Source organism: Salvelinus sp. IW2-2015, linkage group LG4q.2 (genome assembly GCF_002910315.2).
Source record: "Salvelinus sp. IW2-2015 linkage group LG4q.2, ASM291031v2, whole genome shotgun sequence".
Taxonomy (NCBI): domain Eukaryota; kingdom Metazoa; phylum Chordata; class Actinopteri; order Salmoniformes; family Salmonidae; genus Salvelinus; species Salvelinus sp. IW2-2015.
Genome location: NC_036843.1, coordinates 7,513,838 through 7,585,926, shown reverse-complemented (window position 1 = coordinate 7,585,926; position 72,089 = coordinate 7,513,838). Strand labels below are relative to the sequence as shown.

The 72,089-nt window shown below is 42.3% G+C and overlaps 3 protein-coding genes across 5 annotated transcripts; 2 read left to right on the top strand and 1 right to left on the bottom strand.

Moving 5' to 3' along the window:
* The first annotated feature begins 5,306 nt into the window (after positions 1 to 5,306).
* LOC111963017 (CD276 antigen) lies at positions 5,307 to 6,921 on the top strand. The gene is made up of 4 exons (XM_023986239.2): positions 5,307 to 5,455; positions 5,606 to 5,953; positions 6,133 to 6,417; positions 6,580 to 6,921. Exons 1-4 carry the CDS (start codon positions 5,386 to 5,388, stop codon positions 6,831 to 6,833), a joined length of 957 nt encoding a protein of 318 aa, XP_023842007.1. The 5' UTR covers positions 5,307 to 5,385; the 3' UTR covers positions 6,834 to 6,921.
* Positions 6,922 to 16,981: 10,060 nt separating this feature from the next.
* LOC111963199 (sodium-dependent lysophosphatidylcholine symporter 1-B) lies at positions 16,982 to 47,478 on the bottom strand. 3 transcript variants are annotated; one of them, XM_023986492.2, is made up of 14 exons: positions 47,232 to 47,478; positions 40,455 to 40,604; positions 39,013 to 39,137; positions 30,511 to 30,634; positions 30,122 to 30,200; positions 29,850 to 30,019; positions 29,658 to 29,748; positions 29,256 to 29,374; positions 26,387 to 26,470; positions 24,516 to 24,599; positions 24,308 to 24,420; positions 24,017 to 24,160; positions 23,560 to 23,635; positions 16,982 to 23,257 (listed from the first exon to the last, which is right to left on the bottom strand). In XM_023986492.2, exons 1-14 carry the CDS (start codon positions 47,319 to 47,321, stop codon positions 23,126 to 23,128), a joined length of 1,581 nt encoding a protein of 526 aa, XP_023842260.1. In that variant the 5' UTR covers positions 47,322 to 47,478; the 3' UTR covers positions 16,982 to 23,125. The 3 variants fall into 3 exon arrangements, with proteins under 3 accessions (XP_023842260.1, XP_023842259.1, XP_023842261.1); XM_023986491.2 differs by having other exon boundaries at positions 23,126 to 23,257; positions 23,560 to 23,736; XM_023986493.2 differs by having other exon boundaries at positions 23,126 to 23,257; positions 23,560 to 23,736; positions 40,455 to 40,583.
* Positions 47,479 to 67,932: 20,454 nt separating this feature from the next.
* LOC111963198 (protein L-Myc-1b) lies at positions 67,933 to 71,452 on the top strand. The gene is made up of 3 exons (XM_023986489.3): positions 67,933 to 68,214; positions 69,485 to 70,124; positions 70,590 to 71,452. The coding sequence occupies exons 2-3, from the start codon at positions 69,524 to 69,526 to the stop codon at positions 71,144 to 71,146; spliced, it is 1,158 nt and encodes a 385-aa protein (XP_023842257.1). The 5' UTR covers positions 67,933 to 68,214; positions 69,485 to 69,523; the 3' UTR covers positions 71,147 to 71,452.
* The last annotated feature ends 637 nt before the right edge of the window (positions 71,453 to 72,089 follow it).

Here is a 72,089-nt window from a genome sequence, read left to right as displayed (position 1 = left end):
CCTCCTCCTCCATGCTTCACGGTGGGAACCACACATGCAGAGAGCATTCGTTCACCTACTCTGCGTCTCACGAAGACACAGCGGTTGGAACCAAAAATCTCACATTTGCACAGATTTCCAGCGGCCTAATGTCCATTGCTTGTGTTTCTTGGCCCAAGCCAGTCTCTTCTTATTATTGGTGTACTTTAGTAGTGGATTGTTTGCAGCAATTCGACCATGAAGGCCTGATTCACAKAGTCTCCWCTGAACAGTTGATGTTGAGATGTGTCTGTTACTTGAACTCTGTGAAGCATTTATTTGGGCTGCTTATTCTGAGGCTGGTAACTCTAATGAACTTATTCTCTGCAGCAGAGGTAACTCTGGGTCWTCCTTTCGTGTGGCGGTCCTCATGAGAYCCAGTTTCATCATAGCTCTTTGTTTTTTGCGACGGCACTTGAAGAAACTTTCAAAGTTCTTGAAATGTTCCTGATTGACTGACCTTCATGTCTTAAAGTAATGATGGACTGTCATTTCTCTTTGCTTATTTGAGCTGTTCTTTCCATAATATGAACTTGGTCTTTTACCAAATAGGGCTATCTTCTGTATACCACCCCTACCTTGTCACAACACAACTGATTGGCTCAAATGCATTAAGAAGGAAAGAAATTCCGCAAATTAACTTTTAACAAGGCACACCTGTTAATTTAATTGCATTCCAGGTGACTACCTCATGAAGCTGGTTTAGAGAATGGCAAGTGTGTGCAAAGCTGTCATCAAGGCAAAGGGTGGCTAGTCGGAAGAATCTCAAATATAAAATATATATTTTGATTTGTTTAACACTTTTTTGGTTACTACATGACTCCATATGTGTCATTTCATAGTTTTGATGTCTTCACTATTATTCGACAATGTAGAAAATAGTGAAAATAAAGAAAAACCCTTGAATGAGTAGGTGTGTCCAAACTTTTGACTGGTACTGTATATATACAGTGCATTCGGAAAGTATTCAGACCCCRTGACTTTTTTCTCATTTTGTTACGTTATGGCCTTATTCTAAAATTGATTTAATAGTTTCCCCCCCCTCATCAATCTACACACAATACCCCACAATGACAAAGCAAAAGCAGGTTTTTAGTAGACATTTTTGCAAATGTATTAAAAATAAAAGACTGAAATATCACATTTACATAAGTATTCAGACCCTTTACTCAGGACTATGTTAAAGCACCTTTGGCAGCGATTAGAGCCTCTAGTCTTCATGGGTATGATGCTACAAGTTTGGAACGCCTATATTTGGGGAGTTTCTCCCATTCTTCTCTGCAGATCCTCTCAAGCTCTGTCAGGTTGGATGGCGAGCGTAGCTGCACAGCTAGTTTCAGGTCTCTCCAGAGATGTTCGAACGGGTTCAATTCCGGGCTCTGGCTGGGCCACTCAAGGAGGTTTGGTGGTTCCAAACTTCTTCCATTTAAGAATGATGGAGGCCACTGTGTTCTTGGGGAACTTTAATGCTGCAGAAATTGTTTGGTACCCTTTCCCAGATCTGTGCCTTGACAATCCGGTCACACACCTTTCTATATGTGGGGTGGCAGATAGCCTAGTGGTTAGAGCATTGGGCCAGTAACCAAAAGGTTGCTGGATTGAATCCCTGGGCTGACAAGGTAAAAATCTGTCGTTATGCCCATGAACAAGGCAGTTAACCCACCTGGAAGGCCGTCATTGTAAATAAGAATGTGTTTTTAACTATCTTGCCTAGTTAAATAAAAGTATAAATTATTCTTTTTAAATATAAGGTCCCACAGTTGACAGTGCATGTTTGGGCAAAAACCAAGCCACGAGGTCGAAGGAATTGTCCGTAGAGCTCCGAGACAGGATTGTGTTCGATGCACAGATTTGGGAAAGGGTACCAAAAAAATGTGTGCAGCATTGAAGGTCCCCAAGAACACAGTGGCCTCCATCATACTTAAAAGGAAGAAGTTTAGAACCACCAAGACTCTTCCTAGAGCTGTCCGCCCAGCCAAACTGAGCAATCGGGGGAGAAGGGCCTTGGTCAGGGAGGTGACCAAGAACCCAATGGTCACTCTGACAGAGCTCCAGAGTTCRTRTGTGGATATGGCAGAACCTTCCAGAAGGACAACCATCTTTGCATCACTTTCCGTATGCACTGTAAATGTAAAATAAATAGTAATTTATTCGTATAACAAATCCCTAATTTTGTGGATTAGTTGCATCTCAGATTAGCTCTGTCTCTTGTAAGTAGGCCTAGAAGTTTGTTGAAACTGCTATAATATTGTAGTTGCACTGACCATAAGGATTGCTGTGATGGCTGCTGGACCTGCTGATGTCCTCTTACCACGGAGGAAACATATTTTGGACCATCACAAAAAAATATCGCCTTTCAAACAAAAAACATTTACTGCACTTCATAAAGCAGAAAAAGGGAACACATTTATGAATTGATTAATTCATGGATTTATTGGCTTTATATAATTTTACACTGTCTGCAATATTTTTCCTACAGTATGAGTAACTGCTGTATTATTTTATTGTTTGTTTCAAACAAAACAATGAAGAATAGAGGATGGTGATTGGCTTGACAACGAAACCAATGGCATTGGGAAGAGAACAAACAGATCTGGAACCAGGCTAGCTAGTCTGTTCACATTCTTATCTAAATGTGTTGCCATGGGTGCACATTTTATCCAGTTGTATCTGATTATAGATGGTGGGAAGTTGTTTGCTAAGGAGTGGACTCAACTCATTCACTGTTAACTGTAATTTTTAGATAAAAAAAGAGCGAAAAAATCCCATGGAATCGACGGTAAATGTTATTTTACTGAGCAAGGGGTCTTTTTGAAAGCTGAAAGGGTCCTACAGTATCAACCAAAAACTCCTGCTTCAAGGTTTTACCCAGAATTGTAATATATTTTCAGCATGTCTTGGTTCACATGATTTTGTCATGTGCTGGTGTCACAGGTGATAATACAGTTATGTTTTTTTTTAAACAAAGTTGTATGTGTTCTGAGTCCATCTTTGACACATCTATGTGTTGACTCAACATAACTAAAGCATAATATGAAATTGAGTTTGACAATGGTATATGTCAGTATGCTTAATGTCAAACATGTTTTGTCAGTCCAAGCTGTCATTTGTCCACTTGCTCTTAGTTGGATGTAAATTCATATACAGTTGAAGTCAGAAGTTTACATACAACTTAGCRAAATACATTTAAACTCAGTTTTTCAAAGTTCCTGACATTTAATCCTAGTAAAAATTCCCTGTCTTAGGTCAGTTAGGATCACCACTATATTTTCAGAATGTGAAATGTCATAATAATTGTAGAGAGAATGATTTATTTCAGCTTTTATTTATTCCATGACATTCCCAGTGGTCAGAAGTTTACATACACTCAATTAGTATTTGGTAGCATTGCTTTTAAATTGTTTTAACTTGGATCAAATGTTTCGTGTAGCCTTCCACAAGCTTCCCACAATAAGTTGGGTGAATTTTGGCCCATTCCTCCTGACAGAGCTGGTGTAACTGAGTCATGTTTGTAGGCCTCCTTGCTCGCACACGCTTTTTCAGTTCTGCCACAATTTTCTATAGGATTGATGTCAGGGCTTTGTGATGGTCACTCCAATTCCTTGACTTTGTTTGTCCTTAAGCCATTTTGCCACAACTTTGGAAGTATGCTTGGTCATTGTCCATTTGGAAGACCCATTGCGACCAAGCTTTAACTTCCTGACTGATGTCTTGAAGTTGCTTCAATTATCTCCACATAATTTTCCTGCCTCATGATGCCATCTATTTTGTGAAGTGCACCATACCCTCCTGTAGCAAACACCCCCACAACATGATGCTGCCACCCCCGTGCTTCACGGTTGGGATGGTGTTCTTCGGCTTGCAAGCCTCCCCTTTTTCCTTCAAACATACGATGGTCATTATGGCCAAACAGTTCTTTTTTGTTTCATCAGACCAGAGGACATTTCTCCAAAAAGTAGGATCTTTGTCCACATGTGCAGTTTCAAACCGTAGTCTGGATTTTTTATGGCGGTTTGGAGCAGTGGCTTCTTCCTTGCTGAGCCTTTCAGCTATGGTCAATAGGACTTGTTTTACTGTGGATATAGATACTTTTGTACCTGTTTCCTCCAGCATCTTCACAAGTCCTTTGCTGTTGTTCTGGGATTGATTTGCACCTTTTGCACCAAAGTACGTTCATCTCTAGGAGACAGAACGCGTCTCCTTCCTGAGTGGTATGATGGCTGCGTGGTCCCATGGTGTTTATACTTGCGTACTATTGTTGTACAGATGAACGTGGTACCTTCAGGCGTTTGGAATTGCTCCAAGGATGAAACACGACTTGTGGAGGTCTACAATTATTTTTCTGAGGTCTTGGCTGATTTCTTTTGATTTTCCCATGATGTCAAGCAAAGAGGCACTGAGTTTGAAGGTAAGCCCTGAAATACATCCACAAGTACACCTCCAATTGACTCAAATAATGTCAATTAGCCTATCAGAAGCGTCAAAAACCATGACATAATTTTCTGGAATTTTCCAAGCTGTTTAAAGGCACAGTCAATTTAGTGTATGTAAACTTCTGACCCACTGGATTTGTGATACAGTGAATTATAAGTAAAATAATCTGTCTGTAATCAATTGCTGGAAAAATTCTTGTGTCATGCACAAAGTAGATGTCCTAACCGACTTGCCAAAACTACAGTTTGTTAAGTAGAAATTTGTGGAGTGGTGAAAAATGAGTTTTAATGACGCCAACCTAAATGTATGTAAACTTCCGACTTCAACTGTAGCCTATATGCTGTTCATATTGCATTTGTCTCCTGGGTATTTAGTGGTACAAAGCTCATCTATGTTGAGTTGCAAGGCCAAATGTTTATTTGTCATGGTTACTAAGCTGCCAACAAAACTGGGAGGGTGTGTGTGTCTAGTTCGAAGGAAAGAAACCTGTTCCGACATGAATAGTGGTTGAAAAATGAGTTTTAATGACGCCAACCTAAGTGAATGTAAACTTCCGACTTCAACTGTATGTTGAAGTATGCACAACAGAGAATTCTTAAATGTTTTTACAATAATGGATGCGTCTCTGTTGGGGCTATAAACTAAATTGTTTTTTATGATCAAAATATAATGGGGTTGGATCTTGATTTACAGCAAAAACTGAGAAGAGAAGTCATACAGGAAACACTACCTTTTAAGGAATGGAATGGAGCGTCATGGAACCTGTTAGAGGGTGCAGTCAAAGTGTGAGAAAAATAAGAAAAGTACAGTAGATGGCGTAGATCTGTAGTTCATTCATTCTTCAAGACACTTTGTAAGACACCAGTGCCTGGACTGCTGCCGATTCATTGAAGGACTTGAATTTGATACTGGTTAAATACAGTGAACCCTGTCATGAGCTGGAAATCCTGGGTCGCTCAAAGATGTTTTATTTCTCTCCTCATCATCAAGGCATCCTATTCTGGTAAGACACTTCCATGGTACACCTTCTTTTACGGTCAATGGTGACTAACTACTTGAATGTAATGAGTAATGTATCTAATAGAAAGGGTCACTGTAATCATGCCATCTCTTAGATGGGGTAGTAAGATTGTCTGTGTCCCTCTGTTTATAGTTGAATTTGAGATCAGTGTTCCTCGTGAGCCTCAACTTGCCATCGTGGGGCAGTATGTGGTCCTAGACTGCAGCTTCCCTGTGGGAAAGGCCTGGGACCTGGACAACAGTGTGATTACATGGCAGAGAGGCCTGGAGGTGATACACAGTTTCTACCACGGACAGGACCAACTGAACAGACAGAGCAGTCACTATACCAACAGAACCAGCCTGTACCACTCTGAGATGGAGAGGGGTAATGCCTCTCTCAGGCTGGACCGTACCAACCTAGGGGACAAAGGAGACTATACCTGTTCCGTGAGCACACAGCTGGGCAGTGAGACGAAAACCTTTGCCCTGAAATTAGCAGGTGTGATATCATATTAAARATGGGTTTCTGCTTTGTGGACTGAGAATTTACTGATGTACTAGAAAATTTGTAATTTGACACACTAATTAGGGTTCCTTGTGATGTACTGTATAATGCTTACTGAGATACTTGTATATTCTTTCATGCCATTAAACTGTGTCCATTGCCTCTTATTTCAGCATACTACCCTGAGCCACACCTGAAGTTCACAGCATCTCCAAGAGATGTGGAGCTACTCTTGACCTCACAGGGAGGGTACCCGCGACCCTCAGTGCATTGGCTGGATGACAGCGGTGATGATGTCACCAATAACACAGTCACAAACATCTCAGAGGACACACAGGGACTATACACTGTGTCCAGTACACTAAATCTACAGGGACAAGTCAACGAGACCATCACCTTCGTCTTAAAGAACAAGGACCTGGGACAGGAGATCAGGAGAGAGATCACACTTCACTCAGGTACATAGACAATATCCTGGATTTGAAAAACACTTGACATTGCCTCTTTACTGAACGAGAGAGAGAGGAGAGAGAGCGCGAGCGAGCGAGCAAGAGAGAAAAATAGAGTTCAGTTGTTTAGACATACAGTATAATCACAATGTCCTAAATTTCTCTTCACAGCAAATGAGAGGTCGTCAGTGGAAAAAGGCAGAATTTCTGGAGACAACAAGAAGAGATGGACAATTCTTGTTCCTATAGTGACATTTGTACTGCTGTTGTTTGTACTATTAATGCCAGCACTGAGAAAAACATGCCATGGCCATCACAGAAACCATCACCTGTCTACCAAACACCATCAGGCTCATCAGTCATTACGAATGCCTTTTAATGTACTTTATAACGGAGAAAAAGACAAGACATGTAGGAATATATAATGAATGGATCTATGGCGTCAATATGATTCTTGCCAGTGTTTGCAATACAGCCCGTAGTATCTTTCCAAGGAGTTACTGCCATAGTACTTTATAGTTTACCATGTAAATGTGGGTGCTACATAGTTTATTTTCAAACACAGACATGTTTGCTAATTTATTTATTCAGAGAAAGAGACAAAAAGCTGAATAATACATATTTATTTAAATGTATGGATTAAGTGCATCACAACCTTTACTGCGTCTCAGTAAAGGTTGTTAAAGACGCAGTAAAGGTTGTTAAAACTGAATTCTTATAGTGAATAGATGTACAATATATCCAGTTAAAAGGTACAGTGTTTGTATTTTACTTAACCTTTATTTAACTAAGCAAGTCAGTTAAGAACAAATTCTTCTTTACAATGACGGCCTACCTTGGCCAAACCCTAACCCAGACGACGCTGGGCCAATTGTGCCCTATGGGACTCCCAATCACAGCCAGTTGTGATACAGCCTGGAATTGAACCAGGGTCTGTAGTGACGCCTCWAGCACTGAGATGCAGTGCCTTAGACCGCTTCGCCACTCGGAAGCCCCTGTATGACTCACTCACATTTCAGACCAACCGTCTCTTCATGTCATGTTAATGGAATGTGACAACGGTTATGCATAGCCTACTGTACCTGTATAGTACACACATAGTCATTTTATTATGGCACTTATGAAGCACTTAGTGGGGATATTGTGGAGACCACTTATCTACACGTGGTTTGTTATCCCATCATAAGTGTTGTGGTTGAAACAATGTTGCACTTTAACACACATTAAGCTAGTCATAGGATGTACAAGCAAATATTGAGGCCAATTGTCTGACTGGGAAAATAATGGTATCTATTGATGACTGTAGAGGCAGTTAGTTACCTTATCAACATTCCAAGGACAAGGAAATTACTGTTGTAAGTTTAGCTAAACATACTTTGCTTCTTTCATAGATGTTAGTTCAGAAAGTATTATTTATCAGGGAAATGTCCTAACCAAATCCATTTATCTTAAAAATTTAAGAGGAGTTGTATTGACTTTATTTAAATTTTGTTTTTACTTGAAATTAGTCAGGTGTACAGTGGTATAGAAGTCTATGGTGTTGAATGAACCACTGTAGGGTCTCTCACTGACTCTACCGCCACTTGAAACGCCAAACCCAGGCAAGTCTATTCCACCGACAATCCCGGTCTCTACCAGTTCATCATAATCAAATCAAACGTTATTTGTCGCATGCACCGAATGCAACAAGTGTAGACCTTACCGTGAAATGCTTTCTTACAAGCCCTTAACTGARAGTGCAGTTCAAGAAGAGTTAAGAAAATATTTACCAAATAAACTAAAGTAAAAAATAATGGAAAGTAACAATAAAATAACAATAATGAGGCTATATACAGGGGGTACCGAGTCAGTGTGCGGGGGTACAGGTTATTTTGTTAATTTGTACATGTAGGTAGGGGTGAAGTGACTATGCATAGATAATAAACAGCGAATAGCAGCAGTGTACAAAACAAATGGGGTGGGGTCAATGTAAATAGTCCAGTGGCCATTTGATTAACTGTTCAGCAGTCTTATGGCTTGGGGGTAGAAGCTGTTAAGGAGCCGTGCGGTAGCAGAGAAACCAGTTTATGACTTGGGTGACTGGAGTCTCCGACAATTTTATGAGCTTTCCTCTGACACCGCCTATTATATAGGTCCTGGATGTCAGGAAGCTTGGCCCCAGTGATGTACTGGGCCGTACGCACTACCCTCTGTAGCGCCTTACGGTCAGATACCGAGCAGTTGCAWTACCAGGCAGTGATGCAATTGGGCAGGATGCTCTTGATGGTGCAGCTGTAGAACTTTTTGAGGATATGGGGACCAATGRCAAWTCTTTTCAGTCTCCTGAGGGGGAAAATGTTTTGTTGTGCCCTCTTCACGACTGTRTTGGTGTGTTTGGACCATGATATTTCGTTTGGACCCGACCACTACAGCCCCATCGATGTTAATGGGGGCCTGTTCGGCCCGCCTTTTCCTGTAGTCCATGATAAGCTCCTTTGTCTTGCTCACATTGAGGGAGAGGTTGTTGTCCTGGCACCACACTGCCAGTTCTCTGACCACCMCCCTATAGGGGTCTCATCGTTGCCGGTGATCAGGCCTACCACTGTTGTGTCGTCAGCAAACTTAATGATGGTGTTGGAGTCGTGTTTGGCCACGCATAAGCCACGATCTCCCCACAGACTCCGCTCTTCGTTCCTTCCCCTTATCCACTAGCTGCTCCTCGCCCACCCAAAATCCCTATTCCTTCATGGACTGTGAAAGCACCTCTTCCTGTGATACAGACTTCTTCCCCATCCCTGATCACAGGGATCAGGACTCTTCATTCCCTCGCACTAGAGCCCTCCTCCTCTATCAACACTGATCCCTCCCTCTCTCTTTAAACTCTGCCCCCTCCTCAGCTCTAAACCCTGACCTTCTCCCCTTATCAACTCTAAATCCCTCATATCTTCCCCTTTCTAAATACCATCTGAACCACGTCTGACTCCTCACCCTCTAAGGGCACGGCTTCATCCTCCTCTAAATGTTGTTCATTTTCCGTGGAACGAGTGTAGCGCAGCTCTTCCTTATCACAATACTTCTCCACATCAAAGGTTCCATTATATCRTTTGGGTTGTCAAACATCCATTTTCCCATCCATTTTGATGTCAAACCAGACAACATCTTCATCATCATCATTGACCAGTGATGGACTGACTGGTAGGAAACAACCCTTTGGTGTGGATAGCTAATCTGAGAGCAGCAGAAGCCATATGCTGGCAAACCCTAAAGGATATGTGTCACGCCCTGACCGTAGAGATCCTTTTTATGTCTCTATTTTGGTTGGTCAGGGCGTGAGTTTGGGTGAGCATTCTATGTCTGGTGTTCTATGTTGTCCTTGTTTTGTATTTCTGTGTGTTTGGCCTGGTATGGTTCTCAATCAGAGGCAGCTGTCTATCGTTGTCTCTGATTGAGAATCATACTTAGGTAGCCTGTTCCCACCTGTGTTTGTGGGTGGTRGTTTTCTGTTTTGTGTGTTCACCTTACAGGACTGTWCGTTTATCGTTTTTGTTGTTTTGTCAAGTGTTTCATATTTTAATTAAAATAATGAACACTTACCACGCTGCACCTTGGTCCTCCTCTTCTCCTCTATACGATGATCGTGACAATATGGAAATAAACAGGGTTAGAAGTGTTATCACCACTGGAGGACTTATCATCACTACTCCCGACAAATCACTTAGTCCCATGGCCTATTTGAGCACAAGGGAGATGTCAGTGCTGTTTACCCAAACCAAACAGAAGTAGTGTGATTATGGGTTGTTAGGTTGACAGTCACTCACCATCCATCATAGCTCTTTTGGGTTTGGACGTCACACATTTGGAGTCTGTAATGATGTACGCTGAGAGTCGGGAAGCAAGTTCAGGGAGTGAATACATTTAATAAATAAACGAACACAACAACAAAAACAAACAGCGCACCGACATGAAACAGCAACAATGACGACTGGGGAAGAAACCAAAGGGAGTGACATATAAAGGGCAGGTAATCAAGGAGGTGTTGGAGTCCAGGTGAGTGTCATTATGAGCGTAATGCTGGTGACAGGTGTGCGCCCTAAAGAGCAGCCTGGTGACCTAGAGGCCGGAGAGGGAGCACACGTGACAGAGTCACAGCAGTCACATATGGAATCCTCTTCCATGAGAGATCTCCACATACAGAAGGGGAGTCAGAGACTTACATTTACATTTTCGTAATTTAGCAGACACTCACCCAGAGCGACTTACAGTTAGTGCATTCATCTTAAGGTTTATAGGTATGACAACCACATCTCACAGTCATAGTAAGTAAAACGTCCCTCAATAAAGCAGCCATCACCAAAGTCAGTGCTAGTAAGAAAATGCAAGTGTTAGTGCATGAAAGGTGTGTACGGATGTAAAGGGCAGACTGTACATTTCCTAGAGTGCAACATTTACCTTGCGTCAGCATACCTGTTCGCTCGGTAGGTGCATGAGTTGTGCATGGGGCCGGGGTCCCCTGATGTCACATACAGTGAAGGAAGACCAAGAGGAGATGAAAAGATTACCTTTGATACAAGAAATTGACCAATTCGTGTCAATTATTTTATTGGTCAAAGGCTGCAATTTGCTTTATTCTTTACAATAAAGAACACTGTGTATTGCATAGATGCAACAGAAAAGTCCAGAGAGTGATTGAAATTCAATGATAGATTATAAGTCTCCCATGCTCACCGGTGTGTCTGGGTTAGAGGTAAACTGGAAGGCGCTGAGGGAGAACCGGAGGGCGCAATCAGTTCTGGGGGTGAGAAACAGAGCCACCAGGGTTATTTTGGCTCTCCAGCATGCAGCTGTGGATCAGAACAGAATGGGTTTTGTTATGGGATTTTTATGAATAATMACTAAATTATGTATACATTTAAATGAGAAATATAACTAAACAGAATACTACTATGTTACTGTATGGATGTATGAATCTTATTATAATCATAATACTGAATATAATGTGTGTAGTTTTAGTCAAGAATTAGAACAAGGACTTTCTGTTCCTTGTTAGAAACTAATGGAGCTATCGTCAGACCGGCTGGAATGCTGTGTTCCTTACAGGACATTCTGTCTCTACCCAGGGAGGGGAGAGACCTTGGGCTAGTAGTAGATTGTTTAACAGGTGGCAGACAATGTGGGAAGGCTTGTGAACTATATTGCCATTGTATCCGAGAGGAGGAAGGACATTTTAAAACCTATGACGTCAGTTTTATTATATAACCTGATGTAAATTGTACTATGATCAGTACTCTCGAGAATAAACACTATTGATAGATTGATTTTGAGACTGGTTTCTGTCCATTTTATACAAATAAGTATCTTACAAATTCTTAGGAATGGACAGAGTGTTTTAATTGAATTGGTTGATGAACATATAGGAATAAAATTCCTTTAACAGGTTTGCACTCAGGTCATGAATAATAATAATTTATTTATTGTGTCCTTTTTGGGAAAGGTGTATTCCCAGTGAGCACCGTCCGACACCGATGTCCATGTTGGCTCTGGCATTGATTTCAACGTCCACAGAACAAACACAGACGTCTATAATTGGATCAGATTTGGTCCGGTCCAGCCTTGATTTCAACGTCCACCAACGTTCTGGTCTAGACCGGCCTTGATTTCGCCCAAACATAGAGATCTATGATTGGTTCAGATTCGTTCCGGACTGGACCAAATCTGAACCAATCATAGATGTCTATGTTTCACAAGTTTGGACAGCACAGTACAGTAGTGCACAGCACAGTACAATGAGTAGCCAGCCAAATAGAAAAAGTAGTCAGCCAGGAAGTTCCGGCCTGTGAATTTTGGATATCACCTAGGCCTAGATGATCAGGACTATTTTCTAAGTAAGAGAACCTTTAACATTAAACCGGTCTTCTCTTGAGATTCAATTCATATTTACAGTTTTTCTGAAAGATATGAATTGCCACAATGATGATTGTCCTTCAAATTAGGGTATTTGGTTCCGCTGCTGTGGACACTTAAGCTAAGGAAACCAATGTGTCATTTTGTAATTTGAGTGAATTATCTCTAACAGTTTGGCCTCTCAATCAATCACTGTAGGTGGGATTGTCAGGGAAGGGGGCAGGATATTTGTGAGTCAGAGTTGGTAGGGTTTAAGACCGGTCACTGTGGGTGGGACTGAGGGAAGGTGATATATTACTGTTTTGTCAAGAAAACATCTATTCCCTGTTGAGAAACAATATAGAATTGCAGAGAATTGCATCTTTAATAATATCTTATAAGTATTATCACATTAGCTTTTATAACCTTTAATCTGTTTATCATATTTTGGACCAGAATGAGGCAACTCTTCACTACCTATTGTTCCTGCAGTGAGGATTCAACATCTTCATCGAATGCAGATAATAGCCAAAAAAGCAGTAGTAGCCTACCAGTATGCAAATTAGAGAGCCTCTCTCACCGATGCGATCCGTTCAAAAAGAGCTGTTCGTTTGCGAACAACCCATCACTAGGCTGCACTGATGAGTCACTTTAGCGGTCACTTGCAAGTCTCGACATGGGCTTTGAATCCTAGGAAAATACAAAGAAAARCTTTAGTTTACGTGTCCTGATGCAATACCATGGACATATAACTACGTTGTTTGATTGGTTTATGAATAGCAAAGGGGTGTAGGAGATTGACTTTATTCAGTCAGTTCAACCCCTTTCATAAACTATTCAACACAAGCTGTTGGTCCTCAATAAATGAACAGTACATTTTGCCCCCGATTCTGAGGCTGGCTAAAGAAATATGGAACACGCAAAGAAAATAAATGATTGTGCCACAAAACAATAATTAAGTGGAGTTCAACTCATTGTTACCGCTTACATTACATGGAATGTCTAAATTCAGACATGATTATGAAGGTAAAATAATGTTATAAGTGTACAAGCATGTAAAGTATGATTTGCACATGTAAAATATGAGTTGCGTCTGTATAATTAGTTTAGTAGTTGCAAAAAATATTTGCAAATATGTAACTTATTTTGAGAATAAATGCAACTACACTTGCAAACATGGAACTTGATATGTGAACAAATCCAAATCCAATAAGATTTTGCGACTGGTGAATCTTCTTCTGTAAATCAAAACGGAATTTTCCTGCTAGCTTTGTCAATGCTTTTCCTAGAAAATGTCTATCTGATACTGTAGCTAACTAGTTGATATTGTTCTAGCTATCTCACCCAAAGCAGGCATTTCTACTCCTTGCTGGTCTGCAGATGCATGATCATGATGTTGTGGTTGTAACATTTAATGGACATTGCACTAGAACAAAAACTAGCTAGCTATATCAGATAGACAGTGCATTCAGAAAGTATTCAGACCCCTTCAATTTTTCCACATTTTTGTTACGTTACAGCCTTATTCAAAAATCGATTAAATCTACCCCATCATGAAAAACCCAAAACAGGTTACAATGATTTTTGCAAATTTAGTAAAAAGAAAAAAAAGAAATAGCTTATTTACGTAAGTATTCAGACCCTTTGATAATAGACTCGAAATTGAGCTCAGGTGCATCCTGTTTCCGTTGATCATCCTTGAAATGTATCTACAACTTGATTGGAGTCCACCTGTGGTAAATTCAATTGATTGGACATGATTTGGAAAGGCACACACCTGTCTATATGAGTTCCCACAGTTGACAGTGCATGTCAGAGCAAAAACCAAGCCATGAGGTCGAAGGCATTATCCGTAGAGCTCCAAGACAGGATTGTGTCAAGGCACAGATCTAGGGAAGGGTACCAAAAAATGTGTGCAGTATTGAAGGTCCCCAAGAACACGGTGGCCTCCATCATTCTTAAATGGAAGAAGTTTGGAACCACCAAGACTCTTCCTAGAGCTGGCCAAACTGAGCAATTGGGGGAGAAGGGCCTTGGTCAGGGAGATGACCAAGAACCCAATGGTTACTCTGGCAGAGTTACAGAGTTCCTCTGTGGAGATGGGAGAACCTTCCAGAAGGACAACCATCTCTACAGCTTTCCACCAATCAGGCCTTTATGGTAGAGTGGCCAGACGGAAGCCACTCCTCAGTAAAAGGCACATGGCAGCCTGCTTGGAGTTTGCCAAAAGGCACCCAAAGGACTCTCAGACCATGAGAAACAAGATTATCTGGTCTGATGAAACCAAGATTGAACTATTTGGCCTAAATGCCATGCGTCACATCTGGAGGAAACCTGTCACCATCCCTACGGTTAAGCATGGCCGTGGCAGCATCATGCTGTGGAGATGTTTTTCAGTGGCAGGGAGTGGGAGACTAGTCAGGATTGAGGGAAAGATGAACGGAGAAAAGTACAGAGAGATCCTTGATGAAAACCTGCTCCAGAACGCTCAGACTGGGTGAAGGTTCACCTTCTAACAGGACAATGACCCTTAGCACACAGCCCAAAAAACGCAGGAGTGGCTTCAGGACAAGTCTCTGAATGTCCTTGAGTGGACCAGCCAGAGCCCAGACTTGAACCCGATCGAACATCTCTGGAGAGACCTGAAAATAGCTGTGCAGCAATGCTCCTCATCCAACCTGACAGAGCGTGAGAGGATCTGCAGAGAAGAATGGGAGAAACTCCCAAATACAGGTGTGTCAAGACTTGAGGCTGTAGTCACGGCCAAAGGTGCTTCAACAAAGTACTGAGTAAAGGGTCTGAATGCTCATGTAAATGTGATATTTAAAAAAWAWATATATATTTTTTAATTCTAAAGAAACAAACATTTTTTTAACTTTGTGATTATGGGGTATTGTTTGTTGATTGATGGGGGGGTGGACAATTTAATCAATTTTAGAATAAGGCTGTAACGTAACAAAATGTGGAAAAAGTCAAGGGGTCTGAATACTTTCCGAATGCACTGTATGTAAACAAGTGCAAAGTTCATGGAGAAGGCCATTCAAGCAGTTGAACCCCCTTGCTTGCGGGAACAATAGAGGAGCAATAGAGAACAAAAGTGGTCCCGTGTGGCTCAGTTGGTAGAGCATGGCGCTTGCAACGCCAGGGTTGTGGGTTCATTCCCCACGGGGGGACCAGGATGAATATGTATGAACTTTCCAAATTGTAAGTCGCTCTGGATAAGAGCGTCAGCTAAATGACTTAAATGTAAATGTAAAAGAGGAAAGGCCCACCCCCCAAGTCATGAGGGTACCTGGACCACCTATTGAGATGTATCTTTTGTTAAGTAAATCAGGTGATACATGAGGGGAAAAAGAGACTGGAGTGAAAATTTAAGCTGAGAAGATAGGTGTGTCTGAAATGTTGACTTGTCTTATACCAACCTGGTCTCAGAGCATTTCATATTATTCTATACGTATATCAGAGGTTCTCCATTTAGTATGATATGTTATGTTTCGTATGGTATGTATTAATTTGTGGATGTCCATGATCCAATTCATATGATATGTTTCGAATTACAATTCGTATGAAGTTACAAATTTGCAAAACGTACAATATGTTCCGAATTTGCAAAATGTACAATATGTTACGAATTCCAAGCTAMGTGTCTAACGCTAGGCTAGGAGTTAGGGAGCATGGTGCGAATTACGGGAGCCAGGGGAGGGGCTCAGCTCCCCTGAATGATACGTTAGCTCCCCTAAATGCTTTTTTTTCAGGTGCTTGCAGGTGGCATGTGTTCTCCATGCCATCCATGGTCAGAAGAAGTAGACCATTTATTTAGCTTTAATATTTTCTATATATATTTGTTTTCCTTCCTAGATCGCCTGATGATGGTCGACAACATAACTAGACAACTAGCCTACAGCTAGACAGCAACGCGCTTCCAATCCATCCAACAACAATACCTTAATGACAGCAGGCTTATAGTTGACTTTCGGTTAGAAGTATTCGATAATACATGATTTATGTGCCCATGAGAACTGTTTACACAGTGAAACATAATAACATTTTACACAGGCATAGTTACGTTGAACATTTTCTCATCGCCCACCCCCCTTCTAATGCGACTAGCCCCGATACTCCTCCCTCTTTTTCCCCTACCCCGCTACAAAGTTTCTTCCTGCAGGCGGTCACTGAGTCTGAGGTGCTAAAGGAAAAAACATACGGGTCAGATGGTTTAGACCCTTTCTTCTTTAAGGTTGCTGCCTCTATCATCGCCAAGCCTTTCTCTGACCTTTTTAACCTGTTTGTCCTCTCTTGGTAGGTTCCTATTGCTTGGAAGGCAGCCACACGCGTTGTATATTTAAAAGGGGAGATCCTAACTGTTATAGGCCAATTTCTATTTTGCCCTGTTTATCAAAAGTGTTGAAAAAACTTGTCAATAATCAACTGACTGGCTTTCTTGATGTCCATAGTATTCTCCCTGTTATGCAATCTGGTTTCCGTTCAGGTTATGGATGTGTCACTGCAAACTTAAAAGGATTGGACCTTTTTTTCKATTTTCGCCTAAAATGACATAAATAAATCTAACTGCCTGTAGCTCAGGACCTGAAGCAAAGATATGCATCTTCGTGATACCATTTGAAAGGAAACACTTTGAAGTTTGTGGAAATGTGAAGTTAATGTAGGAGAATAACACATTAGATCTGGTAAAAGATAAGACAAAGAAAAAAACTAGTTTTTAKATTTATTTTTGTTCAATCAACTTTGAAATGCAATAGAAAGGCCAAAATGTATTATTCCAGCTTAGGCGCAATTTAGATTTTGCCCACTAAATGGTAGCAGTGCATGTGCAAAGTTTTAGACTGTCGTAAAATTCTTGGTTATCTTCATGAACCCTGGCTAACAAGTTGAATCAGCAATACAAAAATTGGCTTAATTATTTATTTACTAAATAATCACACATAATTACATATACACAGGATGGATAATACATCCATTACTAATCATGTCATAAAAGTAAAAGTCTCTAGCGGACGAAACATATGACAGCTGGTTACACAAAAAAAGGGGGTTGGGTTTGAAAGAAAGAGCGGGAAGACTGAGGGACAAATGGAATTAGGTCTCTATCGGACCTTGAGAAGCTATGCTAACGTAAATACAGAATGTTATGCATTCTAGTAACCGCCCATTCCGAAAAGGAAAATGCAAGATACATATTTACACTGAGCTGCGCTTCGATAGATGGGTCGAAGATGGAAGATTGGTTTGCCCAGCAGAGATTGCCCTTGTCCTTTGTAGAATATTTCTGGTTGTAGTGTTGTAGAGAGGATACGTTGAAGTACCCTGTCGTTCTCATAGGAGATTGTCTGTCCTTTCCTAGGCCAGATACATTTACAGCTGCAGCTGATAACTAGACTTCTAGGATGTATCACTTCTTCTTTAGTGAATAAGAGTTCAAAGTTCATACCATTTTGCCATAATCAGTTAGCGCTGAATTCTGMCTGGTCTAGTAGAAATTCATCCTTCATCCTTGATCGTCACCTCCACGTTGAAATGAGCCCTTTTAAAAGTATATGGACACCAGTCCTCACGTCGTCGTGAACTAAGGTTGCCTTCCGTCAACGGGCTTTTGTATTGGGGGAGAGAAGGGCGTTTTTCATAGTTCTCAACCAATGTCAGTTCACTTGGGCGTGGCCACTGAGTGAGCATAGTTCACTTATGAAAACAATTCTCTCATTTAGAAGCTAAAATTACATTTAATCTTTTCACAAATAGTTTATTTAAACATTTAAATTGCACAACAATTCCATGTGAATCTGATAACTAGGATATGTAGACTTTCCAAAATCCAATTTATGTCGTCCTATCTTCAGATATAATGACCCATACACCAACTAATCTGACATCATATTCTTTAAGTACCAACGGACACTTTCAACTGGTTGGATTACAGAAATATTGTACCTTTCCCCAACCTTTTGATGTTAGCATACTCTCTCTATGTTAACAAAGGGCTTTCCAAGAGTCCATTCTGTAGGGTGGAGAGAAAAATGGGAAAGGTATTGATGGTGGACATAAACCTCATACAACAGGGCAACGTCATGACACTACCATGTTGTTGTCATGTGTTGCTACCATGCTATGTTGTTGTCTTAGGTCTCTCTTTATGTAGTGTTGTGGTGTCTCTCTTGTCTGATGTGTGTTTTGTCCTATATTTTTTTRCCAGTTTTAATCACAGCCCCGCAGGAGGCCTTTTGCCCTTTGGTAGGCCGTCATTGTAAATAAGAATTTATTCTTAACTGATTTGCCTAGTTAAATAAAGGTTAAAAATAAGAATAAATAACACTTAGTGAATTTTCCGAGATCCATAATTCGTACAGGGCTTAACGTCAATGTTCTAACTCAACTGTTAAAGGTTTAATAATGACAAATAACATTGTCAGAAATGTCATTCTTAATGTAAGGAAAGGTAGTGTTTCATGTCAAACGATCTGTGAAGACTCCAAGCATTAACTCATGAATTATGGACAACTCATGAAGTTGTAAAACATGTTTTGATTCAACTCATCATGTAATCAATGTAGGATACCTATTTTGCCTGTGTTCATGATGTGTTTAAAATTGCTTTGGCTGAGACGGTAGGCTACCCGCAGTGGTGTAGGCCTACACTAGGCCTACGCAAGTAGTAAACGCTTAAGTAAATGCATTGAAAGTATATGGAGCATTCATTTTTTTCACCGCCACCGGCAGAGTTTACCCACTTATTATTATTTATTTTTTTACACATCACTGGCTACCGGTAGGCCTATTTGAAGTTCATGTTAATACACATTGTAGCATAGTTTATTAAGTTGACGTGTATGTTTGTGTGCCTATCCCGTTTTTCCCTGCACAGTTTCAGACCCATTTTAGGTGTCCCGATTTTTCAGGCTACAATTTAAAAAAACATTTGTCAGCAAGACGCATCAGTTAATGTAGGCCTAATCAAATGGCACACTTTTTTGGTGTTTTTTAACAGATGTCTATTTCCATTAATCAAATGGTGCCAGTTTGGATGCTGGATTTATTAGAGTGGATGAACTTTTTGAAGTGATTTGTTTGACAATCAAAAGAAAATATCATGATTGGTTGTGTTCATGCCACATTAAATGGTAATACATTTTTACAGTTTAAATTAAGTATTTATTAGGGCCATAAAAAATGTGCATGCACAAACATGTAGGCCTACACCAAAACAGCACCCTTTTTACTTGAGAGAGGAGCACATTGGATAAGTCCCTTAAAGTAAGGGTTCAAAGTTCATACCATTTTGCCATAATCAGTTCGCGCTGAATTCTGGCTGGTCTAATGGTCTAGTAGGCCCTTAATAAAGTGTACTTAATGTTACCACATTGTAGACTACTTACTAGCCAAAGAAAATTCGCCTGGCTACCCAAACWCCTTGCTGCGGCCAAACAACAAGCCACGCCCACGGACGTTAGCTTCTTCTCCGCAATGAGACTTGATCCGAGTAGGCTACCTCCCAGACGATTTCTGAAACTCAGTCTAACCGTTCTGATTGAACTCAGAAACTGATGGGTTGGATCAGAACACACTTGGGCAAAGCGGCGTTTTGAAAATGTGTCATTGGCTTTGATACTCCGATTGGTTTGAAATGATCCATTCGCTAATGACTGTTTTGAACAACACCTTTCATTTTTAAATAACCACAAACGTTTTTACAAGACCAGTTGAAACATGGGGAGGGGTAACGCTGACAGCGTGGCCACTGCCCTTGAAGCAATTAGTGACGTATTTCAAGACACACCTCGCCACACCCACCAAACCGGAGCAAATGCCGAGTTCAAAACAACTGGGAACTCCGGAATCTCCGACTTCCGAGAGTTCAAAACTACTGGGAACTCTGAAAAAAACGAGCTCCGACTGGAAAAAAGAGACTTCAACGATCATCCAACTCGGAATTCCGGGGCTCTTTCTAGAGCTCTGACTTTCCGACCTGGAGATCACCGACGTCATTATTTGACCTTGTATTTTTATTTTGAATGTGGCATAACTACCTCAAAGTCTGTTCAAGAATGTACAAGAATATTTTGGGGAAACGTGTCGTTCTGTACAAACCGTTCCGCAACGTAACAAACGTTAAGGCGAACTGAATGCGCCTTCATAGTAAGCTATGCAGCGAACAGAGCAGCGGAATAATATCGTCAGGAAAAAATAAAGACACGGTTTAGGATTTGTCAAAGTTAAATATTACAGTACTTGAGACATTCAAGAGTAAAAATCGTTTTTAGAGTTCTGATATGTCATATAAACAGTGTTGAGTAGTACGCTACATGCAATTCAACTAGAAATGTAACTACATTTTGCAGTAGCTTGGTAGTAGTTGAACTAACTTTGATCTTGGTAGTATTTTCAGTAGTTCATTACTTTTTGCCATGTATCCAACTACCGGAACTACAAACGACTTTAAAAAAAAGTATTTGTGAAGTAGGCAATCATTTCCATTCTTTTTCTGAATCAGACCTACAGGATTCTCACTTGAAGCATAGTTTGTAAATTTAATAGGCGAAATGATTATGTTATGACATTGTTAACATCTGACTGCAGAGTGATCTATATTTCAGATTAATTTCCCAACACTGCTGATAAATAGAAAACTTGGCTTGGGTCTGCTCAAAGATTCATACAAGAATAAATACAATCAAAAGGATTGTTTGTCACATTACACACAACATTCACAAGATCAGGACACAGCCTCAACTGACAATACTTCTAAATAGGTAAACAAGTTAGGACTTTTTAAATACAAAAATCAGCCCATTACCTTCTAATAAAAGTCACATAATTCTGATTATCATACAACACACATGCATGTTGTATACACACACACACTATACACCCATACCCAAATAAACTTGTCTATACAAAAATGCACACATCCATATTCACAGACAAGTGTGTACAGATTACGTAATGTGCCAAATTAGTAATGCGTGTACTTTCTTTAACTAGTTTCAATAAATAGTTAGTGAAAATGCTGTGCTATTAGGCTCTAAATCTCTCCATACAGTTGAAGGCATCAAACATTTCAAGTTAGAAGTGAGATCGTTAACTCAAACTCGTTAGAAAGCGTTCCCACTCTCCAAGAAAGGCTCTACTTTTTAAAGGTTGACTTTGGGAGAAAAACTGTATATTAATGCACCATGATACCAGGTCAATTAATGCTTAAAAACAAAAATGTTTTATAAGACATTTGGCTACAGAGATGCCATTTCTTACCCATCTGTCAAAAAACAAATCCTGTGAAATGTCATCACATACTGGAGATTGCYTTCAAAACAACTATGAACTCAATTCTCAAACTTCAGTGCATTCAAAACGGGGAAGAAAAAAAAACAAGCGCTGACTGGGAAGAAAAAAAATATCGATTTGAGTGGTCATCCAACTCAGAATTCCATCTCGGGAACTCGGGCCTCTTTCTAGAGCTCCAACCTGAAGATKACTGACGTCATGAGTTGACCTTGTGTTTTTCCGAGTTCCCAGTCTAGCTCAAGTGGCTAGCTTAGCTGACGAACTATACTGAACAAAAATATGAATGCAACATGCAAAATTGTTACTGAGTTACAGTTCATATAAGGAAATAAGTCAACTGTTATAAATTAATTTGGCCCTAATCTATGGATTTCACATGACTGGGCAGGAGTGCAGCCATGGGTGGGCCTATGCCCACCCACTTGGGAGCCAGACCCAGCCAATCAGAAGAAGAAAAAATCCCCACTAAAGGGCTTTATTACAGASAGAAATACGCCTCTGTTTCATCAGCTGCCCAGGTGGCTGGTCTCAGACTATCCCGCAGGTGAAGAAGCCGGATGTTGAGATCCTGGGATGGGGTCTGCGGGTGTGAGGCCGGTTGGATGTATTGCCAAATTCTCTAATAACATTGGAGGCGGCATATAGTAGAGAAAATAACAGTAAATACTCTGGCAACAGCTCAGTTGGAAATTCCTGCAGTCAATATGCCAATGGCAAAGTTGGACTGTTCTGCTCAGTCAACCTTTAAAAAAGGGAATTCTTGGCACCGTGTGAGAGAAACAACTTTGACCAAATAGAATTTAGTAAAACTGTTATACAGAAAATCTCATTGCAATTACAAGGTTTCCAAAGTACAAGATGTGTTGTTAAGGCAGTAATAATGTGGAATTCAGCTAGCCTAGATACAGTAAGTCTGAAATCCAGACATCATTGGCAATGTTAATGAGTTCATTAAGGTTAGAGTTTCTTTTTCAAGATTCCTTTTCCCRACAAGACACCAATATAATTCCAGGGAATGGATGAGATTGTCTGAAATGGAACAGTTTTTATGTGCTCTCCACGTCCCTAAAGAAAGGTATTACTCGAGATAAGTGACAATTATTTACATTAAAACGTAACCATATAAACACAGTCTAGATAGAACAAGTTACTGGTATGCCCTAAAAATTAGGACTGAAATCTTCCCTCTATGAGGACCATCCTATCTGGATGGAAAGTCTTATTTTTTTCCTCTACTGAGAAAGGCTTCCCACCCTTTGACCTAGTACTTGGTTCGGGTAGACAAACATCATTCAAATGATAGATTTGAAGGGTAAATGCCCCCCCCCCCCCCAAAAAAAAAAATCCCAAACCAATGTTTGTTATGCAAACAAACAGACACAAAAACCAATACCACAAATACATAGTACAGTAGGCAATAGACAGGGCACAGAGAGAGCGATGACTCAGAATGTCCAATAGGGGTCTCTAAGCCTGTTGAATCCTTTGGAGACTAGGGCCATTCATGTAGAATCAGGTAGGAAGCAACCACAATGTGGTCTGGTTTTTCTACTGTTAGTTCCAATTACACCCAAAACACTCCAGCCTGCCAGTGCAAACACGCGGGACAGTTGTGGCCTTTCGGCTGGACCCCCTCCTCTCCCAGGGCTCCTACACAACGCTCCCAAGCTCTGTATCGGAATCCTGATTGCGGTCCCTGTTTCAGAATAGGAACACAGCCAAGAGTTAAACAAAGGACTTGGCTTGTTCAAGATGGTTCTTATTCATGGCAGAGAGGCTAATGCATAAAGCGTGTCCTTTGCATTTAGCTGAGGTATAGAGAAAGATGCCAGAAAGGAACTAAGTTCAGTGTCCCCCTGCAAGATCATTTAGTTCGCTAGTGCATTTAATTTAGGAAAAAAATAGCTTGGGTCGTGCATGAACACTGTTCTATGACAATGAATGTCTGGCTTAGATACCCCCAATCAGCCCTAATCGTGGGTGTTTGGCCCGACTCACCGCATCTCCTGCAGTAGTTTCCTGTTGCCTTGCCTCCTCTCCTCGTCGATGGGGTAGGTCTTGAATATCAACAGCCCTAGGAATATCAGAACAACAGGAGCAGCTGAGACCAGCACCTTCAGGGTTAAATTCACTGCATCAGGTTGCGAGCAGCTTCTTGTCACATAGCCGGCAAAGCTGAACAAAATTTACAGGGAGAGAGAAGAAAAGAAAGCGGACATAAGGTACAGTTAGGCTTGATTATGAATGTGAGGATTATGTTATGGTTCACCACACGAGTGGCCCGGTGGCCCAAGGAAAATGAAGCTATTCTACAGTAGAATTTAGGAAGTAAAAAAAAAAAAAAATGATTCACTAAGCTGTTAGGAGTCCTGCAAAATAGAGTTAGATTTCAAACTAAGCTCAGCATGCTCAGTTTATCATGTACAATACAAGCAAGAGAGCGAAACCCACTTACTCGAGACTGAGAGTGGAGATGCCGAGGGAGATTCCTGAGGCAAACTTGGTGAAGAAGACATAGAAGGAGTAGAAAATGGCCTCGTGGCCACTAGAGTCTGGATTCTTCACTTTGAAATCATCCACCACATCTGGGAGCATTGACCTGAGAAACAGAGAAAGACGTGAATGTATACAAAAAAGGKAAGACCCACCATAGACTGGACATGCGTAAAGAGACACTGGAGATATGACAGAGATCTATAGGTTGCTGTGGGTATACAGAGGTACATTCAGACAGTAGGCTACTTACCAGGGTAGGAGGAAAGCTGCAGCCACACTGACTCCTGCTGCCACAGAGACCACATAGGCCACAATCAGACTGCTCTCTATGCAGACGATCAGGATCATGAAGGGCACTGCCCACTGCGGAGAGAGACATGAATAAAACAAGCCATAAGAGAGCACCCCATACACACAAACCAGCTTTGAGATGAAGCGCCACAACACACACTGCTTACCGTGATGCCAATGTAGACTGCAGTCTTTTTCCCAAATCTGGTCAGGAACCATTGCCAGAATGGAATGGACAAAGTCCCAGAGAGCTAAAAATGAAACACCAAAGAAGAGCATTAAGATATGTAACGTTTTGAACCATTTCCATAAAAATACTAATCTAAGCACTGAGGGCAATGTGGGAACAGAAAAGGTCAGACTGACCAATAGGCTAAAACATAAAGTGAGAAGGACACAATGTGAAAGGGCTCTTTATTTAAACCTGCAGGGGGTCTATGACCCTTGACCTCTTATAGAGGTATGGTCAACCCATGTGTCAAATGACCACACAAGGTTTAGCTAGCGGCTGAGCACTCAGCAGTATTAGAAATATCTAACACTATGCTGACCAAAACCAGCCTTGCATGTATGGCAGTTGGAGGAGTTGGCTAAATCACAAACAGATCTGGTGACCGGGCTACTAAGGACCTTTCTAAACTCCCACATTTCCTGCTCCAGTGGCCAGGGCGGTGCAGGGCAGGTCTACATCCTACTCAGGCAGAGGGAGAAGCGATGGTGCAGAAAAAAGGGAAAGGTAAATTGGAAGGAAATGCCAAAGCATGTTCGTTCCCATGGCAGTGCTGACAGATTGCCTGAGCAGCAAAGTCCCCTCTGTGCTCCTTTCTCACCCCTGCTCTCTCTAATAGTGTGAGAGGGTGACAGGTTCCCAGGGACCACAACCACCTCTCACCCCCAAAAAATGTGCCCTTTCCATTCGGACCTGTCGTGGTAATTTCCTGTATTACTAAATGAGGAGAGTTTACAAACCACACACAAGTCAGAGTTATATTTTAAAGTCCATCTTTAATTATATGAGCTTCACCATAGCCCTTTGACTCTCAGATCAATTCAGTGTCTATAAATTAWTTCTGAGAGTGCTTACAAAACAATTCTTAGCATCTTTTATAGCCAAGATACACCCCTCTCAACTTACATAACGAACCACAGATCTTAGGAACTTCACAAAGGGCCTTTTACTTGAAAGAGGAGTATCCCATAGCCAGATAGCATAAGCTATAAATTATCGTTCAGTTTGGTCTCTTAGACAAGTTTCTACTTCTCGTTCTTGGTACTTCCTAGTACCAAAACATTACCTCATCCAATGGCATATATCAATTGTCAATTCTAGATACTTCCATCTCAAATACACCCCCTCTTCRCCCCACTCCTGGAGAAGCCCACTAAGGGGAGTGAACCTCTAGGTCATATACTATGAAAGATAAGTTCAACATCAGAGGGGTAATACAATGTTTCCAGACACTGCCATACTACTCCCCCCAATGGGAAAATGAGGGAGTGACTGGAGTACAGACATAGTGGAGCCTGGTTTCACAGATATATTAACATATAACATATATTATTAATATAACATAACATATATTAAGATATATTAATATATAACATGGTTTCACAGATATATTAACATATGCAAGACAATGTTCAAACCTGACTTCTCCCTTTCTGATATTCTGCATATTACCAGACATGTAAAAGACAAGCCTGACCTCTCCCCTCTCTGGGCCCCAAGTGACTTTTCCCTAGAGGAGAAAGGAAAATGCAACTGCCAACAGTATAGTCCAAAAGAAGACATTCTAATGACAAGTATAAAATAAATCAAACATCTTATTTATCTATGTTACCTAACTAATTCAGCTACGACAGACCCCCCCCCCCAAAAAAACAGTCACGGAAACACCATGGAACCACAGACGTTACGCCACCCCACAAGGCAACCTTTCAGTCAGCACAGAATGTACAGGTCTTAATTAATGTACAGAATATACATTCACTGATGCCTTTGTGTTACGCCTCTAGTGGGAGGGATCCCTAGACTCACCATAATGACCAGGAGAATGTTCTGGAAGTCATTTCTGAAGCCCATGGTGTAGCTGATGAACAGGGCAAAGTTCCCCTCCAGGAGCTGCAAGGAGAGCAATGACATGCACATCAACCACTGAACATACAGGAAGTCATATACTGTTGATGTCGGAAGTTTACATACTCTTAGGTTGGAGTCATTAACACTCGTTTTTCAACCACTCCACAAATTTCTTGTTAACAAACCATAGTTTTGGCAAGTCGGTTAGGACATCTACTTTGACACAAGTAATTTTTCCAACAATTGTTTACAGACAGAATATTTCACATATATTCCACTGTATCACAATTCCAGTGGGTCAGAAGTTTACATACACTAYGTTGACTGTGCCTTTAAACAGCTTGGAAAATTCCTGAAAAGGATGTCATGGCTTTAGAAGCTTCTGATAGGCTAATTGACATCATTTGAGTCAATTGGAGGTGTACCTGTGGATGTATTTCAAGGCCTACCTTCAAACTCAAAGAGTGCCTCTTTGCTTGACATCATAGGAAAATCAAGTCAGCCAAGACCTCAGAAAGAAAATGTAGACCTCCAGAAGTCTGGTTCATCCTTGGGAGCAATTTCCAAAAGCCTGAAGGTACGCCGTTCATATGTACAAACAATAGTACGCAAGTATAAACACCATGGGACCACGCAGCCTTCATACCGCTCAGGAAGGAGAGATGAATGTAATTTGGTGCAAAAAGTGCAAARCAATCCCAGAACAYCAGCAAAGGACCTTGTGAAMATGCTGGAGGAAACAGGTACAAAAGTATCTATATCCACAGTAAAACGAGTCCTATATCGACATAAGCTGAAAGGCCGCTCAGCAAGGAAGAAGCCACTGCTCCAAAATCGGCATAAAAAAGCCAGACTACGGTTTGCAACTGCCACATTGATGGGAAAAAGATCCTACTTTTTAGAGAAATGTCCTCTGTCTGATAAAAAATAGAACTGTTTGGCCATAATGACCTTCGTTATGTTTGGAGGAAAAAGGGGGAGGCTTGCAAGCCCGAAGAACACCATACCAACCGTGAAGCTGGGGTGGCAGCATCATGTTGTGGGGGTGCTTTGCTGCAGGAGGGACTGGTGCACTTCACACAAATAGATGGCATCATGAGGCAGGAAAATTAGGTGGATATATTGAAGCAACATCTCAAGACATCAGTCAGGAAGTTAAAGCTTGGTCGCAAATGGGTCTTCCAAATGGACAATGACCCCAAGCATACTTCCAACGTTGTGGCAAAATGGCTTAAGGACAACAAAGTCAAGGAATTAGAGTGGCCATCACAAAGCCCCAGTGGTGGGCCGTCAGGGCCTGCAAGGCCTTTCTGCTGGCCTAAACACTCATCAGAATATATATTTTTTTTAAATATATTTCCCCACAAATATGTATTAAATTATTCCCCAGAGTAAGAGTTATACTCTCTTCATTTCATAGCTTTCCTCTTGGTTGCACTGCTTCCAGCCCAGGTTGAGATTTGAGGGCTCGGTCTTTATGTTAGATCTTTTATCCAATCATATTCAGCCATCATGTGTTGCCAGGGGTCTAAAATCTGCCCTCAGGCCTTCAGAATCAACAGTGCGGGCGCTTGTAGCTTATAGTGAATGGAAATTAAAATTTTGTGTCAACCAATCAGCTTTAGAGTTGGCTATTGTACGCTGCTTGGCTGGCTCCAGTGTTACACAGCCAGCTTAGCAGGCGTAGTGCGTGCACGTTTTTGATTGGATACCATATATGAGAGGCAGGTCTATGGGCAGGTCTATCTAGAACTGAATTTGATAAACAAATTAATTTGCGTTCTACTAGCTGTTTTTTCAACCCACAATGGGCGGAAGGAGAAGATATCGATTTGGTCGAGGATATAATTATAACGCCATTCTCAAGACGAACTTTTCAAGAAAAGTTAGACATTGTAAGGAGAGGTCGCCCGACGCCACAAAGCCTGTCACAGGCGGGAAAGGGGTTCGTTCGGCTCCCACTTTCAAAGTTTCAACTACAGAGCGCTGTCAATGGCTCACAGGCTCCGAGAAGCACTGCAAACTGTACTGCTGGGAATGCCTATTTTGCAAGTGATCGATTTGTGTTGAGCCACAACTGGCTTTGCAAACTTGAGTTCGTCTGTTAAACACTGTTTACCCAAAAATGTCAATTTGTCAATTTCAAGGTGACGCAACGCCTGGTTATACTGCGTTTCTGTCTAAATGTATAGTGTCTAGAGCAATGGCATCATAATGATGGTAATAAGAGGTGGATTAATTCGGGTGTGACTGTGTAGTACCTCACTGAAGGCCTAGGCCCCAGGCCCACGGCACGCCACTGCAAAACCCTGACCTCAATTCCATATAAAATTTGTGGGCAGAACTGAAAAAGTGTGTGCGAGCAAGGAAACCTACAAACCTGGCTCAGTTACACCAGCTCTGTCAGGAGTAATTGGCCAAAATTCACCCAAMTTATTGTGGGAAGCTTGTGGAAGGCTACCCGAAACATTTGACCCAAGTTAAACAATTTAAAMCAATGCTACCAAATACTAATTGAGTGTATGTAAYCTTCTGATACATTGGGAATGTGATGAAAGAAATAAAAGCTTAAATAAATCACTTATTCTGACATTTCACATTTTTTAAATAAAGTGGGGATCCTAACTGACCTAAGACAGGGAATTTTTACTCSGATTTAATGTCAGGAATTGTGAAAAACTGAGTTTAAATGTATTTGGCTAAGGTGCATGTAAACTTCTGACTTCAACTGTACATACAGCAAACCAAACACCAGGGGTACACAGCCTATAGCTTGTCATAAATCATTTTTGGTGCAACTGTATCCCATTCTAGTAGTATGAGTCACCATGAAGGCCAGCGACGTGAAGAGGAATCCCATGACCAGTTTGACATACGGCCCATATCCCATCACCATCCTCATGCCCTCAAAGAACGACATGGGCTCTGTCTTCAGACGCCCASACTCTATGACCAAAACAAAGATGGTGATTAAAACTGATTAGATGCACTGTGCCAAACATCAGCTGAAGACTTATCCGATGTGCTTATCCCTCGTCTATGACATTTACTGACTGCCAAAATGTGGCCCTCTCCTAGTTACTTGTAACATTTTAGGGTTGAGAGGAAAAGGAAAAGATTTTCTGAGGATAACATACAAAGCTGTTGTACTCTAAATATGAGAAAAGTATATTTGATGTAATTAATGTAAATAAAATTATGTAAACAATTTCCATTAATCAATTCACACCTTCCTGCTCTCTGACGCCCAGGAACAGGACTGCTGCACAGAGAACGTACATGACACAGATGACTGCTGAGGCGATGAGGTAGGCTCGTTTCTGTTAGAGGGACAGGAGGAGCAGGGTTAGGGTCAAATTACACTTTAAACATTGCCATTACAATGTTACACAACATGTCATCCCTGGGGTCCCCCTCTCACCGTGTCATCCAGGGATATGTGGGAGATGTTGACGTCTGACCCCAGCAGTGTGGTGTTACTGTTGTCAAGGACATCCAGGTCACCCGGGAGACAGGGTGCGATCGCCCCACCCACAATCTGCCCCTGGATCGCTGTGCCAACCACCGTGCCCAGCACCTCCACCGTCATACCTGAACAAGAGAGAAGGGATGAAGAGAGCGAGTAGATTGAAGACCTCATATTACAATCATATGAGATGCGACATAACTGCAAAGATGTACAGGATGACTTACGGTAGGCCGTGGCAGAGTCTCTCTCTTTCTGGTCCGTGCTGATGAACATGGTGAGCGCTGAGTATGGCACATGGAAGCACTGCACACAAAAACAATCAATTCCTGGCACAAAATAGCTGTATGTAGAAGTAGAAGTATTGTTGCCTGTTAGTTTACGCCAATCAGGGTAGGGAAAAAGTATTACAAAGGGATTAGAAATGACAAACAATTATATTGATAGAACCCACATAATTAAAGCAGATCTACCCCCCCACACACAAATATATTGTTTAATTACAACCATATCACAGTTCAATGGGGATTGAAGAGCAATGTATTGTAACATGTGCCCCTTCTTATTAATAACACATTTGTTCACTAACAATAGTGTGTGTATAGGGGAGACTGACCGTCTGCAGAGACTGGAATAGGCAGTAGAAGATCAGATACCACAGGACCTTCCACTGCTCCACTTGAGGGACATACCAGATCAGGAAGTACGCGAGTACTGCAAAGGGAGTGGAGATGAGGATCCTGTGAGGAAAACAGAGGAGCATTTTAATGTTTTGGTGTCTAAGTAGGTCTATTTCATCTCTGACTGGAGAAAATATGATATACWATTTTTTTTAAAGAAGAGTTTACAGTATTGAAGCAGTAAATATTTGTTCTCTCAATTATGATTTCCATGAGTCCCTGTCAGGCTAAGTGTGGCACCTAGTAGTGATGGCAGTAGTGCTACCAGATTTTGGGCACTAACTTGTCATCTGCATAGGGTTGAGATATATAAACACTGAACAAAAATATTAGAAACAACAATTTCACTGAGTTACAGCTCATAAGGAAATCAGTCAATTGAAATAAACTCATTAGGCCCTAATCTAGGGCTTTCACATGACTGGGCAGGGGTGCAGCCATGAGTGGTCCTTGGGAGGCATTTTTATTTAACAATGCAAGTTGTGATAGAGCCCGGGATTGAACCAGGGTCTGTAGTGACACCTCTAGCACTGAGATGCAGTGCCTTAGACCACTTGATATGCAACACCTGTCAGGTGGATGGATTATTTTGGCAAAGGAGAAATGCTCACTAACAGGGATGTAAACACATTTCTGCACAAATTTGTAGAGAAAAGCTTTTTGTGCAATTTTCTATTTTTATTTCAGCTCATGAAACAAACAATAAAGTATCTAACTTTATTTAAACTGGGCAAGTCAGTTAAGAACAAATACTTATTTACAATGATGGCCTACACCGGCCAAACCCGGACAACGTTGGGCCAATTGTGCGCCGCCCTATGGGACTCCCAATAACGGCCAGTTGTGATASAGCCTCGAATCATGGTGTCTGTAGTGATGCCTCAAGCACTGAGATGCAGTGAGTTAGACTGCTGCGCCACTCAGGAGCCCTTGAACCCTGTCGTTTTCWAATTTTCTTACATTCACCTTTTTATTCTTTCTTTCTCTGCATTGAGATCTATAACCCTTAATCCCCTGTTTGGGGCTGTGTATGAAGGGGCTCAATGTGGCCCTTCTCTCTGCACTATGCCTGCCGACGGGGAGACTGGTGGGCTGTCCTTATGGTGGCGCCATACTGACTCGKCTCACCCCACAGGCACAATACACCTGACCAGCAAACCAATCCACTCCAGCTAGAAAAGCAGAACATCCATAGAGAACAAAGGATCCACTACTGCAGTGGTCTTCCAACACGTAGACCAGTAACTCAACAATCAATTCTGAAAGTACATGCATTCTATCTCAAACATAAAAGCTCACAGCTACCATCCAATCAAAGCAACATTGACATTATCCCACCCCTGATTAGCCACTATTGGCTTAAAAAGCCAAATGTAACAATATCTGCCAATTAATTTCCAGCAATATTGCACTTCTGTCTGTTTGGTGCGTACAGTTGTCCATCAGTCAGTATGTAGCCAATTAGCGATGTTAATGATACCCAGCATCTTGTGGGTAGACGGTCTTTCCCCAAAAGCCTTCTCAATTAAATGTAAACTGCAAAGTTGGCTTCCCTGACAGAACTATATCATTATATCACTATATCATATATCACTATATCATGATTAATTAGGTCATTGTTTTGCAACCTCTGCCATGACGTGTACTGCAGCAGTAGGCCTTATTGCTAAACCGACACATTACTATTTGATCACGCGGACTGGGATATGTTCAGAGTAGCTTCAGAAAATAATAGACACGGTGAATGAGTTTCAGGAAGTGCATAGGAGATGTTGCACCCACCGTGACTATTTAAACCTACCCCAAACAGAAACCGTGTATAGATGGGAGCATTTGCACAAAACTGAAGGCGCGAACCACCGCATTTAACCAGGGCAAGAAGACTGGGAATATGGAATAATACAAACAGTGTAGTTATTCCCGCCGCAAGCAATCAGGCTAAACGTCGGTATAAGGACAAAGTTGAGTCACGGTTCAACGGCTCAGACACGAGACGTATGTGGCAGGGTCTACAGACAATCACGGATTAGAAAAGGAAAACCAGGCACGTCAGACACCGACATCTTGCTTCTGGACAGGCTGAACACCTTCACTCGCTTTGAGGATAATACAGTGCCACCGACGCAGCCCGCTATCAAGGACTGTGGGCTCTACTRCGCCGTGGCGGCCGTGAGTAAGACATTTAAGCGTGTTAACCCTCGCAAGGCTGCCGGCCCAGATGATATCTCTAGCCGTGTCCTCACAGCATGCGCAGACCAGCTGGAGGGCGTTTCCAGCTATATTCAATCTCTCCCTATCCCAGTCTGTTGTCCCGACATACTTCAAGATGGCCACTATTGTCCCTGTACCTAAGAAAGCAAAGGTAATTGAACTAAATTACGATCGCCCCGTAGCACTCAGCTCTGTCCTCATGAAGTGCTTTGAGAGACTAGTCAAGGATCATATCACCTCCACCTTACCTGCCACCCACTTCAATTTGCTTACCACCCCAATAGAGCCACAGAGAATGCAATCGCCACCACACTGCCCTGTCCCATTCTATGTAAGAATGCTGTTCATTAACTATAGCTCAGCATTCAACACCATAGTACAAGCTCATCATCAAACGCGAGGCCCTGGGTCTGAACCCCACCCTGTGCAACTGGGTCCTTGTCTTCCTGACGGGTCACCTTAAGGTGGTGAAGGTAGGAAACACCTCTTCGGTGATCCTCAACACTGGGCCCCCACAAGGGTGCGTGCTCAGCCCCCTCCTGTCCTCCCTGTTCACCCATGACTGTGTGGCCAAGCACACCTCCAACTCAATCATCAAGTTTGCAGACAACAGTAGTAGGCTTGATTACCAACAACGATGAGACTTCAGGGAGGTGGTGAGMGCTCTGGGGGTGTGGTGCCAGGAAAATAACCTCTCACTCAACGTCAACAAAACTAAGCAGATGATCATGGACTACAGGAAACAGCAGAGGGAGCACCCCCTTATCCACATCGATGGGACCGCAGTGGAGAAGGTGGAAAGCTTCAAGTTCCTCGGTGTACATGTCACTGACAAACTGAAATGGTCCACCCACACAGACAGTGTGGTGAAGAATGCCTCCTTAACACCTATAGCACCCGATGTCACAGGAAGGCCAAAAAAGATCAAGGACATCAACCACCCGAGCCACTGCCTGTTCACCCCGCTACCATCCAGAAGGCGAGGTCAGTACAGGTGCATCAAAGCTGGGACCGAGAGACTGAAAAACAGCTTCTATTTCAAGGTCATCAGATTGCTAAACAACCATCACTAGCACAGAGGCAATTGCCTATAGACCGATTAGGAATCACTGGCCACTGTAATAATGTTTCTGTATCTAGCATTACTCATTTCATATGTATAAACTGCACTCCACCCCATCTTAGTCACTTCTAAATTGTGTTTACATGTTGCGTCACCCATTTCATATGTCTATACTGTATTGTACTCTTATACTACACCACTGACTGTTAAACAGCCATCTCCATCACATCAGAGGCTGCTGCCTATAGACAGATTAGGACTCACTGGCCACTTTAAAGAAATGAAACACTATCCACTTTAATAATGTCTCCGTATCTTGCATTACTCATCTCATGTGTAAACTATACTCTATAATATCTTAGTCACTTTAATTGTGTGTAAATATTGCATCACCCATCTCATATGTATATACTGTACTCTATAATATATGCCACTGTTTCTTAGTCCAATGCAGCTCTTACATACATGCACAGTTGAAGTCGGAAGTTTACATAAACTAGTTTTAATGACTCCAACCTAAGTGTTTCAACCACTCCACAAATTTCTTGTTAACAAACTATAGTTTTGGCAAGTCGGTTAGGACATCTACTTTGTGCATGACAAGTAATTTTTCTAACAATTGTTTACAGACAGATTTCACTGTATCACAATTCCAGTGGGTCAGAAGTAAACATACACTAAGTTGACTGTGCCTTTAAACAGCTTGGAAAATTCCTGAAAATGATGTCARGGCTTTAGAAGCTTCTGATAAATAATGTCAATTAGCCTGAGTCAATTAGAGGTGTACCTGTGGATGTATTTCAAGGCCTACCTTCAAACTCAGTGCCTCTTTGCTTGACATCATGGGAAAATCAAAAGAAAAATCAGGCAAAAAAAAAAAATGTAGACCTCCACAAGTCTGGTTCATCCTTGGGAGCAATTCCCAAATGCCTGAAGGTACCACGGTCATCTGTACAAACAATAGTATGCAAGTATAAACACCATGGGACCACGCAGCCATCATACCGCTCTGTCTCCTCGAGATGAACGTACTTTGGTGCAAATCAATCCCAGAACAGCAAAGGACCGTGAAGATACTGGAGGAAACAGGTACAAAAGGATCTATATCCACAGTAAAACAAATCAAATGTATTTATATAGGAAAAAGGGGGAGGCTTTGCAAGCCGAAGAACACCATCCCAACGTGAAGCTCGGGGGTGGCATTATCATGTTGTGGGGGTGCTTTGCTGTAGGAGGGACTGGTGCACTTCACAAAATAGATGGAATCATGGAGGGAAATTATGTAGATATATTGAAGCAACATCTCAAGACATCAGTCAGGAAGTTAAAGCTTTGGTCGCAAATGGGTCTTCCAAATGGACAATGACCCCAAGCATACTTCCAAAGTTGTGGCAAATGGCTTAAGGACAACAAAGTCAAGGAATTGGAGTGACCATCACAAAGCCCTGACCTCAATCCTATAGAAAATTTGTGGGCAGAACTGAAAAAGCACTTGCGAGCAAGTAGGCCTACAAACCTGGCTCAGTTACACCAGCTCTGTCAGCTGGAATGGGCCAAAATTCACCCAACTTATTGTGGGAAGCTTGTGGAAGACTACCCGAAACATTTGACCCAAGTTAAACAATTTAAAGGCAATGCTACCAAATACAAATTGAGTGCATGTAAACTTCTGACCCACTGGGAATGACAAAATAAATAAATCATTCTCTCCTATTATTCTGACATTTCACATTCTTAAAATAAAGTGGTGTTCCTAACTGACCTAAGACAGGGAWTTTTTACTAGGATTAAATGTCAGGAATTATGAAAACCTGAGTTTAAAATGTATTTGGCTAAGGTGTATGTAAACTTTCGACTTACACTGTATATTCTTAATCTATTCCTTACTTAGATTTACGTGTATATGTTGTGAAACTGTTAGATATTACTGCACTGTTGGAGCTAGAAGCTACACCCACAATAACATCTGCTAAACACGTGTCTGTGACCAGACATTTTATTTGATAGATTTACAATTATAAAAAAGGGGAATTACACACCCAAAAATCTAAATGTGATWGTTTTTTTCTAAACCGCAAACAATTGTCTTCTGATGCGATTTCAGCATTGACATGACTCAGAACATCCCTTTCCGCTGTTTTTCTATGAATAATTGTTATATTGAGTAAAAAAATAAAAATAAAAACAGGAAGAAAACTCGAAATTCAAAAAATACTAAAGATAATTTGGCATGACAGGCRCCATAAAATGATTTATTAACCATTAGATTACCAGGTATATTGATAGCAAACACATTATATACTAAAGACCCAGGGAAGAGTTGCAGGGTAGAGAAGAGAAGAATGTGCGTACCTGAAAGTAGCTACCATGCTAGAAAAGGTTGGAGARCCCAGCACTACTGGGTTTCCAGCAGACCAGTCCACTCAAAATAATAGAAGTCAGGGGCATTGCTGGCAGGGTATTCTGGAGACAAATATTTATCAACAAAGACATTTCTATGCCTGCAGGGCAGTGGGCGTTCTATTTGTCTCATCCTRTCACTAGTCTCCGCAAAAGCCACAGTTGAGAACAGTGGTTGCTGTAACATTGCATGCTCATCTGCCAAGTGTTTTAATCACTACAACTGCATTAATACTTTATAACAATCTCTTGCTAATAAGTAATGTTTCTTTCTATCCATAATCTATGCTTGACATGCAATTATGGTGCCTACAGTCCTCAGGGGGCCTATCAGCTAAATTAACTGAAAATGCATGTTTGTCTGACATGATGACCCCACTCACAAAATGGTGAGTCAATGGGAATGGCCCATCCTCTGCAGCCCACACCAACTGAACTGGATAATCCCCCTCCATCTTCTTCCTTAGCCTATGTGGGCTGGCAATGGGGTTAATGAGTCTCAATAGGCTGATCTGACTCAAAATAGGAGGTCAGATTTCTCCTTGATTGTCTGCATTTTTTAAAACCGTCACTCCGGTTTAATACACAAAGCTCCCAGCATGAGCACGACGGCAGCCCAACACCAATGACCTTGAAGCAAAGACATACACAACCCACCTCAGGGGGTAGGGCAAGACGAGAGGAAAAGGCTCAAGGTTTTATTTTGCAGACTGGATCATCTGCCTGTGAGAACCATTCATGTGCTTGTTCAAGTTGTCAACATTGTCTTATCAATATCATAATACTTAAAAAGCGAAACTATTAAAGTACTGATCAGCAGAGCCCATTAAGATAACATTGTGTTCCCTCTTTTATTTTTTTTTATTTTACCGTTATTTTACCAGGTAAGTTGACTGAGAACACGTTCTCATTTGCAGCAACGACCTGGGGAATAGTTACAGGGGAGAGGAGGGGGATGAATGAGCCAATTGTAAACTTATAACAATGATCCTTTTGCAGGCGGATACATGGAAGAGGTTCTAGAATTCCACAGAGTTTAGGACTAATGAATACAATTCTGGGAAAAACCTCTTCCACATATAGTGCCAATTAAAAAGGCTGGAGCATTCAGATGGGAAAAGATCTTTAGTCAAGGTTTAGTTAAGAAATGCATTATTGATAGTGGGGAAGACCTCTAAAATCGCCTAGTCTGTGCTAAGGTGCGGATAACATGCTTGGGGCTTTGTGGTGGTTTGTACAGGCCAGAAAACTGCCACCTAACAATGACCCACCTCATTGACAAGCAGCCAAGAATCTCCCCTCTACTTGACCTGTGGTAACTTCTCCGAATTAGGCAAGCTCTTTCCCCAACTGCCATTCTGGAGTCACATACACACACACTTCAGGCCCCCCATTGGCCTAAATCCAGTGGTGTGTTGAGGGTTGGACCAATCAGAGCGGGAGAAGCCAGTTGTCTCCACCTGGAATCCTACATTACACGCCCAGGGTCCTAAGATATCAAGCGAATCCAGCTACCTTATCATGAATCATCTGTCAACAAGAATTCCTGGACAGTCACAGTATAATGCCAAATATACATTTTAACCACAATTTCACTCCGTCCTCTTGTAGAGGAGTATGTGGAAATATACATTAGTGTGTTATATAGCAGTGGTCACCATGTCCCCTCTGGTTTAAATAACTTTGGTCTGTGCAGGGTCACACAGTCGCAGCACCCAAAGGCCAGAGAGGTGTCAGGGATCAGTGTTTCTCTTGACCACATGGGGTCATATAGTTTCACAGGTGCATATAAAGTAGGCTGCAAAGTGCTAGGTAGCAGGATGCTGTTAGAGGATCTAACACCATCGAGATCATCTCTTTACAAACAGTCTCACAATGTTAAATACCRCCCATTATGGAATTCCTACAACCAAATGTCAAATAAAAAGACTATTGCCTTGATAGAGCAATAGCAACAAAACAGTAACGGTTAACAATGGCGTTTTTTGACGCGAGGATTACTTTAGCAGTAGCATTGCCGAATCTTATATGCAACGCTCATGTGTTTAGATGATCAGTGTGTGACACTGGAGCTCTGGTTTCATCAACTAGTGACAGCCATTCTGGGCGGTTGTATTCACTCCAAAACGCACTCCTATTACTTTAGAGYGGGAACTCATCGCTTTCTTCCATTCCTGACACATACCACCCACCACTTGGCTTAACAGTCTCGATTAGGGCACCTGGGGCAAAAATCATAGCATTTTTACCACCCAGAGCTTTCTGTGGAACCTCACAGTGGTAGCTCAGAACAAAAAAAGAAGGCACCTGGGTATTCTAAAACTAACTAAAATAAGATTTAGCCTCATTCCAGTCTGTCCTGGTTTGCACCCAGAGGAGAAGTTAAAAGCTACTACAATCCAAGACAGACAGTACCCAACTGCAGATAAAGATAGAGTKACAACTGCAGATAAAGATAGAGTAAGTGTCAGTGGATACTGAGGTCGAATAGAGAACAAGTTATGCATATCAGTGACAGCCTGTTCTCTCTATTCAATCTGTTTCATTTCAGCTTCGTTGTCACGATTACCACCTATATTTCAATTACTGTTCTCCCTCGAGGCGTGATGAGAGGTTATGCTTTTAATTTCTGAATGAATCTCCTCTCCCCCTTCCTCCATTCAATATCCTATTCTTGTTTATGTCCCCTTTTTGTTTTCATTTCCTCTTTCATTCCTGCCTGCTGTAAGGATGTCCACTGGGTGACCGAGGCGGAGACACCTACCAGGGCATCATCCGGCCACACCGGGTCCATCTGCTCCGGCTCACCAGGAAGCCCACAGTTGGGTCTGTCACTGCATCCCAGGCCCGGCCCACAAACAAAATGATAGAGGCATAGAAGGGGTCCAGCTATGGAGAGACGGAGTTAAAGGGGGAGAAATAATTAATTGTCTGTCAGACCACTACAACCACAGACATCAGCCATCCCCTCTCCTCACAGAAGAGTGGCCATTGACACAGAAATAAAAATAGGCCATCTTTTGCATCTTAGCAACAAAATGACTAAGAGGATATTTGGAGATTTGCCAAGATTGTGTAAGAACAGTCAGGGATACATGGCGTGGCCACATTGACAACATTACCATCGGAACATTGTGGTGTTTAAGACAATTCCAAGGAGCTCATTATCTCTCTGGTTGAATGCGTTGTATTCAGTGTGCACAGTTTATCACTTGCTAATTGAGACACAAAGCAAAGCAGTGGGAGTCAGAGTTAAACTGCTTCACTAGATGAGTCATGCCAGAGGCTGGCAAAATGAAACCAGCTCTTTGGCCTTCCCCTTAAAATCAGTTCCCCTTTTAGTGACAGTGAGCTCAGAAATTTGACAGTATTCAGAAAATAAATGACTAAATATATACACTACTTTCTATGTTATGCTTTAAATGACAATTTCAAGACAAGGACTGATACAGTACAAAGCTCATTAGATGGATACCGAAATGCTGAACGTGAACTAGAATTTTCAGTTCTGCCCTAGACTGGAACACGGATGTACTGTGCTCTTTGTCTTGGGGATTTATTACAGTGCCTATATAGAGATCAGTGGTGGAAAAAGTACCCAACTATCATACTTGAGTAAAAGTAAAAATACCTCAATAGAAAATGACTAAAGTAAGTCACCCAGTAAAATTCTACTTGAGTAAAAGTATTTGGTTTAAAATATACTTCAGTATCAAAAGTAAAAAGTCATTTCAAATTACTTACATTAAGCAAACCAGATGACATCCATTTTATTTATGGAAAGCCACAGGCACACTCCAACATTCAGACATAATTTACAAACAAAGCATGTGCGTTTAGTGAGTCGGCCAGATCAGAAGCAGTAGGGACGACCAGGGATGTTCTCTTGATAAATGCGTGAATTTGACTATTTTCCCATCCTGCTAAGCATTCAAAATGTAACGAGTACTTTTGGGTGTCAAGGAAAATGTATGGAGTAAAAAGTAGAATATTTTCTTAAGGAATGTAGTGAAGTAAAAGTAGTCAAAAATCGAAATAACGTAAAGTACAGATACCCCCCAAAAATGACTTAAGTAGTACTTTAAAGTATGTTTACTTAAGTACTTCACACCACTGATAGAGATGCCTAGCTTGGGACTTCTAACCCAAGCCTAATATGTCTCCCACCCTGGTGTTGCCCTCTGGCTCAACCCCCGTCTCACTCACCTGGGCCACATCCAGCAGGTAGATCTGGAAGAAGAAGCCCAGAGCACTGCCAGTGATCTGATAGGGAGCCCCTCCAATGGCATAGCACAGCTTACTGCACACTGACAGACGGCCGCTTTCGTCCCGCCGCTGGAGAATAGGGAGAGAAGACTCACATAGCAGGACAATGTTTTGTTATACACTAAATACAGAAATTAAGAACACTGGATTTTAATAGGTTGCTATTGATACACAATTTAGCTGTGTTGTGATGCGGGGCTCTTTGTATGTCCACATCCAACTCGGACTTTGTATTAAAAGCTGACAAAATGTGGGAGGCATTTCATTTATTTAGCCATGATAGTCCACTAACAATTGCTACTGCTTTCTAGGGAGTCCTGGATTCCGTTTAAATTAAATAAAAACACATAACACACCATACACAGAAGCATACATACAACAGCACAGCTAAAATCACAGCATACACAGTAGCACACACTTCATACTTGGTTGGAGACTCCCACCTGAACAGGTCTGACATGTATTCATGCAGTTTGTGCTGTGTCACCTTGGAAACAGTCACTAGTGTGTTGTAATGGATCATGTTCGTCAGTGGTTTGATTCCAGCTTTTTGCACAAAAAAAAGAAGTCTGTGTTCCCTCCGTGAATACCCAGTCATGATAGAAGCAGCCCTACTGATGATACGTTGTAGCTGGTTAAGACCAGTCTTATTGCACTGATGCATGGTGGGAAGCCACACTGTGGTTTATCACTTAATAATGAACAAACTTGATCAGTAAAAACTAACTGGTAGGTCTACCTTCACTTCTGTGAACTGTCATCATCCTCCCTTAGGGATGTGGGTTTTTGGTAACGGCACAAGGCAACATTTCTTAAACATACAGTATGCAAACAATTCATCCAAAACTAAATAAGTGTTGATATTAGTTGGTAGGGGTATTTACTTCAACATTATGTTTGGATGTATTTCTAATACCTTAAGACTTCCTGCTAGATGTCATCTAAGACCATTTTCCATCTGTTTGACCAGAAATGATAGCCTTTGCTTAGTCCTAATTTTTTGGATGGAAAATGGTTGAAAAATGTAAATGCCTTAATTTCTCAAAAATAGACTTCACTTTCATTTAACATGCTCCTAGACGTTTCCGCTTCACAATAATAAAAATAGTAACAATGTCCATTTGACATGCTCCTATGAGCTTCACATGTTGGTCCTCATGGGTCCTTTTAGATAGAAATTCCCTAAAACAACATTGTGAGGCCAACATTGGCCAACCCTCCTCACCCCATTTTTATCATCAGATTAGCACCAAATCCCTCTGACTATGCAGTCTGGGCCACAAGGAGTTTAGAAAGTGGTGTGAGACTGGGAGGTCACTGCACAACTCTGCTTGGTGCCGGAGGCAGCGATTGGCTCTGGCTATGTGATGAGGCATTCTGACCTTCCATCAGCGGCCTGAGTGCCCCAGCAGTCTGCAGACAGTCAGGAGCGCACACACACACTCCTCCTACCAATCACAAAAACATCCTACTGGTCAATGAGTAAATAAACCCAGTCCAATAGCCAATCAATAGTAAATAGTATCTATTCTGACACTGTCCTGTCAGTGTTGTTATAAGCACCTCTGACCTATTCATAGTACTTTCTCAGGTGAAATATGCCCGCATAGAACAGGAATTACATCCCACATTGCTTTCAGGAATGCAGCCTGAAGATATCCTGTGTAGGACAACTTGTATGGAACATACTTTTGTTTATGTGGACACCCCTACAAAATAGTGGATAAGGCTATTTCAGCCACATGCCTTGCTGACAGGTGTATAATATCGAGAACACAGCCATGCAATTTCTGCCCTGCTAGAGCTGCCTCGGTCAACTGTAAGTGCTGTTATTGTGAAGCGGAAACGTCTAGGAGCAACAACGGCGAAGTGGTCGGTCACACAATCTCACAGAATGGGACCGCAGAAGCGTGTAGCACATAAACATTGTCTGTCCTCAGTTGAAACACTCACTACCGAGTTCCAAACTCGCCTCTGGAAGGAACATCAGCACAATAACTGTTCGTATGGACCTTCATGAAATGGATTTCCATGGCCGAGCAGCTCTACAAGCCTAAGATCACCATGCGTCAGCTGGAGTGGTGTGAAGCTCGCCGCCATTGAAGCAGAAGAAACGCGTTCTCTAGAGTGATGAATCACGCTTCCCCATCTGGCAGTCTGGGTTTGGCAGATGCCAGGAGAATGCTACCTGCACCAATGCATAGTGCCAACTGTAAAGTTCGGTGGAGGAGGAATACTGGCCTGGGGATGTGTTTCATAGTTCGGGCTAAGCCCCTCAGTTCCAGTGAAGGGGAAACTTAATGCTACAGCATACAATGACATTCTAGACAATTCTGTGCTTCCAACTGTGGCAACAGTTTTGGGAAGGCCCTTTCCTGTTTCAGTATGACACAGCCCCCATGCACAAAGCAAGGTCCATACAGAAATGGTTTGTCGAGATCGGTGTGGAAGTACTTGACTAGCCTGCACAGAGCCCTAACCTCAATCCCATCGAACACCTTTGGAATTAATTGGAACGCTGACTGCGAGCCAGGCCTAATCGCACAACATCAGGGCCCGACCTCACTAATGTTCGAGGCTGAATGGAAGCAAGTCCCTGCAGCAATGTTCCAACATCTAGTGGAAAGCCTTCCCAGAAGAGTTGAGGCTGTTATAGCAGTTGGGGACGAACTCCATATTAATGCCCATTATTTTTGAATGAGKTGTTCAATAAGCAGGTGTCCACATACTCTTGGTCATGAGATAGATATCTATGCACACACTCCAAAAATATAAATGCAGTACCTCTGCATTTGGCAGAGGTACTTCCAAATGCAACAAGCTAATTTCTCACATTTTTGTACACAAATTTGTTTACATCCCTGTTAGTAAGCACTTCTTTGCCAAGATACTGTAAATCCAGCCACCTGACAGGTGTGGTATATCAAGAAGCTGATTAAGCTGGGTACAATAAAAGGCCACTTTAAAAATGTGCAGTTGTCACACAACACCACAGATGTCTCACATTATGAGGGAGTGTGCAATTGGCATGCTGACTACAGGAATGTACACCAGAGCTTTTCCCAGAGAATTGAATGTTCGTTTCTCTACCAACATCATTTTAGAGAATGTCAGTAGGTCCAACAGGCCACACAACAGCAGACCACGTGTAACCATGCCAGCCCAGGACGTCCAGATCAGGCGTCTTCACCTGCGGGATCGTCTGAGCCCAGCCACCCGGACAGCTGATGAAACTCTGGGTTTGCACAACCAAAGAATTTCTGCACAAAGTGTCAGAAACCGTCTCAAAGAAGCTCATCGTCCTCACCAGGGTCTTGACCTGACTGTAGTTCGGTGTTGTAACCGACTTCAGTGGGCAAATGCTCACCTTTGATGGCCACTGGCACACTGGAAAAGTGTGCCCTTCACGGCTGAATCCCAATTTCAACTGTACCTGGCAGATGGAAGACAGCGTGTATGGCGTTGTGTGGGTGAGCAGTTGGGTGAGCAGTTTGCTTATGTCAATGTTGTGAACAGAGTGCCCCATGGTGGCGGTGGGGTTATGGTATGGACAGGCATTAGCTACAACAAACAGAATTACATTTTATCTATGGCAATTTCAATGCATAGAGATACAGTGACGATAGGCTGCCATCTGGGCGGCAGGTAGCCTAGTGGTTAGAGCGTTGGACAAGTAACCAAAAGGTTGCAAGATCGAATCCCAGAGCTGACAAGGTAAAAATCTGTCGTTCTACCCCTGAACAAGGCAGTTAACCCACTTCCTAGGCCATCATTGAAAATAAGAACTTCTTCTTAACTGACTTGTCTAGTTAAATAAAGGAAGAAAAAATATGCTGGAGGCCCATTGTCATGCCATTCATCCGCTGCCATCACTTCATGTTTCAGCATGATAATGAACAGCCCCATATCACAAAGATCTGTATACAATTCCTGGTAGCTGAAAATGTCCCAGTTCTTCCATGGCCTGCACGCTCACCAGACATGTCACCCATTGCGTATATTTGGGATGCTCTGGATCAATGTGTACAACTGAGTACCAGTTCCCGCCAATATCTAGCAACTTTGCACAGCCATTGCAGAGGAGTGAGACAACATTCCACGACAATCAGAGACACCTCTTTCTACAATCAACAGCCTGATCAACTCTGAGAAGGAAATTTGTCACACTGCATGAGGCAAATGGTGGTCACACCAGATAGTGACTGGTTTTCTGATCCATTCCCCTACTTAAAATCGGCCAATTTATTTACATTGACTGATTTCCTTATATTAACTGTAACTCAGTAAAATATTTGAAATTGTTGCGCTTATAAATTCTCAGAGAATATAAAATTCAAAAACAAACCCAATTTTGATACACTCCCATATCTACTGGGTGAAATACCAGTGTGCCATCATAGCAGCAAGATTTGTGACCTGTTGCCACAAGGGCAACCAGTGAAGAACAAACACCATTGTACCCTTTTGTACATTGTTACAACACTGTATTTAGACATGACATTCGAAATGTCTTTATTCTTTTGAACTTCTGTGAGTAATGTTTACTCTTCATTTTTATTGTTTATTATCTACTTAACTTGCTTTGGCAATGTTGCTTTGGCAATGCATACCACCCTGCATACCACTGCTGGCTTGCTTCTGAAGCTAAGCAGGGTTGGTCCTGGTCAGTCCCTGGATGGGAGACCAGATGCTGCTGGAAGTGGTGTTGGAGGGCCAGTAGGAGGCACTCTTTCCTCTGGTCTAAACAAAGATCCCAATGCCCCAGGGCAGTGATTGGGGACACTGCTCTGTGTAGGGTGCCGTCTTTCGGATGGGACGTTAAACGGGTCTCCTGACTCTCTGAGGTCATTAAAGATCCCATGGCACTTATCGTAAGAGTAGGGGTGTTAACCCCGGTGTCCTGGCTAAATTCCCAATCTGGCCCNTCCTGACTCTCTGAGGTCATTAAAGATCCCATGGCACTTATCGTAAGAGTAGGGGTGTTAACCCCGGTGTCCTGGCTAAATTCCCAATCTGGCCCTCAACCATCACGGTCACCTAATAATCCCCAGTMTACAATTGGCTCATTCATCCCCCTCCTCTCCCCTGTAACTATTCCCCAGGTCGTTGCTGCAAATGAGAACGTGTTCTCAGTCAACTTACCTGGTAAAATAACGGAAAAATAAAAAAATGTTAACATATGTTTCCCATGCCAATAACGCCCTTAAATTGAAATTGACAGACACAGACAATCAGAGACACCTCTTTTCCTTGTAACAGGTTGATTAACGGTGTGTAATGTTTTGGCTGTTCCGTCAAAGTTCAGCCTCATCTCCGGTCCCATGCCAGTCTCAGCTGCTTGATGAGCTCAAAGGCTATTTACCTTCCATTCTGACTGGCAGGGAGGTGCAATGTGTCACAACACCATTTTAGAGGTTAATCAACCTGTTACAAGGAAATCCAGTGCGACGGCACATCACAGATGCTGCGTTCAAACACTAGTTGGGACTAGGAAACTCAGAAATGTCCAACTTGCTAACTGGTTAAACGCAGCACATGTAAGTAGCAAGTTGGAAATGTCTGCGTTTCCTAGTTGCTACTAGCACCTGAACGCAGCATTATGGTGCTTTCAAGACAACAGGGAACTCAGAGGTTGAATCATAACATCAGTGATGTGTGAGGTCGGAGCTCTAGAAATAGGCCAGAGACCCGACTTGGAATTCGAAGTTGAATGACCGTTAAACAAATTTTCCCGGTCGCAGCTAGTTTTCTTCGGAGTTCCCAGTGGTCTTGAACGCACTGAAGTCAGAAATGTCCCAGTTCCGATTTCCCAGTTATTTTCAACGCGGCCCATCGAGACAATTACTGACGTCATATCAGTGAACGTCAGTAAATCATTTGTCTTCGGTTCTTATTATAGACACATTTAGTGCATTCAGGACAACTGGGAACTCGGGGGGGGGAAATCTAGCTCTGATTGTGAAAATGTGTTTTGAATGGTCATCCAAGTCCGAATTCCAAGTCGGAAACTCTGGCCTAGTTCTAGAGTTCCGACTTTCCAACCTGAGATTACTGATGTTATGAGTCAACCAATTTTTTCCCCCCCAGAGTTCCCAATTGTCGTGAAAGCACCAATAGGTGTTCTTTTGAGAGTTTGAGTACGTCAGCTGGTCAACATTATCCTTCAGACAAAATTAATCATAGCTAAAATACAGGTTTAATGAATGCATGTCCCTTTAAAACCGGTAAAGTTTTTTTTCTCTGAAGACCTACACTCAGATTCCTCTAACGTGGTGAAATTCAAGCCCCATCAACGAAACTGGAAGGCATTAGTGTGCCATGTCAGCTATGGTTTAGTCACAATTGCACCAGTAACCTAAGCCACTCATTGTAAATGCCTATCATGTGAAGGCTATTTGACGTTTGAAACGTGACTGCAGTAAGTAACTAGCCCAATTACAATAGCATCACATGCCCTCACTGCCAATCACAGCGGCTTTCTTAATAGCCTAATCAAACCGGCCTCAATTTTATCTTGAGATCACGGTCAAAATATTTCTATGATTGTGTGCGTTGAAAAACCCATGATAAAAATGCCTATTTAAGCTACAATACAGCTCATATTTATCCATGTGGATATGGTAGTAAAATAATACCCTGCAGATATCCGTATAGCCTACATAACAGTATTGTGAAGATAATTTTAGGCCATAAATTAATAGAATTCCTCGCATTTACCTTGGCAATTTTGATTCCATCTTGACTTCTTGTTTTTTTTGGTAATAGATTTGACGCGGAATATTGCTCCGCGCCCTCTCCTTTTACCATATCGTTTTAAATCGATAATTTCTTTCAAAAGCCTTAAAAAAAAATGTTGCTCCTAACTCAGTATTGAAACTGCACGAGTAAGCCACGGTTCAAAGCTCTGTGTGTTGCCCACTCAATTTGGGGGCTGGTCTCCTTGGTTTGATATGGATGGATAGAGCGCGTCTCTGCCCTCCCCCACTCATTCATCCACGCTTTTAAATACTACGCCTCCGACGTCATGTTAACCCTTTAATTGACTAATATGCTGACGCGACTAATGCAATTCGATGCAAGGTAGCCTACAGTAAAGGAAACATAACATACCAACAATATAGGCAGAAATATTTGCCTGCATCAATTTTATATTATGACATAGTGCCCTTTGGGTTTTAAAAGTGTGGGGGGGACATGACCTGGTGGGTGGGAGGGTCCTCCCCCAGAATTTTTGTGCCATCTAAAGCAAATTTCGGACATTTTTACACAATCAAATATGTCGTCTCTATTTGCAACTAAAAGTCAGCAAAAATTCCCACAGTCATGACTGGGAAAATTTGTTTTGAACGGTCATCCAACTCCGGATTCCAAGTTGGGAACTCAGGCCTCTTTCTAGAGCTATGACTTTCCAACCTGAAGTTCACTGATGTTATGATTCAACCAAATTTTGGGGGTCATCTAAAGCTAACTTCCTGTATTTTTACACAATCAAATATGCCATCTCTATTTAGAACAAAAAGTCAGCAAAAATGGCCATAGTCATCAAGCTAGGTAAGAGATCATTACTAAACATGTTTAAGTGATTAATAAGACTGAACTAGATCAAAGGTAATTCAATAATAAATATTGTGTTACACCTTTAACCAATAGCCTAACATATGAACAACGCTTGAAAAAATACAAATACTTTTGATTGTCTTTATTAAGACATCCTCTATATCAACTTTCAGCCAGACCGACCAGCCAGCCCGAGCCGCCTGCACCTCCGACCCCCACCAGCCTAGTCAATAACTCAACTTTCTTCCAACACAATTTCCTTCCCAGTTCACACCTTACATTTTTTTAATTCCCAAGGAAAAGGATTGGAAAACAAAAAACAAAAAACCCACATACACCTCAAATATGCATTAACACACAGAAACAGCAAATCCTCCATATAACTAATATCATAGGACTAATAGTACTGTAGAGCTCTTTTTACTTGCACACAAATAGCTTGGTCGTCCAGTCCTGTCTCTAGGGGTCCACCACTCTGCAGGGCCCCAACCAAACACACCCCACTCAGCGTTAGGATCTTAATGAAACACTCCTTATTGGTTTTAGGTGTGTTAGGCCAAGGCGAGAGTGACAACCCACAGGATGGCAGAGCCCTGGGCCCAGGACTGTGCAGCCCAGCAGCTAGTGATTGCCTAAATAGGTACAGTGCATTCAATAAGTATTCAGACCCCTTGACTTTTTCCACATTTTGTCAGGTTACAGCCTTATTCTAAAATGTATTCAATTGTTRCCCCCCCTCAATCTACACACAATACCCCATAATGACAAAGCAAAAAAGTTTTTTAGAAATTTTGTAAATATATTAAAAATAAAAAACGTAAATATCACATTTACATAAGTATTCAGACCRTTTACTCAGTACTTTGTTGAAGCACCTTTGGCAGCGATTACAGCCTCGAGTCTTCTTGGGTATGATGCTACAAGTTTGGCACACCTGTATTTGGGGAGTTTCTCCCATTCTTCTCTGCGGATCCTCTCAAGCTCTGTCAGGTTGGATGGGGAACATCGCTGCYCAGCTATTTTCAGGTCTCTCCAGAGATGTTCAATCGGGTTCAAGTCCAGACTCTGGCTGGGCCACTCAAGGACATTCAGAGACTTGTCCCGAAGCCACTCCTGTGTTGTCTTGGCTGTGTGCTAATGGTCATTGTCCTGTTAGAAGACGAATCTTCCCCATAGTCTGAGGCCCTGTGCGCTCTGGAGCAGGTTTTCATCAAGGAAACCCCCCCCCCTTAGAGTTAGATGCACTATTGTAAAGTGGTTGTTCCACTGGACATCATAAGGTGAATGCACCAACTTGTAAGTCGCTCTGGATAAGAGCGTCTGCTAAATGACTTAAATGTAAATGTTAAATGTAAAAGGATCTCTCTGTACTTTGCTCCGGCCCCGTGATCATCCGTCTCCCAGGGTAGGCATGAGTACTTCATCATCATCATCATCGTTCTCCACCAAACCCTGCCAAACCCTTCCTGGTTTCCATTTCACTGGCTGGCTGTCCCTCAGGTTTTGTATTTACTGCTCGAGTGGACTCTGGTGCCACGGGGAATTGAATAGACCAGGCCCTCGCCTCCTCCCTGAACATCACCTTGTACCCGCTCTCCTCTCCTTTTCCGGCTGTTGACCTGGGCGCACACATCCTTCGCGGCTGGACACCCAGGTATCACCCGCACCCGCACCAGGTATCACCATCATCGCTAAGTACTGGTGGCACCTCTTGGCACAGGACGTCGCCCACTATGTCAACTCCTGCTCCGTATGTGCCCAAATCAAATTTCCCCGGCACGCTCCAGCAGGGAAACTCCTTCCCCTTTCTGTGCCTCAGCGGCCTTGGTCCCATCTGTGCATAGATTTCGTTACTGATCTGCCTCCGTCTGATGGTTTCACCACTATTATGGTTGTTGTGGACAGGTTCTCTAAATCTTGCCGTTTTATCCCTCTCTCTGGTCTCCCTACCGCTCTCCAGGTCACTGAGGCACTGTTCCAGCAGGTCTTCTGGCACTATGGCCTTCTGAATGACATTGTCTCCAACCATGGCCCCCAATTCACGTTGCAGAGCCTTCATGGAGAAGCTAGAGGCCACGGCCAGCCTCGCATCCGGGTACCGGCCTCAGTCCAATGGGCAGGTGGTGAGGAACAACCAGGAGCTGGGGAGGTTCCTTAGGAGTCACTGCCAGGACCAGCAGGGGTAGTGGGCCCGGTTCCTTCCCTGGGCGGAGTATGCCCAGAACTCACTTCGTCARTCCTCCACTGGGCTGACTCCCTTCCAGTGTGTCCTGGGATATCAGCCGACTCTAGCCCTGTGGACCCTGAGCCAGACCGAAGCCAGAAGGAGCAGGCAGACCACCACCACAGTGAGGCTCTCGTGTCCCATCCTGGTAATTGCGTCTGACTCTCCACCAGGAACCTCCCGCTCCGACTGCCCTGCCGGAAGCTGAGCCCCTGGTTTGTGGGGACCTTCAAGGTCCTATGGAGGGTCAACGCGGTAACATACCATTTACAACTCCCCTCAAACTACCGGATCTCACCCTCTTTTCATGTTTCCCTCCTCAGTCCGGTGGTTCCTGGTCCCGTGGCTGATGCCGTCTCCCGTGACAGCCCTCCGCCTCCACTGGACATTGAGGGGACCCCCGCCTATGCCGTTAGGTCCCTCCCTTGACCTCATTATCACCTTGATTACTCCCCCTTTATTTAGCTCTCGGTAGCCTCAGTCTTCAGGCAGTAATGGTTTTGTCTCGTTCATGACTGGGCATTCAAACATATCTGTATCCATTCATCATCATCTATAGCTTATATCAGGTCTTCCTTACATTTTTGTTTTATATATTTTGTGTCATCGGGAAAAGCCTCTATCAACCCGTGATACAGTTTGGAAATCAACTTTGGAGGTTTGTCAGACTGCCTTAAAATAGCATCTGGCTTATCCAGTGTTTGCTGCACAGAGAGAATAAAGTGTTGTATCTGCAAAAATTCACCAAACATCTGTCACAGACTGGTCCTCTCTGGCTGCCTGACCCTGCTGAGACCACTGTCAACATCTGATCCTCCTAAAATGAGGCATGACAAAGAATTACCTTGGTSTAAATTTACAAATTATATTATCCAAAAATATAATCAATGGTTCAATAATTGAAATTACCATTATTCCCAGATCACAGACTGTAACTTTGAACTTAAGCTGCTGTCCTGTTGCTACTGATGGTTCTACAATTCAAGATGGGACTTGTATAATTCGCTGATATTGTAAATATACTGCAAAATTCACCTGAGCTCCGTAGACTGGTCTTCCCTGGCTGTCTGACCCTGCTGGGACCCCTGTCACCATCTGATCCAGCCAGATCCAGATCCATGATGAAAATAATGTTATGTACAGACTGCACTAGACGGCCGCATTCCTGTGGGATGCCTGCGAGACCTGCAGGTCCCGACAGAGATCATTGCGGGCCCTCGTGGCCATGTTCCAGTCTGCATTTTTCATGCTGATGGTGGGAGCGGGCAGTCAGACAGACGACTTTGGGGTGAAGGCTAGTCGACATAATTTGTACATGTAGGTAGGGGTAAAGTGACAATGCATATAATAATAAACAGCGAGTAGCATCAGTTTACCAAACAAGGGGGGGGGGGTCTACGTAAATAGTCCGGGTGGCAATTTGATTAATTGTTCAGTGGTCTTATTTTTTTATTTTTTTATTTCACCTTTATTTAACCAGGTAGGCTAGTTGAGAACAAGTTCTCATTTACAACTGTGACCTGGCCAAGATAAAGCATAGCAGTTCGACACATACAACAACACAGAGTTACACATGGAATAAACAAAACATACAGTCAGTAACACAGTAGAAAAAAAAGAAGAAAAAAAGTCTATGTACAGTGAGTGCAAATGAGGTAAAATTAGGGAGGTAAGGCAATAAATAGGCCATGGTGGCGAAGTAAAWTGCAATATAGCAATTAAACATTGAAATGGTAGATGTGCAGAAGATGAATGTGCAAGTAGAGATACTGGGGTGCAAAGGAGCAAGATAAATAAATGAATACAGTATGGGGATGAGGTAGTTGGATGGGCTGTTTACAGATGGGCTATGTACAGGTGCAGTGATCTGGCAGCTGCTCTGACAGCTGGTGCTTAAAGCTAGTGAGGGAGGTATGAGTCTCCAGCTTCAGTGATTTTTGCAGTTCGTTCCAGTCATTGGCAGAAGAGAACTGGAAGGAAAGGCGGCCAAAGGAGGAATTGGCTTAGGGGGTGACCAGTGAGATATACCTGCTGGAGCTCGTGCTACGCGTGGGTCCTGCTATGGTGACCAGTGAGCTGAGATAAGGTGGGGCTTTACCTAGCAGAGACTTGTAGATGACCTGGAGCCAGTGGGTTTGGCGTCGAGTATGAAGCGAGGGCCAGCCAACAAGAGCGTACAGGTCACAGTGGTGGGTAGTATATGGGGCTTTGGTGACAAAACGGATGGCACTGTGATAGACTGCATCCAATTTGTTGAGTAGAGTGTTGGAAGCCATTTTATAAATGACATCGCCGAAGTCGAGGATCGGTAGGATAGTCAGTTTTACGAGGGTATGTTTGGTAGCATGAATGAAGGATGCTTTGTTGCGAAATAGGAAGCCGATTCTAGATTTAATTTTGGATTGGAGATGCTTAATGTGAGTCTTGAAGGAGAGTTTACAGTTTAACCAGACACCTAGGTATTTGTAGTTGTCCACGTATTCTAAGTCAGAACCGTCCAGAGTAGTGATGTTAGACGGGTGGGCGGGTGCGGCCAGCGATCGGTTGAAGAGCATGTATTTAGTTTTACTTGCATTTAAGAGTAGTTGGAGGCCACGGAAGGAGAGTTGTATGGCATTGTAACTCGTCTGGAGGTTAGTTAACACAGTGTCCAAAGAAGGGCCAGAAGTATACAGAATGGTGTCGTCTGCGTAGAGGTGGATCAGAGAATCACCAGCAGTAAGAGCGACATCATTGATGTATACGGAGAAGAGAGTTGGCCCGAGAATTGAACCCTGTGGCACCCCATAGAGACTGCCAGAGGTCCGGACTACAGGCCCTCCGATTTGACACACTGAACTCGATCAGAGAAGTAGTTGGGGAACCAGGCGAGGCAATCATTTGAGAAACTAAGGCTGTTGAGTCTGCCAATAAGAATGTGGTGATTGACAGAGTCGAAAGCCTTGGCCAGGTCGATGAATACGGCTGCACAGTAATGTCTCTTATCGATGGCGGTTATGATATTGTCTAGGACCTTGAGCGTGGCTGAGGTGCACCCATGACCCGCTCGGAAACCAGATTGCTGAAACGCCCTGACCTTAGAGATCCTTTTTATGTCTCTATTTGGTTTGGTCAGAGTGTGATTTGGGGTGGGTATTCTATGTTCTATTATTTGTATTTCTATGTTTTGGCCGGGTAGGGTTCTCAATCAGGGACAGCTGTCTATTGTTGTCTCTGACTGAGAACCATACTTAGGTAGCTCTTTTTCCCACCTATTGTCACGTTCCTGACCTGTTTTCCCTTGTTTTTGTATTTGTTTAGTATGGTCAGGGCGTGAGTTGGGGTGGGCATTCTATGTTATGTGTTTCTATGTTTAGGTTCATTGTTATTTAGCCTGATATGGTTCTCAATCAGGGGCAGGTGTTTGACGTTTCCTCTGATTGAGAACCATATTAAGGTAGGCTGTTCACACCGTTTGTTTGTGGGTGAMTGTCTTCCGTGTCAGTGTTGTTACCACACGGGACTGTTTCGTTTGTTTTGTCGGTTCCTGTTCGTGCGTTCTTTGTGTTCTATAAGTTCTCATGTTCAGGTCTGTCTACGTCGTTTTGTTGTTTTGTAGTTATTCAAGTGTGCTTCGTGTTCGTCTTGTTTAATAAATCAACATATATTCATCACCAGCTGCGTTTTGGTCCGATCCATGCTCCTCCTCAGACGAGGAGGAGAACAAGCGTTACACCTATCTTTGTGGGAAGTTGACTTTGTTTGTGGCACATAGCCTTAAGCGTCACGGTTTGTTTTGTATTGTTTATTGTTTTGTCGGCGTCGTTTCTAATAAAAATTAAATGTACGCTCACCACGCTGCACCTTGGTCCACTTCATTCAACACCCGTGACAATTGCATAGCAGAGAAGGTACGGTGGGATTCTAAATGGTCGATAATCTGTTTGTTAACTTGGCTTTCGAAGACCTTAGAAAGGCAGGGTAGGATAGATATAGGTCTGTAGCAGTTTGGGTCTAGAGTGTCTCCCCATTTGAAGAGGGGGATGACTGCGGCAGCTTTCCAATCTTTGGGAATCTCGATACGAAAGAGGTTGAACAGGCTAGTGATAGGGGTTGCAACAATTTAGGCAGATCATTTTAGAATGAGAGGGTCCAGATTGTCTAGCCCGGCTGATTTGTAGGGGTCCAGATTTAGCAGATCTTTCAGAACATCAGCAATCTGGATTTGGGTGAAGGAGAAATGGGGAGGCTTGGGCGACTTGCTGTGGGGAGTGCAGGGCTGTTGACTGGGGTAGCCAAGTGGAAAGCATGGCCAGCCGTAGAAAAATGCCTATTGAAATTCTCAATTATCGTGGATTTATCGGTGTGACAAACCTTATGGCTTAGGGTTAGAAGCTGTTAAGGAGACTTTTGTACCTAGACTTGGTGCTCTGGTACCGCTTGCCGTGCGGTAGCAGAGAGAACAGTCTATGACTTGGGTGACCGGAGTCTGCCAAATTTTTTGGGCCTTCCTCTGACAACGCCTAGTATATACAGTACCAGTCAAAAGTTTGGACACACCTATTCATTCATGGCTTTTCTTTATTGTTACTATTTTCTACATTGTAGAATAATAGTGAATACATCAAAACTACAAAATAACACATATGGAATCATGTAGTAACCAAAAAAGGGATAAACAAATCAGAATATATTTGAGATTCTTCAAAGTAGCCACCCTTTGCCTTGATGACAACTTTGCACACTTGTTACCTTTTAGAATCCATTCCCCTGGCATTTCGCACAGATTATCCAAACCCAAATTGGTTCTACCCCAGCTACCATAATTAATGACTCCTGTGCTGTTACTGGACCCATTGTAAATTGCATGGTTAGTAGTTGCATAACTTTTGATTCTGTCCCTGTTACTCCAATGAACGTAAATATTTTTCTTATGGTAAATTTAGGCAATATGAGCCACTGCACAGAGGCCATACACCCCTGTGCGTTACCCACAACTCCGGCTGCTCTAGTCATGTTTGCTGTTGCTCACTAGTCAGCTAAGAAAATGCTGCATTTACCTCAGAATGAGTCATCTTCGAGGTTTAAAATGGCAGGCTACAATCAAAGTGTATTTCTGCCACCTACTGTACGAGGTAGTAAAATATTCCCAAAAACAAAACATGTTTTGGTTGAACAAATTCATACTAACTACCAAATACAAAAAGCACGAACACAATTCACGCTACTTATTCTTTTAAAATCACAAAGTTCAATCTGATCCCTACACAGGCTCAGGAGCCGGGAGGGTGGTACTTTTTCAGTCGTCGGAATGAGTCGGCACAGAGGGTTCAGGCACCACCGTAAAGTCTCTCACCCAATGGCCAAATGCACCGCATTAGTGACAGGGTTTGGTGGCTTTTCGCCGCCAAATGCTTTTGCTGCCAGATTTACCTCAGTTTGCTTTTATTTTCCTTACTCTTGAATCCATTATCGGTGCTTGGGGTATGGAGAGCAGCGACAACACGCACTGCTGCACAGTAAGCGGAATTAGATTGTGGAGTGTTGGTTCACCACCTCTGCAATAGCAGTTTTGACAGTGGGGTTCAACCCTGCCATCAAAGTGGAAGTACAAATTCACGCATTTTCCTCAAAATGATCTGCTAGTGCCAGATTAGTGCGCAACACGTCTTCCATCCTATCGATGTATTTGTGTCCTTTTGACCCTGAGTACATCTTCTAATTTCAGTTCTATCAGGTCTTGCTTTTCTGTTGATAGAACGCTGACATCAAAACGTTGGTGTATTGAGCTTGTGATTGTTCTTCTATGTCACTGTGCCATCTCACAATAGCATCTGAGTTTTTTTATTAGATCGGAATGTTCCGTCAGCAAGGAAGTGCTGACCAATTTTATAAAATTTGCTACATTTTTCCCATATTCGAGACAAATTGGTAGATTGCGCATGTGCCTCTTTTAGTGCCTCTATGGCTTTGTTACATTTCTCTTTCTCTAGTCCCACTTTCATGGGAGTGTCGGGAACCCGGGATGCCATTTAAATAGTTGTTATTTCTGTGCCTCCTGATGGTGTTAAGGGTGTTGAGATTCTCACCCGCGGCTCTGATACACACACTCTATTAACTATTACCTAATTCACTGGAGAGTAGTTAAGGCATAGGTGCCGAATAATTTGGTCACGGAACCTGATACCTTGTGCTGGGAACGATGCTGAAGCGTCTGCTAATTTACTACTGGAGAATATGGGAGATCTAATGTCTTATACCAGTGTCATGCCTCAAGTATCACTGTTGTTGACAACACATTATTTTATAGCTACACAATCGGCCTCTAACACTCGCCCCAATAGGGCACAAAAAATGTATCTTTCCTTGTTGCTACTGCTAATACACACAAATCACTTTCAAACAACGTTCTAATATCCTTTTGCTTTTCCATCCATGGAGAGGGCCCTCCTCCAGAACCTATCGCCATGCACGTTTCCACTTACTGACAATGTCTCATCTTTAAACACAGATATCCCTGGATACCTCCTATTCTCCACCAGGCTCACTTCCTGCCTTAGTCTTTCAACATGAACTACCTCTCTGCAACCTACTGTACTAGTACACAAATATGTCCATTTCTCCATACACTCCCACACTCTACAGCCTCACGGCCACCGTGGCTTTCACCCCACTGGGACTTTCACCCCACATTAGGATCTTGCAGGGGACCTCCCCCACACAGAACCTACCCAACACCGTGGGATCACCCACGGATCTGGCAGGGGAACACCCCCACTCAGGACATGTCCTAACTGAACCTGCCCTACACCATAGATCTACAACCGGTCATAACACAATGGGAATACTGAATAAACTCAGGCTTTCTATCCTACAATTTGTATTCAGCCTACGACTCATCTCCACAAGATGTCAGAATGAGTGGTAACAGGTGTAGGAACTGTGCGTACCTTGTTTTTGGCTCCTGGCCACTGATTCGGACTCTCCAGTTCGACTGTAAATAGTGGTGAATCCTGCCGGCACCTACTGTTAGGTTTTGAACAGAGTAAAACTCAGACGGATGACTAGAAAAAGCTCAAGCCAAGTTTATTCAACCCACTGGGTGCCTCAACTGCAAGCACATTTTGCACATGATCAAACAACCATTTGTACTTTAAGTCAGGACGAGGGTAGGGGTGCAACTTCTTATGTTACCCAATATTGCTTAGCTGTTGTCTTCGTGGTTGAGCAGTCTGGTAGCAGTTCCTCTTTATCTGGTCACTACTCCATGATGTTTATCGGTGATCTCCTGCTCAACAGATCTGTGTCAAAGTGTGCGCAACTGGACGAAGGAAGTCAGGTGCAGGAGAGCAGAGATGAGTGAACAGGCACACTTTATTCAGGCAGAGGAAAACAGCCGGACGCAACAGCGTCACAACACTCCGGACCAAGGGAAAAAGCGATAGCGCACAAATTACACAAAATGGTACAAATAACCAAACCACGGGTTATAACAAACCCCGGCGCAAAACCAGCCTGAAGCGTCACACACGTAACGAAACAAACAATACCGCACACAGACATTGGGGGAACAGAGGATGATATACACGTAGAGTAATGAGGGGATGTAAACCAGGTGTGCGGGAAAACAAGACAAAACAAATAGAAAATTAAAGGTGGAGCAGCGATGGCTAGAACACCGGTGACGTCGCCTGCCGAACGCTGCCCGAACAAGGAGAGGGACCGACTTCGGCGGGAGTCGTAACAATCTGGGTCATATACAGTGGTGGAAAAGAAAATGACACAAGTAAAAGCAAAAGTCCCTCAGTAAAATACTACTTGAGTAAAAGTCTAAAAGTATTTGCTTTCAAATATACTTAAGTATCAAAAGTAAAAGTATAAATCATTTATAAAAGTATTATATTAAGCAAACCAGAGAGGGTGCAAAGGGTCCAGAACGGCAGGCAGTCTCATGGTCAGGGCAGGCAGAACGGTCAAAACCGGGAAGGACTAGAAAACAGAAGCAAGAACAGACAGGAGCAGGGGAACAAACGCTAGTAGATTTCACGAAACAAAACAAACTGGCAACAGACAAACAGAACACAGGTATAAATACACAGGGGATAATGGGGAAGATGTGCGACACCTGYAGGGGGGTGGAGACAAGCACAAAGACAGATGCAACAGATCAGGGTGTGACAGTAACATTTTGACTGTAAAGTCCTGGAGATCCAGAAATCTATTTGCTGCTTTGACAATGTCAAGCTTCTTAGATTTTTTATTAGTTTGACTAGTGCAACTCATCACTTGCGCTATAAACGCAACAAAGTCAACAAAGTCTACCTTCTTCACTATTAGTTTGTTGGGATCCTTCTCCTGCATGGAATTCACTGCAGACTGTGGGGCATCCCTTACCATCTCCTCTCTACTCCCTCCAGCTATTTTCACTGCCTCCACATAGGAGATCTGCTGGATGGCCCTGATCCTAGCTAGTGCAACCTCCTTCATCTGCACATAGTTTGTCCATCTCAATTAGAAACCACATTTGTTTAAGCAAGTCAGCCATATCAGCTATGTTTTTTTTAAAGGCAGTAAATGAGGCTGAATGAAGCTGAATGAACTGTTTCGCTGCCAGACAAAGCTCCGCTGATAGCCAGGTGTAGCGGTGGTAAGATGTTGGGACTGCTATTGGGACAGCTTTATGTAGGCCCTAACAGTTTGTGGGGACGGTTTGTCACCGTTATAGTGCAATTAAAACCAACAATGCAGTTCAAGAAATAGAGTTAAGAAAATATTTACTAAATAAATATAAAAAATGAAATATAAAAAGTAATACAATAAAATAACAATAATAAGGCTATATACAGGGGGTACCGGTACCATGTCAGTGTGCGGGGGTACAGGTTAGTTGAGGTCATTTGTACATGTAGGTAGGGGTAAAGTGACTATGCATAGATAATAAATAGTGAGTGGCAGCAGTGTAAAAACAAGGGGAGGGGTCAATGTAGTCCGGMTGGCCATTTGATTAATTGTTCAACAGTCTTATGGCTTGGGGGTAGAAGCTGTTAAGGAGCCTTTTGGACCTAGACTTGGCACTCTGGTACCGCTTTCCGTGCGGTAGCAGAGAGAACAGTCTATGACTTGGGTGACTGGAGGCTTTGACAATTTTTTGGGCCTTCCTCTGACACCGCCTAGTATATAGGTCCTGGATAGCAGGAAGCTTGGCCCCAGTGATGTACTGGGACGTACGCACTACCCTCTATAGCACCTTACGGTCGGAGGCCGAGCAGTTGCCATACCAGGTGGTGATGCAACCGGTAAGGATGCTCTTGATGGTGCAAAAGTAGAACTTTTTGTGGATATGGGGATCAATTCCAAATCTTTTCATTCTCCTGAAGAGGAAAAGGTGTTGTCGTGCCCTCTTCACGACTGTCTTGGTGTGTTTGGACCATGATAGTTTGTTGTTGATGTGGACACCAAGGAACTTGAAACTCTCGACCCGCTCCACTACATTGTTCAGATTACCTTAGACCTTATGATGTTTCTACGCATGAGTTTACAGATGTAGGATCTTAATTTGATACCTATTTTGTTGCTCAGAATTTTGAAACGCAAACTTGTAATGTATTTGAGTTTTAAAAAGGCTTCAAAAGTTTGTCATTTCCACTGTGAAATGTCTGACTTGATTTGCCCTAACGAAAAATGTWTCAACCCCTACAAAAAAGTAAATGAATTATAAACCACATAATATTTCACATTTCCTGTTGATGCKGGATTATTTTTCAGCAAACTGGCTAAGATTAAGATCCTACATCTGTAGCTAGCCAACATCACCCTYACATCACCTACATGTGTGATCGGGGATTTCTATTGGAGAAACAGTGTCTGCCTATCTTGAATGCGCTCATGACTCTTTTTTATGCCCACCAAAATTACTATATTTTTCTCTGAATTGCCTTGTGAAAGCCTAACACTGTAAGATCGTATTTTATTACTTAGTTAGTCATGTTGGCAATAGAACAAGCTTACAAATRATGACCCAGATTGCGATGGAACGTTTTTGGATTGCGTAAACAACAACAGTAATTTTGTGATGTCGGGGCTGCAGGGTTGGGGATGCAAGTGTGCTTGCTCTAGTTCCTCAACAGCACATCTAGGAGAGATAAAAAAATAAAAAAAACMTATAGTTGAAGACTCTTCTTGAGTCATAAAAGTACATTGAAATTGCTTAGGAACTGTGCAGTGTGCACACTTTAGAGAGGTGTGTGGACACTTGGAGACACCAGTTTGTCCTCTCACTCAAACCCTTGTAATTGTTTTGACTTATGTTGCACATACCCCACATCTAGCAGGAATAGTTTTATCATGTTACTGAATATTTTCAGATTTCATTATCAACAAATGAGGCAAAAAGTACAGTAAATGTAAAATGCTCACTCACTCACTCACTCACTCACTCACTCACTCACTCACTCACTCACTCACTCACTCACTCACTCACACATTTTCCATATGGCTTGAGTTTCCTAGTATAACATGATCACAAGAGGAGGAAGTAGCATGTATGCATGTGTTAGTTGAGCTCCAAAATCATAGGCTTTGTGTTGACAAGCAACATTATGTTTGTCAACATAAGGCAAAAAATACAGTATGAAGTTGTATTGTGACTTAGTTTGTGAAAATGAGGTCAATGTCACACACTGTATGAATGTAGCATCCTGAGTTCAAAGCTACTGATTAACCTGTATGTCGGTTTTAATGCAAATTAACATATAGTATAGGCCTAAGACAAAAACATTGCCTGGGGCGATTGTACCCACTGATTGTACCCTCCCAGTCTCAGTGAAGAAAATTGCTTAATGTCGCCATCTCTTGGACAGTTAGTTATGCAGTCATTTCAGTTTTACTTTACACAATCCAATATACGGATGTCTGAGAAAATAATGGAGAAATAAAAACGTACACGAATCTATGTGAATGGATGCTATGCCTGTCTTTTTCTCTTCCTACTTGAGTAAGTGTTTACCAATAATCAACACCAGATGTCAGTCAAACTCAGTCAATGCAGACACCAAGTTGAAGACATCTATACTGATGTACTCTCAGTCAGTCTCCTTTATACATCTACCTTTTTCTTTGTGACACTTTTTTCTATGATGTGTGTTACCGTAAAAACATGCACCATATCACTTGGTGTCGGTTGGAAACAATGACTTCTGACTGACTGAGACTTCAATTAAAAATCTCTCTCTAATGTTCAATATTTTCCAAAGGTACTTTTCTAATTGTTTTATAGACACTTTGGAATGACCACTGCATTCAGCTCTTTTTTTATGCTAGTGGAAATGTAAACTGATGTTTGTGTTTTTGCGCAGTACTCTATGAGTAATCAGTGTAGTGCTCTACTTACACAACTCAAGGATCAGATAAGAGTTATCAGTTTAGAAAGAAAGATAAAAGACTATGTTGTATATCTATCAATCCAAACAGATGATTCCAATCAAATTCTCAAGATTTTAGTATTCATTATATTCATACCCTTATTATACCATGCTAGAGATGGTTGCACCATGCTAGTCATGATCATACTGTACTGAGAAGGTTTGGCAGAATATGGTGCAATACTTCCCTTGGGAGCAATAGCCGTTTTCTGTGAGGTTTTATTATTTTTACTCTGCTTAACGCTTTCTCTAAGCAGAGACACCTTTCACTTTTTTAGATGGTATATATTAGATTGGGAGGAGAACTTCAGGGGTCAGGGTCTAAAGGGGTTGTGGGGAATGGAAGGGTACTGGACAAAGGGACACTTGCAGGGATGTTTTGAGAAGCCCTGAATTCCAGAAGTGCCTTCTAATGTCACTGTGCCCTCCATCTTTTTATGGGTGGCTGAGTGTAGGTGTCAAGTGTGCCCTGCTTGACTTCTCTCCAAAAGTGAGTCCCCTCCCCCACCCCCTCCCCGTGTCTTCCTCCTCTTCACACACATATGCTACTCTGACAATACGGGCCAATGGGAGCCACTTGAAGTGAAGCTGACTTGGGGAGCTCCCCCCGTGAGGCTATTGTTAGTGTTAAGCGTTGTTACGGAAACAATAATCTTGCTGAGGAAAGACTAAAAGTTTTCATTCCTTATGAAAGAAGAGGAGAAAGAGGAGGAGTAAAGCCTCCTATTGGAACTGTATTGATCCGAAAGGCTTTTGTTCTTAGTGGTTGGGATGAATTTCTCCAGAAGTAGCAGATTGGAGGGTGGTCCTCTATTCACAGTGTGATGAGTCTGAGTGGGGTCTGTGAGACTGAGGTCCTGGCTGCAGTGCAGAAGAGATGAGCTAGTCCACACAATCAGTTCTACATGTAKATTTCATAACTGTCCCTTCTGAGCTGTTTGATTACCGTCGCCACCTCACTACATGCCTGATTTTAATGCATTTTATATCACTCAAGTTGAAATTCCCACACACAAAAATAACAACTCCCATCTTTATTCACAAGCCCATATTCATCAACCCAACTCTTATGATACATTCAGGGACACAAGCTGACTAAGACTGACTATATCATAGGTAGGGCCAGGACTTTTCTGGACCACATGACCTGATAGAAAAAACTCAGGGTCCCATGGTTTTAATTTGGACAGCAGGAGTGGACAGAAGTCACACTGTGTTGTGACCTGAGGATCCCGCCTGGGACGTCGTTCCCTCTGGCTTGGGGTGGTGACACCACATGGTAGAAGTGTGTTTGACCTAAGGCTTGTCTGTTACAACAGATGTCCATCACTAATCAATGTCATTACTTTGTCCTATACGGACAGGGCCCGTGGGGGTCTCCCTCTAATACAATGATATATAATTATTCAAATCAAATCAAATTAGGGAGAAGATGGAGTACGCCAAGGTCCGCTCTGATCAATATGATGAGTAGGGGTGGAGGAGTGAAGGGGACAGTATTCTATGATGGTGACCTTGTCTTGTCTCCTCAGCAGACGTTGGTGACCTTTACCTCAAACTCTGTGACAGCCTAGAGTCCGACTCACCATTTATTTCCCRTTCACTGACTGCACTCCAGACCAGACTGGCGACCTCACAGTTTGAAATTCAATTTGTTTGTCTTTCTACTTCATCAATGTTGTGTTTTAATTGTGCCAATATAGCTAGATGAACCAGGTCAGTCTGTTACTACCAAAGTCACAGAAGCTCACAGAGTAGTCATCTGCCATTGCATCTTATTTTACCAGAAGATTTAAAAGGCTTTATAATCCCTTCAAAAAATGATTATGTTTCAGAAGGTGTTAAACATTCACTTCTAAATYAGAAAACCCCTAATTATTCATGGCGGAAGTGTTATCTTGAGGCAACGTATTGCGTCTTTCCTTTCGTCTTTTCAACGTATTGCATCTCAATCTGAAATCCAAACAGATTTTATTTGTTATTTAACCTTTATTTAACCAGGAAAAGCCCATTGAGATCCAGAGTCTCTTTTTCAAGGGAGACCTGGCCAAGAAGGCAGCAACAATAAATACATTACATAATTAAAACATACAACAATAGAATACAACAACATGATCCAGACTTAAAAAAGCATTTACACTCCTCTGTAACAAAGTCTCCCATCAATATTTTAAATTCATTCAGTGGCACTAACATATCTAGATGAAGCATGGATTGTAGATTATTCCATGCGTCTGGTGCACAAGAAGAGAAGGCAGTGTTGCCTAATACTGTGAATGTCCTGGGGACTTTAAGTAGCAACCACCTACCAGACCGGGTATGGTAACTGCTTGTGGTGAAGGAGACCAGACTACAGAGGTAAAGAGYGAGTTTACCCAAAAGGGCTTGGTAGATGAACACATACACATGTATCTTTCTGTGCATATAAAGTGATGTCCAACCTATCATTTGGTACAATGTGCAATGGTGGGTGAGGAACTTGGCATTTGTAATAATGTGCAAAGATGCATGATAAACAGAGTCCAGTCTCTGTAAGATGGAGGTTGCATGCATATACAACAAGTCACCATAATCAATTACAGAGAGAAAAGTGGCCTGAACAAGCTTCTTTCTAGCCATAAGCGGTAAGCAAGCCTTATTATGAAAATAAAAACCCAATTTCAAACTTTGTCACAAGATTATCCACATGAACTTTAAAGAACAACTTGTCATCCAACCAAATACCTAGGTATTTGTAGGATGACACTTTTTCAATGGATAAGCCACCAGATGTGACAATGCTAACGTTCTCTGACAGAGTTCTAGCGCTGGTAAAGGTCATGAATTTAGTTTTTTGTACATTCAAGACCAGTTTGAGACCATAAAGGGAGGCCTGCAGTGACTGAAAAGCAGTCTTGAGCTCTTCAACAGCCTGAACCAGAGGAGCACATGAATATATGACTGTATCATCTGCATATAGATGTAACTTTGCTGGTTGCATCCCATTTCCCAAATCATTAATAAAAATTGAGAACAACACAGGAGCTAAAATGGAACCCTGGGGCACACCTATATTAATCTCAAGAAAGCTAGACTTGTGATTGTCAGTATATACATATTGTGTTCTGTCAGAAAGATAGTTCCTAAACCAATTTACTGCCCCTTCACTGAGACCAATGTTTCTGAGTCTAGCTAGCAACATTTCATGGTTAGCTGAATCAAAGGCCTTTGATAAATCCACAAACAGAGCAGCACAATGTGGCTTTTTATCAAGTGCATTAATGATGTTGTTTGCCACTGCCATGGCTGCAGTTGTGGTGCTGTGCCCCGATCTAAAGCCAGACTGAACCACGCTCAGTATGTTCTTTTCAATTAACAKGTTTTTTAACTGTGAGTTCACTAGGGATTCATAGACTTTGGCCAGGATAGGGAGTTTAGAGATAGGACGATAGTTATTAGCATCTGAGGGATCTCCACCCTTCAGTAGTGGGAGGACATAAGCTGATTTCCAATAGCTGGGTATGGAATTGGTCAAGAGACTCAAGTTGAAAATGTGAGCCACAGGTTCAGTGATAATACCGGCTGCTATCTTTAAGAGGTAGGGGTCCAGGTTGTCTGGACCTGCAGACTTTTTAGTGTCTATGGCCTTTAGTGCTTTATAGACCTCAGCATAAGAAACAGGCTCAAAGTTAAAATGGTTCACATAAGGGCCTATATCATAGTTGACTGTAACAGAGCTTACATTAGAGGRCTGGGCCCCACCATTATCAAAAACTGAACCAGCAGATATGAAGTGCGTGTTAAAAAACCCTACACTATCGGCTTTATCCTTCACTTCATTAGAATCCATCATTAAATGGTCAGGAAGGCCAGAGGATACAATAGAACCTGACACTGATTGGATTAGCTTCCAGAACTTGGAGGGTTGTTAAGGTTCTCTGTGACTGCATTTAAATAGTAATCTGATTTGGACTTCCTGATCAATCCTGTGCATTTGTTTCTTAGRGCTCTGAAGGAGGCCCAGTCAACAGYAGCATTTGCATGTCTAGCTTGAGCCCAAGAGACATTTCTCTTTCTAATTAATTCTGCCAAGTTATCTGGAAACCAGGGATTGTCCCTTCCACTGATTCTATATTTCTTCACAGGGGCAGGCTTATCACAAATCGGCACAAATGTCATATAAAAATAGTCCCAGGCAGTGTCAACATCGGGAATCAGACTTACTCTGTCAATATTATGGGGGTTTGGCTTTGGTCATTTTTGTATTTCAAACACAGCACAGCACACARTGACATCATTACAGAATATCCCAGTCGATGTGTATATGTGAGGGGTATTCGTAAGAATAATGTCCAATAGCGTTGATTTGTTAGGTGCTCTGCGATTCGGTCTTGTAGGCGCATTAATTAATCGAGCGAGATTCAGAGTCACACAGTTCTTTAAAAGAGTCCGATGCAGATGTAAGCATGTCCCAGTTCAAATCTCCTAAAATAATGAATTCGGAGTTATGTAGCTTGTGCAGGACATCCTAAAGAGAGTTAAGCGCGTCTCCCGAAGCCGAGGGCGGTCTGTAGCAGCCGACTACAGTGATGTGGGAGTCCTTATATACGTTCACTTTAACCGCAAGCAATTCAAAATGTTTGGCTTTGGTAATCGAGAGAATTTCAGAGGTGTTAAACTCGGATTTCACATAAATTGCAACCCCTCCTCCTTTACTCATCRGATCCGTTCTAAAAACCGTGTACCCATCAATAGAAATCGAGTTATTTGACACAGATTTCTTTAGCCAAGTTTCCGATAAAACTATTGCGTCTCCATTTGTCGTTTTGGCCCATATTCTAATCATGTCTATTTTTGGAAATAGACTTCTGACATTAACATGCAAGAGGCCAAAACCTGCTCTGTTTTTAAAATCATAGGAAGTCGGTAGAGATTGCTTGGTATCTACCGGCCCAGGGGTTGGTCGCACATTACCAGAGATCAACAATAAAAGCATAACAATATGTCTCACTTGCCCAATGCGTGAGGACTTGGTGGAGCCAGCACCAGTGTCAATAAAACGAACTGAGTCTTTCGACACAGAAAAAAAGTAATTCAAGGTGAAAAGAGGAAAACTGACTTTAATTACACTCAAAGACAATTCACCTCCCCACTCTAAACATTCGTTGTATCTTTCTGTTGTTTTTAGTTGTGTTCTGTTTGGTTCTTTTGTATTCCTAAACTCCTGTGCATTCTCTAGTCTCAAGGACCCACTTTTTAACAGTCTCAAGTCACAAAGAGATGGCATGTCAGCTGAACTAATTTGCAATTCCCCCTCATTTACATTCTCCACGGTGTGAATGTGTTGCAAATAGAGGGATTGTCCTTGCATATAGTGCATAACTATTCAGTGAAGTGATGGATCTGCCCAATGTTCTCTGGTACTTGTCTTTTAGAATGCAAAATGAGTGATCAACACAACATTAAAAGCTTGCTTATCACTTTTCTACCCATTTTTGGGCAATCAGTAGAACGCCCCCTTTATCTGGCATACTGTATATTGATAGATTATGCTTTTTTAAGATTTTTTTTTTTTTTAATTGAACCATTTTGTTCATCAGATTAAATCAATAATTAAAGTAAAGACTTCCAGTGAGTGTGGGTTTTTCACTTCTATACTATACCAAAAACTTCTCTGTACAGGGTGTAGATGGTTGGTGTCACACTGGCAGATGGGATGTGGAGGGCAGGACCAAGTAACCAACGTTTTGCATCAGGGTTAGCACATGCCCATCCTCACTGCTGGATAACCAATACTGGTTATTGATCATAGAGATTATATGCATCACTAAAGCAAGAGGCATACGGGGACATCTGCCCTGCAAAGACACACGCCACCCTTCACTCAGAACTCTCCATCTGGGACTGAACCAAGCTGTTCTGCAATATGATTTAGAACACATCAATGACTCAAAGGGTTAAATTATGGATGCAAAGAAAATGTTTATGTTTTTCAAAAGCAAGTTAATGACCATTGCAGTACAGCCTAAATATAATTTACATGATCGACAAGCAGGCATCTTCTCATCCACTCTGTAATTGTTCTATGGATACGTCAATAGAGGTTACATATACTCAAAACCACAGAAAATGCAATTCATATGGATTTGCATCTCTAAAAGACCTATCAATTGTAGTGGTTTTGCGTGTAGCTTTAACTGGGCGTGCCCGTGTATGCTAATGAACCTCGGGGTTTACTCGGATAAGGCGCTGCAGATATTTACTCCCTACTTTATCATCTTCACACTGGCGCAAAAAACGGTCTGTGTGGCTTATATTTACCAGACTGTAGGCGGAATCAATTGCACTACTTTTTCTACACTACCCTGCTGAAAGAAATACCGAACTTCAACTTTGTTTTCATACATTTCGTTGGGAGTAACCTCTTTTACGGTTTTACTTATTTTCTCTGATGAGGAGTTCCAACTACTAGCTAGCATACCAACTGATACGAAGTAGACTCCCATGCCGGAAATTGCGGATTGGGATCCTAAATAAACCGGTGAGTGTTTTAGATAACTAATCTAGTTACCTAGCCTAATGAAGAGAATATGGAACTTTATTTCTCTAAGAAACATCCACACAAGGCGAATATAGCCGACTTTAGTGAAGTAGCCTAGGCTACTTTGTTTTGTCTTGTCTTAATGCACGGCTGCCGGAGACGGCGCTTTCAGCAATTAATGTGTCACCCGGCAGCGCATCTACAGAACATTTGACGTCTATGCGCAATGGCCAATTATGCAATTACCTGTAAGGAAGTTAAAAAAWATATAATTTTGTTTTCTCAATTGCTTACATTGTCGAAGGTTAAACCGGTGCATAAAACTACGTAGCTAATAACCTTGCCATGCCTGGACAGTCTATCATTGCAAAGCACCCACAAGATGAAATCAATTATTAATTTAGTCCCATTTGTAGACGGCACCAGGCTAAGATTAGAACATGGGTGAAATTGTGATGGAGATCGTGAACAGTAGATGCGGTCCCAGCGTTTGACATTATTTATTGCGCCTATCTTAAGTGGAAGGCCCCTCAACAACAACCCCCATGTTTCCGTTTTAAAGTAACTGTTCAGTGAATCTCAGTTCGTATTCTGTTAACACATATCCAAATAATGTTGTCCATTCTATACTCGTGGCCAAAGCATAAATTGGAAGAAAAKCCCCCACACAAACTTGTATCTCAAACAGACCATTTCAAACATGCTTGCTATTTCCTCATTGAGGAGGACTAGTATGAATATTTTATGACCTGTATACGCCCACACCATTACAACACAAAACAGCTGCTTTTAACATAGTTATATGTCATATTTCATAGGAATCTGGAAACACTAGACAGTTACTTTTACATTAGAGTCATTTAGCAGATGCTCTTATCCAGAGCGATTTACAGTAGCATTTGGGGTTAAGTGCCTTGCTCAAGAGCACATCGGCAGATTTTTAACCTATCCGCCATACCAGGTCATTTTAATGATTAAAAACCATTTTAAAATAATTTATTGGACGGGGACAAATCGACCGGTTCTGAATATTGCATGCCCCCTTTCRCCGTAGTAGTTTTGCCTATGGATTAGAATGCACTGTTGGAATGTTTAAGCACCTATTGATGATTGCAAAGCCATGTATAAAGGCAGTCTTGGAAGGGAAATTGATGATCCTTGTGTAAAGATGATCTCTTGTGAATCCAAAGATTATCTAGATTAAAGATGTGGGTTAAACTACTTTTCTAAGGAATAGGACTAATGCACTACTTCTGAATTGTTTCTTCAGGTCGTGTAAAGATTCTCAAAGATCAGTCGGTGACTATCAATGCTTGGAATAAACTCAAGAGCATCGCATTGTGACAGCTGGGAGATGGAGTACGACTGCTATCAGCACTATTTCTTAGATGACCTTGACAAAGAGGAGGATTTCTACAAGTCAACCGCACCAAGTGAGGACATATGGAAAAAGTTTGCACTATTGCCCACCCCTCCCATGTCTCCTAACAGGACAATCAGCGGTGGTACCTTGTACTTTACCCCTGGAGACAAGTTCGGCTGGCTGTCCAAGGTCTTGGGCCAGGACGAGGAGTACGAGGGACCCGACACCGYAGAGCTTTTTGGGAACATGAGTTCCATTATTATCCAGGACTGCATGTGGAGTAGTTTCTCGGCCAGTCAGCACTTGGAGAAAGTCAGTGAGCGCCTGTCAGCTGCAGCCCAGGCTCGTCTCTCCCCACCAGCACCCCAGAACAATGTGACTATGAGTGCCAGCAAAGCACAGTGCACCCCGCTGACCCCACCTGACTCTCCACTGCCCAGCACTGTGGCAACAGAATGCGTTGACCCAGCGGCTGTGCTCACCTTCCCAACCATCGGCTGTAGGAAACCGGCATCATCGGGCTCTGAGTCTCGCTCCGATTCCTCTGGTAAGAAACTGACCATGCAGTAAACCAATTCACCTCTGCTAGATGTTGCCCACTCAATGCGTCAAGTGGAGGCAGCCAGGGAAACTCACACTAGGCTGGATGTAGAATTTTGCTGAGTCAAAGTATTCAGCTTTACTTAAGCCCGTATCTCGAGCACAAACCATTACCTCTGTTTCTCACTCTCAAAGGAATGTCACTTTTCCACAGTCAATATTTGTAAACAGGTGCTGCAAATGCTTTGGTCCCAGGTGCCTAATTTTAAAACCCACCACATGCAATTCCAGGACAGAAATACCCCAAAATCTGTGTGCAAAGCATGACAATTGAAGTGTGGTGGGGGTCGGAGATAGGGTACATGGCGTCAGACCATATATGAAACTATTTCCTATTGCTTATTGCTATTGCCTATTGCTAATTCGTCTGTGCATGTGCAATGATGTGTGGTTGTTTCTTTTGATGTAACAGACGACGACGATGCGGTGATTGACGTGGTGACTGTGGAGAGCAAGCAGAGCCGAGCCCGACTGGTGGGCAGCCGTAAGCCTGTGACCATCACTGTCCGAGCTGACCCCTGCCCAAAGCGTTTCCACATGTCTGTGCACCAGCAGCAGCACAACTACGCAGCCCCTTCCCCTGATAGCGACCCTGAGGATGATGAGGAACCACAGAGTAAACGGTCCTATCCAGACTCCAGCCACCACCAGCAGCCAGACTCCCCCACAGCTTCCTCTGCAGACAGCCCCCAGAGCTCTGACGCTGAGGACACTGACCGCCGGAAGAACCACAACTTCCTGGAGCGGAAGAGGCGGAACGACCTTCGCTCTCGCTTCTTGGCACTGCGGGATGTGATCCCGGGCCTGGTGGAGTCGGCCAAGGCCCCTAAGGTGGCCATCCTGACCCAGGCCACAGAGTACCTGCTCCAGCTGCACAGCAGAGAGAAGCACCAGGCTCAGGAGAGGAAACGCCTCAAAGCCCGCCAGCAGAAACTCCTCCGGAGGCTAGCCGACCTTAAACGCTCCTGAGGATAGAAACTAACTATGCAACAGACTCTTAACAAATAAACTGCCTCATTCTCAGAAGCCAATGACTATTCTCTATTAGCAAAGTTWAAAAAAATGAATAAACTGAACTTTATGCGATGGACTTCTTTTAAAACTGTGGATCTCAGAGTCTGTGAACCCATGGTGGGAGAGGCTGGTGTTGTTTTTATTTATGTTTTCTCTCTTTGCACATTGAGTGATGACATGGTGGTAGTGGACTAGATGAGACAGAAACATGTTGTGTTGATATTGGTAGGTGATGCTGTGATTAAACCAGAATGAAACTTACTTCCAAATGTCATGTCTCTTGTTTGTCAGTTAAGTTCCTTGATAGCCTTGTCTGTTTATTTCTGTGATGAATAGTCCATGCACACTTGGATTGAAGTTTATTGATGAAACACTGTAATGTGTACACTGGGAGGGACTAATCTTTTTYTTTTCATGACTGATTTATTTTGATGTACAAATTGTTCTGTAAATAATAGCATATTGCTCTGTTAAGGAGACATGAATATTGCTATTCTCTAAAACTGGCTTTAGAGCTTCTATTTTGTTAAAATGACAAAAGTAGAACTGCTATACTTTATAATTACACATGTCACTTTGCGATGCTATTRTTTACTGCTTATTCCTCTTGGGTTGAATTTAATTTGTGTACACATGACCAGATGCATAAAATGTTGATACCAGATTCCAAGAATTGTGATTTTGTTTCTTTGATGGTTCTTTCAGATTATATTGCAACAGCATTGTTACACTGCTTAAATTCACTAGCATGTTATTTCCTAGCTAAAATGACTTTTTAAACAAGACTGATTAAAAGAGAACCAGCATGACACACGGACTAAATCATGAATGCATAAAGATTTTACAAAAGGCTTGTTGTATGGACTCTGAAGGTAGTATTTGTTTTACTTTGTCCCAT

Coding starts and splice junctions, on each gene's coding strand:
- LOC111963017 (XM_023986239.2), top strand. CDS start 5,386: ATGAGCTGGAAATCCTGGGTCGCTCAAAGATGTTTTATTTCTCTCCTC. Junction 5,456..5,605: donor CATCAAGGCATCCTATTCTG/GTAAGACACTTC, acceptor CTCTGTTTATAG/TTGAATTTGAGATCAGTGTT. Junction 6,418..6,579: donor AGAGATCACACTTCACTCAG/GTACATAGACAA, acceptor TTCTCTTCACAG/CAAATGAGAGGTCGTCAGTG.